The 72089-nt window shown below is 35.7% G+C and overlaps 1 protein-coding gene and 1 long non-coding RNA gene across 5 annotated transcripts; one reads left to right on the top strand and one right to left on the bottom strand.

The window, feature by feature from the left end:
* Positions 1-31146: 31146 nt before the first annotated feature.
* Positions 31147-35913, bottom strand: LOC148208194 (uncharacterized). Its single transcript, XR_015788719.1, has 2 exons — positions 35554-35913; positions 31147-31498 (listed from the first exon to the last, which is right to left on the bottom strand). It is a non-coding gene; the product is annotated as an uncharacterized LOC148208194 (long non-coding RNA).
* Positions 35914-43045: 7132 nt separating this feature from the next.
* LOC111022875 (pentatricopeptide repeat-containing protein At5g47360) lies at positions 43046-48388 on the top strand. Of its 4 annotated transcripts, none has more exons than XM_022300164.2 (3): positions 43046-44846; positions 44936-45039; positions 48058-48388. In XM_022300164.2, the coding sequence occupies exon 1, from the start codon at positions 43381-43383 to the stop codon at positions 44806-44808; it is 1428 nt and encodes a 475-aa protein (XP_022155856.1). In that variant the 5' UTR covers positions 43046-43380; the 3' UTR covers positions 44809-44846; positions 44936-45039; positions 48058-48388. The 4 variants fall into 4 exon arrangements, with proteins under 4 accessions (XP_022155856.1, XP_022155855.1, XP_022155853.1 ...); XM_022300163.2 differs by having other exon boundaries at positions 47955-48388; XM_022300161.2 differs by having other exon boundaries at positions 47952-48388.
* The last annotated feature ends 23701 nt before the right edge of the window (positions 48389-72089 follow it).

Raw genomic sequence — 72089 nt, 5'->3', positions numbered from 1 at the left:
CATCACCTTGCTAATAATGTAATTCAACAGGTTAATGATGTTGAAAAGCTAGATGAATTGTGGGTAAAGTTGGAATCACTTTATTTAAGTAAATAAAGTAATCACTTTATTGAGTAATTACTTTTGGGTAGTTTCATTCTGAAATTTTCTATTTGGTTGGTTTAAAATTTTTTGTGTGGCTGTTGAAAATCCTAAAATTATGTTATCATATTCGAACTAGATAAGTTTGATGGAAATGAGGATTTTATCTTTTGGAGAAAAAAGTTGGAAGCTCTTTTAGTTCAATAGAAAATGACAAAAATTTTAGATAAACCATAAACATAACTGGCAGAGATGACCAAAGAAAAACAAATTGAGATGAAGGATATAACATATAGCACAATGATTCATCACCTTGCTGATAATGTACTTCAACAGGTTAATGATATTGAAAAACCAGATGAATTGATCAATTTGGAATTACTTTATTGAAGTAAATCTTCGCTAAATAAGTTTAGGATTTATTAAATCCAAATTCAAATTTGAATTTGAATTTGAAATAAGGGAGCAGTTACTTAACTACATCCCCTCCCTCTAAAATCTCTATTATCTCTCTCGCTGTATTAGTGTGTGTGATACGTGGGTGGGGGGATCTCTGAAGAAAACAGAAAGCCACACACAGAGAGATTTTGGTTGTGAAATTTTTCTACCTGTGAAACACATAGACGTTAAGGTTCTCAAATTCTTCACCACTTGAAGAATTCAGGCTGTGAATCGTGAGATTTTTCCATTTGTGATTGATTTCCAACCACGACTTGGTTTTCATGGATTTTGCTACGATGCTAAAAGAGGTTAGTATCCTATCTCACAAAAAATCCTACATTGGTACCAGAGCCAGGTTTTTCATAAAACTTGGACTTTCCTATAATATTGTAACAACATGCTTAGTTTCATACCGATCTTTCTCAAAGCATAACTTGAATTAGTGTGAACCATGTGTTGGTGTTACTTTTAAAGATGATTGTGATGCATGTAAATTTCTTATAGAGATTAATTGCCAGTTTAGTTTTGGTGATTTTGATCTCTTAAGAATTTTTTTAGAGGCATGTTATATCGTTCACTTCCGATTCTGTTTCTGTGTAGTAATCTTTTTTTTATGTACTATGCATATTTAGAAAGTACGTTTGAAAAGCTTTCTAACGGTATATGACATGCATTTTTCGTTGAGTATTGAGTTAGTAATGAAGAACTTGCATAATCTGGAATTTGCTGTTTGTGGCGCCTAGGCGTTGAAAACGGCGCCTAGACGCCAGTCTTCATTAAAAAAAAATTCACCATTACGCGTTTGTCTGGGACTGGTTTGGATTGGTCCAACCCCATTGACTCAGTTGGTCCAATTCACCATTTGGTCTGATTCACCATTTGGCCCGGTCCAGCTTATTTGGTTAGTTCGACGGTTCGATCCGGATCAATTAGCGGTTCTTGTCTAGTATGGATTTATTCCAAATAGATAAAATTATAAGAGATTTGCTTTTTATGGGGATTGATCTCTTGAGAGAGAGAGATTTTGGTTGTGAAATTTTGTTTACCCGTGAAACACAGAGACATTAAGGTTTTCAAATTCTTCACCACTTGGAGAATTCAGGCTGTGAATTGTGAGATTTTTCCGTTTGTGATTGATCTCCGACCTCGACTTAGTTTTCGTGGATTCCGCTGCGACGTTACAAGAGGCTAGTATCCTATCCCACGAAAAACCCTACATTAGTATCAGAGCCAAGTTTTTCATAAAACTTAAACTTTCCTATAACACTGTAACAACATGCTTAATTTCATACCGATCTTTCTCAAAGTGTAACTTGAATTAGTGTGGACCATGTGTTGGTGTTACTTTTAAAGACGATCATGATGCATGTAAATTTCTTCTAGAGATTAATGGTCAGTTTAGTTTTGGTGATTTTTATCTCTTTGATTTTTTTTTTGAAGCATGTTGTAACTTTCGCTTCTGATTATGTTTCTGTGAAGTGATCCTTTTTTTATGTACTTTGCATATTTAGAAAATACGTTTGAAGAGCTTTCCAACGGTATATGGTATACATTTTTCGTTGAGTATTGAATTAGTTATGAATTTTTAAAGTCCCATGAAGAACTTGCATAATATGAAATTGTGTACTAAAAAATTGCAATTACGCATTTGTTCGAGGCTGGTTTGGGTTGGTCCAACCCGATCGGTTCAGTCGGCGATTCTTGTCTAGTTTGGATTTGTTCTAAATAGATAAAATTATAAAAGATTTGCTTTCTATTGGGATTGATTCCTTGACCCCTTTCTTGGAAAATATGCCCCCTAACCACCATTGCAAATCACCTTATTTTTACATGATTTTCTGATTTAATACTTCAACACAATTTGTTTTTATTTTTATATTCTTGGTGATTTGTCTTATTTTTTTGGTGTGTCATAATCACCTTCGTAATAAGTTTAATCAATTAACCTCGTATCATTGGAGCTTATGATCTGTAGGTCCATTACGTCCCTTTGCTAGCTCACAACGAGTAAAATGAGGATCAATATTTTGAGAGAAGTTGAAATGTTCAAATTATATATAAGGGAATGTATATAATGTATATTATGATACAATATATATAGTTTATTTTTTAATAAAGATTCAATAATTAAACTATATATTATGAGAGGATTATTTGAATAGAATTCAAATAATTAATATGAGTTGGATTCATATTAAAATTATAAGTTATACAAGAGATATGCGTTTGAATATGATTCAAATATATAGTTTTAATAAAATATGTGATATTTAATTAAAAGTTTAAATAATTAATAATTAATAATTTATTTATTTAATATTTGAATTTAAATTAACTAATTATTAAATAGATTAATAATTAATAATTAATTTAATTAATTAATTAATTGTTAATTGATTTAATTAATTTGTTTATTATTAATTAAATAAAAGGAATAAGATATCTTGATGGTCTTAGGATTTCCCCTAGATTCAAGAAAAGATATCATAGATCAAAAATGATAAGATATTCTAATGGTCTTAGGATTTTCACTCTCTATAAATATAATAATAAGTTGAACCCTTATTTAAATGTTGCCAAAAGGAAGTTGAAATTGGGATTACAAAGCCGAATTGAAGACTCAAAAAACTCACCAAAAAAAAAAATCCACAACTAGAATTAGTATTGTCTCAAAGAGAATGGAGAAAGGCAAGGAAGTTGTCAATGCACCTGTTAAAATTTTTATCCCGAATGAATAACCAATAATGGTAACTAATTTGTTTCAGTTTTGGTACTTAATGTTTTTGGGCATGACACTCAACTTTTTTGTGCATGAATTTAAACATTTTGTTTTTAAAATTTCTAAGGGAAAATCGTGTCAGCTAGCTATTGGATCGGTGGAGAACGTTGTTGTCGTAGGCACATTGTTTGATAATGACGTTCAATGTCCAACAATTCATGGAGCGCCATTAGATGTGGAAAATGTTAGAATCCTGGTTGACATTGCCATAGTCGATGATGCTATGATATCAATTCCTGTGAAGAGTGAGATAGAGACAGTACTAAATCAAACGATTGGTAGCTTCGTGACATGACCTCGTAAACTAGTAATTATAAATGAGGAGAAAAAGGTATGTCTTGTTCTAACTTGTGTGAGCTTTTAATTTTTCGTTTATTAAATGTTTATAATTTTGTTTGTCAAAGGTTCCTTCTCTTGAAACATCTAGCCAATAACACAATCTTCTACACATATTGATGCCCACGAGACAATTAAACTCCTCAATTAATATGTAGTGCATACAATGAAAAACAATGATATAATTGAATTCAATATTGGTAATTACATATTTTGAATGGAGAAGATCATTAGTTTAGCACCTGACGACATCGTGAAATATTACGAGATGATTGAAATAGGCTATATGTGTGTGCTCACATACGTCACATAAGTATATTAAATCTAATTCATATCTTGGCTTCGCTAACTATGAAGTTTAATGTTTTACGATTATATTTTTAGGTATCTTTAGAATGAATGTGAGGAGGAGACAACTAAGAAGTTTTTTTGTGGCAAGCCAAATACTCTTATTCAAGAATACCGCAGCACTATAATTTGGAAACCTATGAAGATAAATTTGCATTTGATTACATTTTACATCTGCTCAAATTTGCATTGAAATCTATTGTATAACTCATAATTATGTTATTTTTCAAATTTTCTATAGGTAGTGTCCTCGACAACTGAGTTCTATCGAGTGTGTGTACTATTTGCAAAAGAATATATGAGAAATAGTGTAGAACCCTAATACTCCATAACTGAACTTGTACGTATTATTATATACCTTTATGTTTTTATATATGTTTTATCCTTATATTAGTATTTTTTTCTGTAGTTTAATACAAAAGTGCCTATCAACAAGAAGAAACCGACAAAGTTCGAATAGAATGGGCATCTTTTGTTGGACAATTTGTGAAGTACCTATGGATTCGTTAGTTTCATTTAGTTGATGTAAGTATTTTGTTTGGGTTACTTTCTTTAGTAGTAATTAGTAGATTTGAAATATTTTGTCTTTTTTATAATATATAGAAGGTCGAGTAGTATGTTATTTGCATTCTAGGTTAGTTTTGGATTATTATAGAAGTGTTTAGTATTGTTGAGTGTGTTGGATTGTTGGAAGGAGATATATGGTTGGTTAGTTTTGAGATATTCTAAAGCAGAGAGGTCATATTGAAATTTGTACTTGTTTGATCTACTATTAATTATTTTTATTTTGATTCTAAGGTTAGTTTTTGAGTTAAGTTTTAGAATAGATCATGGTATTAAAATTAGTTTTAGTTGCATATTAGTTTTTAAGTTGCAATATTGAGATATTATTTTGCAATATTGAGATATTATTTTGTGTGAATAGGTTGGAATAAAATATGGTTGGTTAGTTTTGAGTTATTCCAAAGTAGAGAGGTCATGTTGGAATTTGTACTAGTTTGATCTACTCTTGGTAAATTGTATTTTGAGTTTACGATTAGTTTTTTAGTTAAGTTTTAGAATAGATCATGATATTGAAATTAATTTTAGTTGCATATTAGTTTTTGATTGAAATACTGGGATATTATTTTGTGTTTTGAGTCTAAGGTTGCTTAGTTTCGAGTTATTCTAAAGTATAGGTTATGATGAAATTTGTAAATTTTTTTTGTTTGATCGACTTCTAATTAAATGAGTTTGAATATATAATTAAGCTTAATTAACTTAGTTTATAAGTTATATTGTTGTAGTGGTAGGATACTCCATATAATAGTTCTGTTGGGAGCTTGATGTACACTATGGCTTGCACTCATCCAGATTTGGCTCATGGTATGAGTGTTGTGAGTATACTCATGGTAAATCAAGGGAAAGTTCATTGGGTAGCAGTAAAATGGCTTCTTTAGTACCTAAAGGGAACTAACAATCATGGCTTAGCATATACTGGAAATTACAAAGGTGTTTATCCCTTGGTGGGATATGTCGATTCAGACTATGCTGCAGATCCAAACAAACGACGTAGCACATCGGAGTATGTTTTCACTTTACTTGGTAACACAATTAGTTGGAAAACTCTTTACAACATGTAGTAGTATTATCAATTACTGAGTCTAAATACATAGTTTTAGTTGATAATGTTAAAGAAGTATTATGACTTAGGGGCTTAATTGGTGAATTGATTCAAGTAGATGATCTTGTTATCTTATGGTGTTACTCCTAAAGTGCCATTCATTTGTTAAAGAATTGTGTTTATCATGAGAGAACAAAGTATACAGATGTTCCTTTACACTTTATAAGAGATGTATTTACTAAGAAAACTACGGTTCTTGAGAACATTTATATTGAAGATAATATTGCTAATGCATTTACTAAGACTTTGGCATCGAGGAAATTTGAGAAATGCATGAAGCTGCTTCAATTAGAAGCAGGCTAAACAGTGACCTTCACGATCATGAATAAGTTGCGTTTCATTCATTTTGTTCTTGAACCAAGGTAGAGTTTTTAGCAAGGTGGAGATTTGTTGGGTCATGGATTCAATTAGGCCAATTAATATGTGCTGAAAATTATGGTTGTGGGTTAGAACAACATTGAGGTAGTGTAGTTACAACATACGTGCCTAGGGCACCTATTTGTGGTGGAAAAAGGCACCTATTTGTGGTGGAAAACAAAATAATAGCAACATTTTTTTTTTTGGATCTTCTCGTGCGGTAGAATAGTAGCAAAGTGTGGGAGGATTTTTTATCCTTTTTTTTGTGTGAATGCCAAAAAGTGATAGTATTTTGAGTGGGTCTCTTGCAAAAATTCCTTGGACATCTTTCTCACTAACTATTCATCTTGGTGTAGATAAGAGGTAGTTTTAGTGGGTGGTATTTTTCAACTGTAATTTTGTGCTTCATTGTTGTTGAGAAGATTTCATGTTTGTTGTTTGATTGATATGAATGAAATGGATGGATCGTCACAGTGGGTCGAGTCTCGGGTTGACCCTTGAAAATCTCGGGTCAACCCGACCCGACCCGAGATTATGTGTTTTTATATATATTACTTATAATATAATATTACATATATAATCGAATTCGATCAAAGATCGTGGTCGAAGTCTGTGTCAAGCCAGGTCCGTTACCTTTTAATTTCCCGTTGGTTAAATCGAACACGATCAAAGATCGTGGTCAAGCCTGTTAAGCAAGGTCTGTCATTCTATTTTTTTTTTTGTGTTAAGCCAAGTCTGTTACCTTTTAATTTCCTGTTGGTTAAATCGAACACGATAAAAGATCGTGGTCAAGCCTGTTAAGCAAGATCTGTCATTCTAGCTTTTTTTTAAGATAAAAATATCACATTCTCAATACTTTGTTTTTTGTCTTTATCTACCCTTTTTGTAACGCCTCGCGTTACTCAGGTTAGTTTACCCTCGAGTCTCCGGGCCTCTTTTCTTAGAAATTTATTTTTATTTAATTTCATTGTTTCATTTGATTTTTTTTCGAGCTGCTGTGGTAATTGTTATGAGTGTTGAACTGTACTTACGTATCTAATTATTGTGTAACGAGGAAATTGTTTTCTCTACAATTTTTCTAGTCCGTTGGGCCCAAGTTAAGTATCTAGGTAAGTGGGCCTTCCTTGTTTTAAAACAAGAGGGAAAAAGAAAAGAACCTAGCCCAAGTGGGTCCCTTCTTGTAAAAAACAAAAGAAAGGTAAGGAGAAAACTCTAGCCCCCAAAACCTCTCCCATTCGTGAGCCTCTTCTTCCCCCCTGTTTTAGTTTTCGTTTTTCTTTCTTCTACCGGCGCCTCAACCCGCCCTGAAGCACTCGACGGACGGCGACCACCGACGGTTTTGACAGCAGCAGCAGCAGGCGACGGCGCGGCAGGCAACGGCGGCGGGCGACTCCGGGCAGCGGCGATGCGCGGCGTTGGGCAGCAACGAGTGCGCGACTTTCCGATAGCAGCAGGCGTGCGCGGGTGTCGGGCAGCAGCAGTTCGCGGACGTCGGGCAGCGGCGGTGGTGCGCGGGCGTCGGGCAGCAGCGGTGGTGCGTGGATTCCGGTAGCGGCTGGTCGTGGCGCGGGTCCTTGCTGCACACAGCATCGTGGGCATCGTTTTGGTGGGTTTTTACTGCTGAAATAGTCCGGACAGCAGCAGTTTCCGATCTTGGCACCTACCCATAACCATTAGAGGCTCGATTTACGCAACCCACATTTATTCGAGTTAGGCCTGAGTTACCCGCACCTAGACGAAGTCGATTTTTGCGGTAATGGATATTGCAAGATCTCTTAGAATGAATTTAGACGGCTGGAAATTTTGTATTAATTATTTCGTTTGTCTATTGTTGATTAGGTGGTGAGTTGACGCAAGATATAGGAGCATAGCAGTGAGTAAGTAGCACCAGGGGGCGAGTGCGTGCGTTATTTGGTGTTAACGGAATGGTTTGGTGCTGATTCTTAGTTAGAATAATTTATTTCGTGCATTAGAAAATTGTTAGTCTTGGTTTTGTGAACTCTTAGTGATTGTCGTTGTGTTACGTGTTACTGTTTTCATTGTTAGACATTATGAGAATGCATGATTTCTTATTGTTGGTTGTGATTGGTCAGTTCTGATTATTGTGGTTGGAAGTAGTTAACCCATGACGTTTGTAAACATGTCGGAGACGAAATGCATGTGTTGATAGCCTGTTATATAGTTTACATTGTTTTGTTGGAAGCTGCTGGGTTAGTGTATTGTTTGGTACGAAGAAAAGCATGCTGGTAAAATTGTGCTGTGAATTGAAATGTGGAAGACTTACTTATAGGTTGGCTTTGGAGGATTAGTGGGAATTGTCAAGAGTGATGGTTCGGGTTAGTGGTTCGTTAACCTGTGGGTTGTCTGAATTGAAAATGCATTCTAGTCGCTTGGTTATTCAAAGCTTTGAGTGGATGCCTTGGGAATAAATGGCAAGATCGAACATCAGGTTTCTATGAAAAAGGATTGGGGGTCTTGGGAATAAATGTCAAGAACCAATACGCCGGGTAGTCATCGGTACCTTGGGGATAAATCTCAAGGACTAGTGTACAGTTCAAGGCCTTGGGGATAAATGGCAAGGTCGAACACCAAGCTTCTGTAGAGAAGTATTGGGGCCTTGGGAATAAATTTCAAGGGCCAATACGACTCGAAGAGTTAGACTTGGAGGACTAACGTGGAGTGGTGCTTATGAGTAACAGTTCAAGACCTTGGGGATAAATGGCAAGGTCGAACACCAAGCGTTGTAAAGGGAGGTCGGTATCTTGGGAATGTCAAGAGCCGTTACGCCTCGAAAAGTTAGACTTGGAGTACCAACATAGGGTGAGAGTGAGTGTTAGTTCAAGTAAAGGGAGGTCGGTATCTTGGTAAAGTTTTAATTAAAATAAATTTTTTAAATAGATTTGGTTAAAAGAAAAATAGATTTTTTATTATTATTAGTATTTCTTTTTAAATTAAGTTTTTATTTAGATTTTTTAAACAATTTTTCCTCTTATTTTTTCTTCGTCAAACTTCACAGGTGTCGTTCTCTCCTCCATCTTCCTCCTTTTTTTTTATATTCCTTTTTGACCTTTCCCTTTGTTATCATTGCCTTGTATATTATTTAAGAGAAAGCTTCTATAGTGGGAGAGGAACAGTGAACAAAGAAGAAAAAAAATCTGTAGATTCAAGTTTTGATTGTCATTTAGGAAAACCCCATTTTCTCTTCAAAACACCCATTAATTTTTCCTTTTCCTTTTTCTTTTCTCCCTCATTTTCCATTCTCTCTTCAACTCCTCTTTTCGTTCATCTTTTTCCCTCTCCCTCGTTTCCTTGATTCCAGCAGCTACCCCTTGTCTTCATCTCCGACTAACGGCCTAGCATTGTCCACAACTCCAACGATCCGCAACGACCCAAATATGCAAGTACCAATTTCCCTGCGGTGTTCCCTCACGGCGAAGCAAGACGAGCGGAGCAAACCCACAGCAGCCTCGACGACCTATTGCAACCCACAACCTCCGGCGTGGCACCTTCTTCATGGTCCGACAACAACCGCAGATCTCGGAGACCTCCAAGACCCGACGGTAGCAAATCGATGTCCTCGACGTCATTAATAGGGTTTTAATTATGTTTGGAAAATGAGTTGAGTTGTAAAAGTTTTTATTTTTTGGGTAAAAAGAAACCAATGTTTTTTTTTATATATTTTTTTAGAAAGGAAATCATTATTTAAGGTTTAATTATGTTAAAGATAAATAAAAGAGGTTTTAAAAAGAGAGATTTTATTTTTAAGTTTTAAACTTTTTTTAAATACAAATAAAATAAACCTAAATTTTTTAAAAAGGAAAGAAAATCTTTTAAATGAGGTGTTAAATAAGTTTTTTAAAAAATGAATAAAAGATTTTTGTTTCAAATTTTATTTGATCTTTCTTTGATTTAGTAAAAGCTAAGTGTAATGCCCCAGGCCCAGGATTTGGAATCTGGATTTGGCCCTAATCGCCCCGGCATTCCTTGCATTCCCCGCGACCTGGCTGTAGCACCGTCTAGTTCTGAGCTATTTAGAAGAGCGTAGACTATCCCTACAGACCAACATGAGTTTGGAGTCAAGCAAGCTTAACTTTGGAGTTCTTACGATTGAGTTACCAAAAAGAATGTGCACCTTGTTAGAATAGGTAGTGATTATTAATTCTTTTAAGCCTTTCTTGACCATTCTTCTATGATCTCAAGATCCCTCTCATTGAGATGTGGTATCGATTCATTCATGTATCCCTCCTCTCTGCTTGGGCGTCACACTAAGTTTAAATGAGAAAATTTTATTTTAGGCCATGTTTACTTTAAGGGAATGGGAATGAATGAACGGAAATCAATTTTTTCATTCCCTTTGATGGTGTTTACCAAATTGTAGGAATGTGAATCAAATGGTGGGACCCATTCTCATTCCTTATTCGGTGGGCCCTACATATTTACTGCTATTACTTTACTGCTTTATCCTTTTTCTCTCATGATTAATGAGATTCATAACTTTTTATTTAATTGTTTTATACTTTTTTATTTCTTCTTCATTTATACTACTAATAATTTTTCATTTAGTAAAAATTTATATCACTTTTATTAGTTGATGTAATTTTATTATAAAATATTATAAATTTATATTTAATATTTAAATTTTATTTTGTTATTATTAATTAATATCATATATTTTAAATTATAATTAATTATTATAATAATAAAATTTAATAACATTATTATTAAATATTGTTATAAAAAATTAATAATATTTTATTAAAGGACGATGGTTCTAATAAAATAGTATTTTATTGGATGTAATTTTATTTTAATTATTAATTTATTATTAATATTAATATTAAATAATTTGTTATGGTAAAAAAAACTATTTATTATCAATGATATAGTAATAAAATAAATTAAAATATATTATTATTGTAATTAAAAAAATTAGCACGACAATGTATTTTTAATTAGCTAGAAATAAGAAAGGGGTATACAAGTAATTGTTATATATATGATTCTGATTCTAATTCCAAACAGTTTTAGTAAACAATATCAAAGGAGTTCTGATTCCGATTTCGGAAAATTTTTAGTAAACAGTATCAAAGGAATAACATTCTCATTCCTATTAATTAGATTCTGATTGATTTTCATTCCGATAAATTCTCATTCTGATTCCTAATAGGTAAATATGGCCTTAAAGAAAAGTTTAAAAATGAGGTTTTAGGAAAGTAAATTAAATATTCAAAGGAATTTTTTTTAATAAATCTCAAATAGTTTGCTTTGAATAAGATATTTTATAAATAAGTTGGCTATATACATAAGATTTTTTTATAAGTAAAAAATTTTTAAACAAATTCAATCCCAAAATAAAATAAAAAGTTTTTTATAAAATTTTTCATTTATAGTTTTTTTTTTCTTTTAAACAAAGTTCACAAATAAAGTTTTGTTGTTTAAAATGAAAATTAAGTACATATCTTTGAGTGTGGCAAGTGGCAAGAGCTTTCATGCAAGTCATAAAATTATTTTGATATTATTTTATTTTTTTCATTTATCATTATTTTTTACTAAATAATTATTTCAAAAAACTCTAGTGACAGAAATTGGAACCCTCCAATATTCTCGAGGTGATAAAATTTTCTAATGGCCTTCATGCAACTCATAAATATTAGTTCATATTTTATAATAAAGTATGAATTAATAAAATATGGGACATTTAAATAAAAACACAAAATTTTTTCTTGGACCGATTAAATATAATAGGATAATTTATGACAAAATTTGGTAACCGTTTTCGAACGGATGTTGTAGGTAGTTAACATCTTCTCTACGCTCAGTTGACTCCTGAACGAAAAATATGTTTTTCGCAAACCAAGTTTTTTAAATAGGTGACCAATCACACCTCATAGATGATTGATGGTGACTCCAAACCCTTATCTTGAAAGAGACCCTTCAGGGGATGACGTCACGATATGAGTAATGAAAAGAAATAATAACATAACTCTTTATTGAATAAATAATTTGTTTATAAATTATAAATATACGAGCTAAAGGCATCAAACCCAACATTATATACCTTATGTTGTAATTCAGTTTGTGATTTTAAAGTTGACAATCATGGAAGGTTTCAGTACCTTTTCATAGCTTTATTGTCTTTGATCGCTGGATGGAAATATTGCCGATCTGTTATTACAGTTGATGGAACATCAATGAAGAATAAGTATGTTGCCACTCTATTATCAGCTTGCACGTTAGACGCGAATTATCAGATATTCTCTTTGGCACTTTGTGTTGCGGATTCTGAGAATGATGTTTCATGGGATTGGTTTTTTTGAACAGCTAAAACGATGTATAAGTGTTCGTCAAGACCTTGTACTTGTCTAAGATAGGCACAAGAGTATAATCAAATCAGTTGAGAAAGTTTTCACTAATGCTTGCCACTGTATATATGCGTTCCACCTCTTCAAGAATTTGAAGTTGAAGTACAAGGAAAATGTTTCTGATAAATTATTATTCTCATGTGTAAAAGTATATAATGTTGAGGGTTTTGAACATAATATGCTCCTATTAAACTCTACTGTACGAGGCATATGCGAGGAGTTGTCGGGCATAGGTTTCTCAAAATGGTTGTGTGCTCATTCCCGTTCGTCAAGATACAATTTTATGACAACCAACATTTCAGAAAGTTAAAATGGTGTCATGAATGATGCAAGAAAATTACCAATAACTTCTATGTTAGAAGTTGTGCGGATGATTGTTGTAGATGTGGTTCTATGAGCGTAAGAACGATGCTAATTTTCAAATTACAGAATTCACGAAAATGCTGAGAGTAAGTTAAGAGATAAAATTTCAACTGGCCCTACAATGCGAGTAAGTATCACAATCCATTGTACCTTAAATTTATTTGTTCTTATTAATATAAGTTTTTACTAGTAATTGTTTTTATTTTAATGAAATTAGTCATGGTATCTGTTTTATACTCTAAAAAAAATGTAAACGGATGTTTAATCTCTTTCCAAATTCGTTTAGGTTTTTGTTGTCAATAATGATATTTATCAGGTAAACAGTTTGAGGTAATACTTCCAAATCGAAGTTGTTAAAATACCTTGTGCTCATGTCTGCGTTGTTGATGTGATCATATTTGACCCAATGCTCCAAAATGCCACCTATACCAACAATGAAGAAAAGCTTGAAGAAAGACCAACCAAACAAAGAAAACTTCATTGAACCCATCAACAAATTTTTACCATATTGAAGGTCAATGAAGAACCTACTAGGGTCAAAAGGAAGCATGAAAGCGAAGAGAAGCCAAGCAAGTGGCCCCATTTCAAGGACAACCCCATCGAGAGGCCACCCGCAAGCACGCACAACTAGGCGCACGCCACCGCACGCACGCCCCTACCGCGCAAACCTCACAGCGCATCCCCTGCCGCACGCGTCCCTACCCTGCTAACCTCACAACGCACGCCCCCTGCACGCGCTGCCTGCCTATGCGCGCCCCTGTGCACCCCTATCTATCGCACACGGAGCAGGCACGAGCGGTCTGGTGTTTGAGCCAATTGGTCAGACACACAGTCAAAGCACGTCGAGTGTGCTTCTTTCACAACATGCGATAACTAGTAGACGATGCTTGACTCGTTGAGCTACCATCAATATTGGGTCGTGCGCCCACACCTGCCCCAACACCCATGCGTGCCCTCACATACTGCGCACGCCCACGCGCTCTCGCGTGCCCCAGCCCCCATGCGTGCCCCCTACCTGTCCGCGCACGCTTCACTCCACTAGCACCTGCGCGCCCCTGCACACTCGCCAGCACCCCCTCGCGCACTTGTCGCACGCTCATCAACACCCAGCGCCAGCCCTGTCGCCAGCTTCACCCACCAGCACCCCTGCACCGTCGCCCATGCGCGCGCCTGCCCAACACCAACCTTCCCCCTACCGCGCCCACCAGCCCCCTAGCTTGCGTTGCCGCCCACTCCATCACATTTAAGGAAACGATTTCCTTCTTATTTTGTTGGATTATCTTGTGAGATTTTATTTTGGTTTATTTCTTTAAATTTATCAAATTTAATTTCACTTTTAGGCAAGTTCCTTACATTTTAGTAATTTCTTATTTTTAATTTCTTTTTTAATTTTGTTATTTTCCTTAAAAGGCCATGGGCCTTGACCTATAAATAGGCGTGTTCCCCTTCTTTGTAAAACAAGTTTAGATGAATAAAATTTGTGTGTTTCTCTCATTGTTGTGTGCAAACTCCCTCGCTCTCATCCCCCCCCCAAATATCGAATTTCTTTGTATGGTTGAACTTAGGTTTTCATATTTTACCCTTGGAGCATGCTTGTTTGATTGGTCACAAAACTCGTGGAGTGCTTCCGACTTTGAGCATAGTGAGTATTCTATCTGCTTAAGGTAACAACTTCAAAGGTAATCCCTCTAACTTTTAGCCTTTCGAGTTAAACCATCTATATGATTGGATTCAAGTGGCTTGTGGCTCGAGTAGCTCAATACGCTTGGGTTGTTGCGTATCAATTGTATTGACACAGAATCATTTACCTACTAAAGGTTACATCTCCCCATATTATTCCAACAACTATTTTCATTCTATGCACAATGGAAGTATCCAATAGTTAGGTCATCAGTCAAGTTGGAATATCCCAGAAGATGTGATGATATGAACCAAAGTGTCTTAGTCTTCAAGAGTTAAAGGAAGTTGTTGGAGAATCCTATGTCCAAGTTTACAACAAATTGGAGTTGCATTAAATGCACTCTAGTCATTTATGGCAACCTCAAGTTGCATTGAATGAAGTCAAGAACAAGTCCAACTTCATTTACTACAAACTCAAGTTGCATTAATGGAAGTCTAAGTTGAACTCAAGATGCATTAAATGAACAAGACTTCAAAGTACTTGAAAGTAGTTCAAACTCCAGTTCAATCACTCTTGAAGGGTTACAAACTCTTGGTTTTATGGTGGAGGAGTTTCATTCTCGAATTTAAAGCATGTTTAATTGTATTTTTAGTTTTAAACATTTCATTTATGTGTTTTAAGTTTTATTTGTGTTAGTGGTGGTTATGGTATTAATGTAGTAGGGAGTTACAACCTTTACAATTCTTTTAGGTTACTTTAAGGGTTGTTTTGGAGGCTATAAATAGTCTAGCTTGTTCCCTTGGAAAAACAGATTTGAGATTTGAGATTTGAGTTTTGAGATAATGAAATTTAAGTTTATTGAGCCATGAGCTTTTCCTTTGCATTTCTTGTGTTTTAGAATTGCATGCTAGAATCATTCAAGTAGCCTTGATCAAGCGAACTTGTGGAGTGGTTCGAATCTTGACTTCAGAAACAAGTTTTCTCTACTCTTGATATTGGTCATCAAGGTAAATCCGTTCTAACTTCTTCCTTGGGTTGAAATCATCTTGATTTGGGGGTTTTAGTATTTGTGATCTAGGGGTTTGCATAACCATAAGGGTTCTTAGATCCAATTGGCTTTTGTTTTCTTATCATTTAGTATCAGAGCACTAGGCTCTAGATCGGATATATGTTTCCGTTTTCGTATTGCTCTTCTTGTTCTTTGTTTTGAAATTTTTGTTCTTATTGTTCATCTCGTTACATTCTGTCCACGTATCTAAAATACAAAAAAATGTCATTTCCATTCTTCGTTTCGTCTTGTTGTCTTCTATGAGTTTGTAGATCCCTGTCTTATCTACAACTTTGTCTTCTTTCATATCTTCTGATTCAATTTTCTTCTAGGTGAAAAGTTCGAAAATTGACATTCTATTCTGGAAAACTGCTATACCCGAGAGTATGTGTTCTTCTTTGTTCTTTATATTTTTTTTCACTTGCAAAGCATGCTAGATCTGAGTTTTGCTGTTGAAATTGCCTATTTGTGTTAATCTAGCTGTTGGTATTAAATCATATCGGTTATGTTTTGATTTATTTCCACAACTAACCGTTCCTCATTAAATTCTTGGCGGTTAAAATTGTCTCAATTAATTTCCAGCAATTTGTTGTTCAATTCTCATGATGTTTTTCTTGTGTAACTCATATCTGTTGTCAAGGCACAATTAAACTCCATAAATTCTCAAAATAGCCTAATTGTTCAAGAGTTACATTTTCTAGTCTTTTGAACTTCTTGTTCCATTTTAATTATCATGTTCCAATTCTGTCACTTTCTTCTTTAGCTTGTTTCTGATTCGAGTTTTTAATTTACTCCTATATCAAGTTGTTTGAGTGATTTCATTGTGTGTTATATCTAACCACTTGAGTTGCAAACTTTGCTCATTGGCTTATGTGAGTGAGATTGTGAGTTTCTTGAGAGTGTTGTTGTTTTGAGTAAAAACACGAGTGACTTTACGAGTGTAAACATGTGAGGGACTGCTTGTGAGATCTGTTTTTCTTTGTTACTTTGTTTTCTTTTGCAGCCATGTCTCAACAAGAAAATTTTACAAAGTTTTTCCACAAAATGGAGCATTTGACAAAGACGCTCCAAAGGTTGGATTCGAGACTCAAATGTATTGAAAGACAACCAACACACCCGAAGCAAAAGAGGAGTAATAATTCACTACACCACAAGGAGTATTGGGAGGTCGAAGGAAGGGAATATGGTGGATGTTTCAATGCTGTCCAAAGGAGAAATCTAAGAGGAGTTCATAATGTTGATCATACCTTGGGAAGCATCAAGCCTAAACTTCCTATGTTCTATGGTAGGACAAACCCGGAGGAATACATTCAATGGGAAAGGCAAGTGGAACGTGTCTTTGATTATTATCCTTTAAGTGATGAAAGAAAGGTAAAACTCATTGTTGTTCAACTTCGAGATTATGAAATTACTTGGTGGGATAAATTAATGTTGAGTAAGCGGAGGAACCTTGAGCGTCCAATAGACTCATGGTATATTCTTAAGCATTTAATGAGAGAGCATTTTGTTCCTAATCGTTTCCATAAGTTGAAATCTTTGAGACAAGGGAACCAAAGTGTGGAGGCTTACTATATGGAGATGCAAATGTTGTTTGAGGAGTTTGATATTTATGAGGCTGAGGAGGCTACAATGGCTCGTTTCTTAAGAGGACTTAAGAAGGAGATTGCTGAATGACTGGAACTTCAATTTTATGAGGATTTAGAAGGGATGGTGCACATAGTCATACAGATTGAGAAACATCTCCAAAGGAAGTCTACAAGGTATACTAAATCTAAACCAATTTCAAAGATTCATTTATCTTTAGAGAATGTTAGTTTACCTACTGAATCTAAGCCTATTGTTGAGGTAGAATGTGATAAACTTCAAAAAGACATAGTTTGTGACCTAGTGCCAATGCATGTTGATAGTTTTTTATTTAGTAGGCAACTAGATTGCAATGAATTGTTTGATTGTAACACTTCTACTATTGTAACACCTACACCTCAAGAAGCATATGATGTGTGTGAGTTAGGGAAAAAGGCGCATGAGGTCGAGACAAAAGCATGTGAATTGTTTGAAAAAGAATCTTGTGTGAGAGAAAAGCATGAGATTAGTCTATGACCTAAAGAGAAAAATGAGAGAAAAGCCAAGAATGTAAGCTTGTTTGAAAAAGTTTGTGATGTCAACTATGTTTTATTTTCCAAACAAAACATTCTTGATCTTTTGTACAAAAGCCTTTGCTATCTAACGGGAGAGCTTAAACCATGTTGGTCTAGTGTTTCCCTTGAGTTTTTACAGGAGGCTAGAACACTCATTGAGAAGATTGAACCAAAGAATGCTTCCAAAGTACACAATGGCAGCCAACATGTGTTTACAAGGCTGAAGCATCTCGTGAGACACAAAAGTCAAAATTTGTTTCTAAATTCATTCATGGCAGGAAGCATACAATGTTCAAACCGGCTTATTGGGTTTGGAAACACTATTGGAAGGATCGATTTTTTGTTGGAAAGAAGTTGAAGAGGAACCCATGTAGAGATATACACTTGACTTTTGATGATTTTAAGAGTGCTCTACATGGCGAGTTTGATGAAGATTACATATTCAATGCTGCTGATTTCCGTCCATTTGATGTAGGAGATCCTTTTGATTCGAGGACGAATCCTTTTGAAGAAAGGGAGGATGATATGAACCAAAGTGTCTTAGTCTTCAAGAGTTAAGGAAGTTGTTGGAGAATCCTATGTCCAAGTTTACAACAAATTGGAGTTGCATTAAACGCACTCTAGTGTCATTTATGGCAACCTCAAGTTGCATTGAATGAAGTCAAGAACAAGTCCAACTTCATTTACTACAAACTCAAGTTGCATTAATGGAAGTCTAAGTTGAACTCAAGATGCATTAAATGAACAAGACTTCAAAGTACTTGAAAGTAGTTCAAACTCCAGTTCAATCACTCTTGAAGGGTTACAAACTCTTGGTTTTATGGTGGAGGAGTTTCATTCTCGAATTTAAAGCATGTTTAATTGTATTTTCAGTTTTAAACATTTCATTTATGTGTTTTAAGTTTTACTTGTGTTAGTGGTGGTTATGGTATTGATGTAGTAGGGAGTTACAACCTTTACAATTCTTTTAGGTTACTTTAAGGGTTGTTTTGGAGGCTATAAATAGCCTAGCTTGTTCCCTTGGAAAAACAGATTTGAGACTTGAGATTTGAGTTTTGAGATAATGAAATTTAAGCTTATTGAGCCATGAGCTTTTCCTTTGCATTTCTTGTGTTTTAGAATTGCATGCTAGAATCATTCAAGTAGCCTTGATCAAGCTAACTTGTGGAGTGGTTTGAATCTTGAGTTTAGAAACAAGTTTTCTCTACTCTTGATATTGATCATCAAGGTAAATCCGTTCTAACTTCTTCCTTGGGTTGAAATCATCTTGATTTGGGGGTTTTAGTATTTGTGATCTAGGGGTTTGCATAACCATAAGGGTTCTTAGATCCAATTGGCTATTGTTTTCTTATCATGTGAAGAGTATAAAAATACTTCCACCTAATTTGAAACATCCTACTAGTAGACCAAAGAAGTTGACGAATTTCATCAGCATTAGAATTTAAAAACCGTGTTAAATGCAGTCGTTCTGGAAGATATGGTCACAATAGGAAGTCGTACAAAATTTCGCTTACACAATAGAAAGACATTGATTTATATGCTTTTACTTGTTTATTTTATTTTTTTGCAGTTAAAACAATTTCATATTACCGTTTTTATTTCAATTCTATTCCATTACAAGCATTAAAGTCTTTATATTTGGTTTATCATATAATACTATATTTTATAGATTATTAGTACATTTATTTCAATTTTATTTTTTTATGTTACAATTATGAAATAACAACTGATTATATACTGTCACATGTGTAGTTAAATCATTTTTATATAATGGTACATAGTAAATAATCTTCTTAATAATAATTGCTTGTTATCATTATAGCCATATCCTCTTAATAATTGTGTTTTTATGTGAGTTCTAGTTGTATCTCTTGCTTAAGTTTTGCAGAAACTCAATACACTAAAGTCACAAGTACTTCATATTTAAGTTACTAGGTGAGACCAGTAAATTAACCTATGAATGGATCATAGCAGGCACCAAGTAGGTAGTCTAGTAGTCCACTCAAGTAAGTTCATAAATGACCTTTGTAGTATAGCTCACTGAAGTAAGACTAAAAGTTATCAAACGATTTATAACTTAAGTAGTTGTGACGAAAAATCCTTCAATAGATGTAATAAAGTGAAGTCACAAGTCAGAAGTCATAGTGACTCATAGTGAATACAGTAAATAATTGTGAAATATGTAATATATCAACCTCACAGTAAATAGTAACTAATCTAAAAAAAAAAGTATGTAATCCAGTACATAATGTGCAAAGCTAATTAAATACATATTGTCAATACTTAAATTTGTGATAACAAGTTGAAAGTTGGAGCATCAAAATATTCAACACTAGATAGTGCAGATCTCTTATCTTCTGTTGAACCAAACTTCATAATGTACGATGATCGATTAACCTTTGAATGCAACACCACTCTAAGCTTTGTTCATCTCAATGGTTCAATTTCCTAATCTTTCAGTCTGATTTTCATAGTTCCATTACCACCTTTTTTTTTAACGAACTTGTTCCTCTCAACTATATATTAATATAGCTATATGTGAAATATAAAATATATACGAGTATATCCGAAGATATTAAAACAAAACAACTAACATCGACGATCGAATAACTATATATTATATACAAATATATCCCTATATATTTAACAGACCAAACAAAACACTAACTAGCAGATGCTCAATCAGATTCATTAATAAGTATCATGATCATATCAATATACGAAGTAGCAGATTCATCATCAACCATTAATTTGAATACTTATAGCAATGACGTACATGTCTTTATCCTCTACAATAATATCATTTTGTTTGATGTTCTCCTTCTCTTGCATGATTTAATTTATTACAATAAGGTAATTTAGATATTTCTTTCATGCTTCAATAGATAATCTTTGACTAACTGAATTTCATCAACTCAAGAAGCATAACATAGCTCTCTGTTGAGCTAAGAATCAAAGAACCATACTATCAAAATCAATTATAAACAACAAATATAAAAACAAATAAACCTTTTTGTTTCAAGCAATCTTTTCTGTCCTATCAACCTCATTTAAAAATTTAGTGCATACAAATTCATCCTCCATTAATTAGATCTTCTTCTGTTTTTAAAACTCCGAGTTCCTTGTAAAATTCAAAACATATAAAATAACTATACATATGTCCATCAAATACTTTGAACATTAAACATACTAAGACTATAACTGCATAATACAATCATTTATTTTAAATACTCACGTTATTATTATCTTCATCATTCTCACTGATAGTAGCCGCTGCACTATCCTTTGATGCATTTTCCTTCTGGTGATCTTCTTCAGAGTTTCCAGCATGTCGTTCACCACCCTTCTTACCACCATTGTTACTATATCTTCCACCCCCACCCCCACCCCCATCACCATCACCATCATCTTTTTCGCTAATAGTTATATTCTCATTCACCATTCGTTTAACACTATCAATCTCATAGCATAGTGTATCTATCTTGCAATTAATGATCTCCAGATTATTTAATACAATCTCTTTAAATTCCTAAAAAAATAGAGGAATATAGTTTTCTTTTGATAAAAAACAAGATGTCTTACTATTTGACGGTTCACCTTCCTCAAAAACTATCCTTTTTCCTATAATTGGTGTATCCTCATCTTCTTCGAACATATTTTTCGAATTCAAACTACATTAAAATTAACATAACAATGTTATAGTCATTAATATCTAAAGTGAAAATATAACTAAAAGCCAATCAATAAAAAAGATTATCTCTTCATTCTGAAAAACTTTGATTGTTATATCCTTTCATTCCGGTTGTGCGCTAGCCTCCAAATTTACCACTAGTGGCATATTAGTAAATACGTGTTTCTCATATTTGGTTTCCCCCGAAGAAAGCAATGATATGCATTTGTAGGCCCAAATAGGCAATACTAATGGCATTCCAGATAATCCCACAATAGATGCACCAGGGTTTTTAATTGCTTTCTTTATAGACTTGATTGTTACGTTAAAGCAAACACATCCCCACGGATAGTTCTCAAACTATTCAATGTCATCAAGAAGCCTAATATATTCTACTTCAATTCCTACTACTCTTTGTTTACCCAACAAGAAAGTAGATAACAGAAATAATTGGGCCATATTAACCCTATCTTTCTTCTTCACTCCATCCATTGAATTAAACAAAGTGGTTATTGTTGCCCTCTTTACATGAATTTTTGAGTTGTTGAAATATTTCTCCAAGAATCTCCCACTAGGTTTTTTGCTGTCTACAGAAGGTAGTTCTTCACATTTTAGACCAATAATAGTCTTAAACTTTCTTAATCCAAAGTGTTCCACCTTGCTCTCAAAGTTAACATTAATTTCATCTCTCAAAGTTAACATTAATTTAATCTCCTAGGGAAGGACTACATTGTCTTCTAATTATGTGGGTAAGTAATTAGAGTCGATATTTATTAATTTTTATATTTATTACCGTACAAGAAACTAGTTGAGTTGTATATTTATTATCGTACAAGAAACTAGTTGAGTTCCAATGACTTCATCTTCATTTGGAAACTCCACGTTAGGTTAACATCTAATAACTTCAGTCGTAAATTCTTCGTCTTGTTGTGCTAAATCAACTACCGGTGTGTTCTTCTTATACCGTGACATATTTCCAAACAAATTTTTGTAAAGGATGACTTTAGTGTCTTAGCATCATTTTCAATTATTTCTTCCTCACCGCTCTCCTATGGATACATCGATTGAAAAATTATAATGTATTTATAACCAATATAAATATTAATAATAATATAAGACAAATATTACATACCTCTGAGCTAAGATTAAGAAATACAAGTTCTTTGTTCGACTTGCTGTGTGATTTGTTAAATATCCTATTACTTCTTCTTTCCTTAGGTTTAGATAGCCTTTTGATCTTTACCATGTTAATGTACTGCTATAGTGTATACCTACATAAAACAATGGAACATACTATATGGTCATCAAGCTAACCACAAACTAAAAGAACATATAATCGATTCAAATAATAATATTGTATGATTGTGTGTGGTATAAACTGTATATGTCATACTCATGTTTCAGTTATAAACTATATCCTTCTATATCCCAATAGACGATACAAACAACTAATCTAATAAAATATCCTCCATAATCAAATAAATTCTTATCAAATGCTCAATACAAGCATGACTTAAGACAATAATCAATCGTAACTCACATTAACATAGAGTACTTATTTTTAGATATAAACTATGTCCGAATATGAATAATAAGTATTGAAGAATCAATCTCACATAAACTTATATACCGTTAACAAACAAGGCTAAAAAACCAGTGAAAATATATACATATATTTAGTCTAATCTAAATGGTGCCTAGACATCCCAATCCTCCCGTGAGCCGGCTTAAGCTATAGGTGAGTGAGGCAATTGTCTAAGGCCCCCGTTTTAGGAAGGCCTCATATTTTAATTTTTAATTATAAATTAAATTAAAATATAAAAGAATATATTTATTACTTTTCATAAAATTTTCTTATAATATTGAAAATTTAGACTACTAAAAAAATCCATAATAATTAATATTCTCATAAAATTTTCAATTTTAATTGGCTTACATTTCAAATTTATTAATCTTAATTTTTTTATTCATATTTCTTTTAAGTTTTCTTAAAAATATCAACCCATTAATATATTCTCCTCAAAATTCTCCCAAGTATACGTTGTGAAGGTGGGAGACCTTCCATATTTCTTTATATTTTTATTATTTTTTTCACAACCAAAACTTTTCAACTTCTCTAAAATATTTCATAAAATATATCATCTACTACTACCTAGGTTACACTAAATCTCGGTACTCTCCCCCTCTCTCATGTACTCTCTCACTCTCACTCTCAATCTCTCTCAAATCTTAAATTTTCATCTTGATCTACTATGTGGTCTCACGAGATTGTCAATTACTAGAACAAAAATCAAACTTTCTTATTTCCTCAACTCAACTTAGTAGCGTCAAAGTACCAGGTTTTTCGTTCAAATTCTTTTACTTTTTTTTATAATTATTTCATATTATAGATTGCTCAATACCTTAATATCTTAGATTTGTGTAGATTTGCTTTCTTATAATATCAATATGTCTACAAGAAAATACGAATCTGGATATGAAAGCATAAAAAGACAAAAAGAATATAAAAACTGATTGAATCTCAAAAAGGTGCTCTCAATAAATTTTTTATTGGAAGTAAAAGTAATAAAAATGATGAAATAATAGAAGAAATGGTAGGTGTAGAAAAATCAATAGATGAAACCAAGAATTGTAGATGATGATATGGTTGTTGAAAATGAAGCATCTAATCATGAAAAAAAAAACTAGAGAGCGAGGATGAAAGTGAAAAAAAGAAAACGCTCATGATATTAGTATTGATAATGATACAGGTACGATGCATTATGAATATAATATATATGATCCAGGAAGATGGAACGATTTTGATTATAAGTTAATTGATTTACTGCTAGAAAAAGGTCCCATTAGAGAAAGTAAATTAATTTTTCCGAAAGATGAAAATTCTAAACATTTTTCTAATATTCATTACACTAAAAAATTACCTAATGGCGAAAAACATGATAGAAATTGGCTAGTTTACTCAAAAGATTTCGATAAAGTTTATTGTTTTTGTTGTAAGTTATTTGGTACTAAATCTAATAGAGTTCAATTAGGGAATGGAGAAGTTAGGGTCTATTTGGTTGGAAACTCGTATTCTGTTTTTTGTTTTCAGATTCACTGAATCAAATAGATTCAACGAATACGTGTTTGGCAGGATTTTGGAGATTCGTTTTTTAAAACTGTTGCCGAATTTTGTGATCAAAACAGTAGAGATTCTGAAAACGACTTTTTTATGTTTTCAGTGTTTTCAGATTAGAAATTTGAAATTTTTAAGATGTAGAATTATATTAAAAATGATAAAAACTTTGATAAATATATTACTTCATATTATAAACTCATTTTATGTTTGTTAAAATTAAAACATGTAAAATATAAGGTATTCTAAATTATATAACCTTGTAAAATAATAATTATATAAAATTTATAAAAAAAATGTTAATAAATTAATTAATATAAGTTTAGATTAAACTAAAATTTAGTCCGTAACTACTTCTAGTTTACAAATATATTACTAAACACATATTGAACAATTTTTAAAATTGAGATTCAATTACCAAATCTATTACCAAACACATTTTTGAAAACACTGAAAACAAATAATACAACTCTGGTTTTCATTGAATCTCTTGTTTTCAAATTTCTGTTTTATGTTTACCAACCAAACACACCCTTAAAGACTGAAAAAATCTTAGTTCTTAGATTAAAAGTCATGAATCTAGTAATGAACACATATTTAATATGAATGCTTGAGTTGATCTAAAAATTAGATTGTTAAAAAAGAAAACAATTGACAAAGATATTCAGATATTAATTAATAAAGAAAAAGATCATTGGAATAAAGTATTAACATGAATTATTGTTGTGGTTAAAAATTCAGCTAAAAATAATTTAGCATTTGGAGGAAGTAATGAAAAAAATTATCAAGAAAATAATGTAATTTTTTTAAGCTTAATTGAAATGATTGCAGAATTTGATCCAATAATGCAAGAACATGTTCGTCGTATTCAAAATAACGAAATCCATCATCATGATCTTGGACATAATATACAAAATGAACTGATACAACTATTAGGACTTGAAATAAAAATGCAATTATTGAAAAAATTAAAGAAGCAAAATATTTTTCGAGTTATATTAGATTTCACACATGATGTAAGTCATCAAGAACAAATGTCTCTTGTGTTGAGCTTTGTTGATATCGCTACAAGTCTAATAAATATATAAGAATTTTTTTAAAAAATTTTAGAAGTTGAAGATACTATTGAAAAAAGGTTTATTTGATGTGCTATAAATACAATTAAGGATCTTAAACTTGATATATCTAATAGAAGAGGACAAGGATATGACAATGGATCTAATATGAAAAGAAAACAACAAGGTGTACAAAAAAGATTATTGGAAATAAATCATGGCGTATTTTATACACCTTGCGGTTGGCATAATCTCAATCTAGTACTTTCTTATGTGGCTAAATCATGTCATAGAGCTATGACATTTTTTGGAGTTGTGCGCAACATATTTATTCATTATTTTCTTCATCTACAAAACGATGGAAACTCTTACTACCAATTTGACTAACAAAGCATTGTCACAAACACGATGGAAAAGTTGAATTGAAAGTGTTTAAGCAATACAATTTCAAGCCCTTCAAATAAGGGATGCTTTATTGAAATTAGGAGAAACTAGTGTAAATCCTAAAGTAAAAAGTGAAGCTAATTGTTTAGCTACCTATGAATTTGAAAATTTTGAATTGTTGTTAGACATGACTATATGGTATGATATCTTATTTGTTGTAAAGTCTTACAACATAAAGATATGCTTGTTAATGTTGCTTTAGATCACTTGAAAGGTTTAATGTTATTTTTAGAAAAATATAGAGAAAATGGATTCACAACTGCTATGATTTCAGCTAAAGAAATTGCAAATGATATGGAAATACAACCAATATTTTGTGAAAAAAGAATGATTCGAAGAAAAAAACAATTTGATGAGAATACTGATATTGATGAAACACGATCACCTGAAGATTCTTTTAGAATTGACTATTTTTACTATATTATAGATCAAGCAATTTCTTCACTTAAAAATAGATTTGAACAATTTCAAGTATATAAAAATATCTTTAATATATCAATTTTTTAAAGTCATTAGATGATGATAATCTGAAAAGATATTGTATTAATTTTGAAAATACATTAAAACACGATACATTTTATGACATTAACGGATTATATTTATTTTTTGAATTAAAATATTAAGATAAGTCTTGCAAAATGAAATTGATTGTCCTATTAAAATATTAAATTATATAAAAAAGTAAATGATTTTCCAAATGATATATTGCTTATAAAATATTATTAATAATACTCGTAGCAGTTGCTTCCGCTGAAAGAAGTTTTTCAAAATTAAAATTAATCACAAGAAAGATTAAATGGATCGACCATATTATCAATTGAAAAGGATTTATTAATGAACTTAGATTATCAAAATTTAATACATAATTTTGTATCAAAAAGTAAGAAAAATAAATTTTAGATGATATTTTCTATATTAAGGCCTCTCTATCAAAGTTTTTACCTAAGGTCTCGTACCATCTCAAGTCGTCATTGATTCCTCCCCAAACTCCATTTGAGAAGCTATCTTAAAATTGTTCAGAAGAATAGATGCTAGATAACATGTGTTTGAAAGCATGGTGGTCACTCTTTTTCCAAAGACAAAGATGCAAAATTAAAATTCTATATAAAAATCTTACATTAATTGTCCATGTTCAACAAACCCACTAGCCTTACAGATTACAATAAGTGCCTATGAAATAACCATAATTCGGAAATCTATGTCACTGTCAGATGAAATGTGGGTATTGGAATGGGCATCTCCCTTTCAAGAACACAAACTATGGAACTTTTGTGAGTCTTGTAGGAAAAAAATGTAAAAAAAAGGAGAATGGGAGAGATTTTATATTTTCAAGTACTGTAAATTGGTGATTGGTGTATAATGATATACAAAAACAAGATTAGGAGAGATGATAAACATTGACCTAATGTATCTCCTATCTTCTACTTAGCATTGCCAATATTCAAATAATAATATTTGTATGATTGTGTGTGGTATAAACGATATACGTCAGCACCTATGTGTTAGTTATAAACGATAACATATAGTTTATAACTATCCACTTGGTACTTATTTGTAGATATAAACTACATTCGGATATAAACAATAAGTATTGAAGAATCACATAAACTTATATAAATTGGAAAGTAGAGTCGAAGCATACGTGGAAGTTGCCTACAAACTGGAAAGAAACAGAAATATAATTTGATTAAAAAAAGAAAGAGGCCTTAAAAGTATACAAATGCAAAGTGAATCGGTCTTCTTCATCTATGATTCTAGATATTTTGAATTCAACGTCGAATTCACAACCCAAATTTTGCACCACTAATTTTATTTGATTCTTTGACAATATGGACTCTCAACATCCCCCAAGGTACTATTCTATTCTCTCCTATGCTTTGCTTTAATTAGTTTGCCGAGGTAATAAAATTATTTTGATCGATAGGATTCTCAAAATTGAACTGCTCGATGATGATAACTAATGATTTATGGAAAGATGAATTGCATTTAGAAGGAAACAGTAGAAAGGCAAAGTTAGGCAACTTGTTCCTGATTCTAAATCATCCTCCTGAAAACAAAGTTAGGAGTTTCGAAAGGGAGCATTTTTAAAGAAGTTATTTGATTTTAAAACACACACAAAATTGTTCAAACTACACTCCCATATTTTTAAACCACACACAAAATTAGAAATTGAAAACTTTGAAGTCGAAAACTATAAAGATTTATGGGTATGGACACTATATCATGGAATCTATATCAACTATAGTGCTCTGTACACCAAACTCTAACACCCAAAATCTAATATCAGAAACAAACCTCGAGTTTTAAATGGTGAGAAGTGAGACGAGCTACCGATGACGAAATGAACGAGACAGGCTACTGCCGGCGAGGGGACACTAATTTAACAGAAAAGTTTGTTGGAAAAAATTGTGTTTTTATGAAGAAGACGAAGAAACCAGCGGGTAGAAGTTTTCGTACGGAGAAGATGAAAAGATGTTGAGGATTTGGGTATTTTTTTATTTTAGGAAAGTGTAAAGTGACATAAAATTAGGGATTTAAAATTTAACCTCCCAAATCAACCATTTTGAATTTTCATAATTTAATAATATTTAAGTATAAATAAAAATATATATACATTGGAAATTGTTGATGAGTTTCATTTTAAAGGGGTTTATTTTATGACAAAAGTGTAAATTTTGTAGAATAAATCCTTTTATGAAATTATAATCTCTAAAACGCCTACCAATGTGCTAATCATATACAGAACTCTTACAAGAAATTTTTTCAATTTCAACACATTTCGTAAATGTCATAGAATGTCTAGGAGAAGACCTAAAAAATCTTACGACAATATGAATGTGATCAATGTAGTTATAATGATCCTTCAAAGCATCACATATAATGAAATTCACTATGTGTGCACAACATCTAACATGGAAAAATTGAATATTCCACAACAATCCATGACTGAATCTCTTGATAAGGTAAGCGACAGTAGTATCACTCGAACTGCATTATCAATATTCAAAGTCATAATTTTTTCAATACCTCAATGATTCAAACCTTTTTCAAGAGCCTTATCAATGGTATCCATTTATGATTATCAATTTGACAAAAAGTAAGGATCTTCTTATGCAATTTGATAAGGATCTTCTTATGCAATTTCTAATCAGAATCGGTAAAATGTGTCTTAAATATCATGTAATTTATGTTATGTCCAAAAGTCCAACAGTCGGTAATGAGGGATACTTTATTTTTCTTTTTCATAAAGTTGTCTTTCAATTTTTTTTCTCACCAACATATATCTTAAGAATATACATAACTATAGTAAATTGAGATGGAAAAACAAACTTAGGCTTCAGCAAACCTATTGATTTGTTGATAAATCACCAAAAACCCCGACCCTCCACAAATTTAAAAAGAATTCATATAGGATAATCATTTAAGCTAAAACTCTTCGATGACTATCCAAATCAAATGACTCGCACACAATTTTTGAACTAGAATTAATCCTCAACGCCACCTTCTTGAGGTTTGAAAACCAATTTTGTTTGGGTTGAGTCTCTCTTCTTTTGATACGAATATTTCTTACAACTGTCCAAATGATTTTTCATCAATACCATTACGCTTGGAATGACATGCATACACATTCCTACAATATTTACATTTAGCATAGGGATCTTTGGGATCACCTGTCAATTTTTCGAAATGATCCTAAACTATAGAAGTCTTAAAATTCTTACGCTTTCTTGGTGACTCGAAGAAGTCGCTTCATCCGGATCAATGTTGACAAAGACTTTCTAATCTCGTGTTAGTGGTAGTGGCTGTCGTATTTGTAGCATTTACGATGACTCTGGCATCTTCATATTAACTCTAAAAAATATATACAACTATGATTAAGTTAGCAACAATAACATTAATTTAAATCTAAGCCCAAAGCCTATTTTGATGCACTCTGAACGACAATTAAAATGGATTGTGAAATGGGGTAGAGGAGAAGCCCAATTAGTGAGCTGAAGGAAAGAACGACAAAGGAAAGGGGGAGGAGGTTCCAACTACACACAACATAGAAGGAAAATAAGTGAAGGGCCGGAGGGTCGCGTCGGTATCTGTTTGATACTGCACAAGGAAAGAATACGAATGAAGAGAAAAGAGGGGGCTGTGGTGGCCGGCACACAAAGAAAGAGAAGATGAAGTGGTGGGCGGAGCACAAAAGAAAGAAGCAAAAAAATGGATAAGACTGGAGAAACTGAAAAATGGAAAAGTGGTGGGTGGCGTGCGAGTGTGAACTCAGAAGAAGAAAATGGAGATGAAAATTTTGAAGAAGATGAAGATGAAGGTGGACGGTGCATAAAGGAAAATAAAGTATAAAAGAATGTTAAATGGAAAGGAAACCTAGGGCTACATTCTACAATAAAAATAAAAAATAACTTAGTATTAAAATATTCAAAAAGTATTAAAAATTATGTTTTTTTAATAGTATATTATCGTCGATAGGTTGGTTGGTCTTAAAAATTGATTTAATATGCTTTGATCGACCGACTTGTTGGTTTTAAAATTCAAAACCGACCACCGACCACAAAATGCTTGAAATCGATCGATCGACCTCGGTTTGGTCGGTGTCAGTTGGTCAGTTTTGATCGGTCGTCTCAGTTTTTTGGGTACGTTTGCTCACCCTTACTCAATGCCACTCGCTCAGTTCTTCAGACTCTTCAATTCCTTCTAGCATTGGGCCTATCTTCTTCGGCGTATGATCTACTCCTAAGTCAATAGTGGGTATTCGAGGAAATACGATGCGAGCTTGCGGTGGAGGCACGACATGATCCATATGATATTGTTCAACCTCCATTGACATTAATAATAGATATTGAGTCAAGTATATATAAGAATACACATACCTGTTTCGACTAGTAGATATCAGTGGCCAGCATATGAAAACTGCGAGAATAAGTACACGACCATTGGAGAAGTCAAGGAATGACATCATCATTCAACCTAAGTGTGACATGTGTGGTCAACGTTGAAATAGTCTTGTATGGCCACCCTTACAATTATATAAAAATAATCTAAGAATGAAATTTAATATTGACTGACATAACTATATAATTTTGATTTCTTAAACGACACTAATTTGAAAAGCATGTGGAAACGCGTATAAACTATCCTTTATGGCGTTCTAGAAGCTCCAAGGAGTTGTATTGTAAATCATTGTTGAAACGCCCCAAGATGTTATATACCATCCTAGGCAACGCTAAATAATTCACCTGTCTAGCCTTAACTCTAAACACGAGATAATCAACTCCCTGGGAAATAATTTAAATGAAATAAAGCTTCGACTCCCATAAGTTCCACCAGAAATATCAATTTTATAAACTGTCAAAACTTCGCTCTCCGTGGGCAATTTAAAAACAAAGACATCTCATATCCGCCTCAGTGGCTAATATTCTTAAATAAATAAAACAACCGTACACCTAAACTCCAACGACAACAGTGACGCGTTTACCAACAACATCCATAAAAAAAAATAAAGTAGTTCTAAAGAATACAAAATTTCTCCTCGGTTCACACCTAACAATAACATAAATCCCAACGCTACTCGTACCAAACGACCCTTCCCTCTATCCTCACTAACTCGACTAGTGATCCCTCCTCGGTCAAGCCCTCTCCACGTCATCACCGCGGTCGACCCTGTTCATACCTGAAAACAAATGAGGATAAAAAGGGGGGTGAGTACGTAAGGTACTCCGTAAGTAGCACTTCCTAACTAACACAAAAATCATGCTCACAGTCACGACATATAAAATAAAACGATAGCAAGGCAATTAAATAGACAGCGAGAGATAAAAAAAACAATAACTTGACATTTACATACAACAACCATGCGTCGGAACTACCAAGACTACAACCAATGATTCACTAGCCCTTGTCCCACAGTACTAAACCTCCCTCTACACCCCCCTGTGTTACTCCCCGTTTAACTTCTCGAGGCATGACGGCTCTTGACATTTATTCCCAAGATACCGCCCGCCCTCCTTTTACAGTACTTGACGTTCGACCTTGCCATTTATTCCCAAGGCCTAACACCACTACTTCGCAAGCACCACTCTACTTTAGTCCTTCAAGCCTAACTCCTCGAGTCGCATTGACCCTTGACATTTATCCTCAAGGCCTCAATACTCCTCTACAGAAACTTGATGTTCGGCCTTGCCATTTATTCCCAAGGCCTGAACTGTGCACCGGTCCTTGCCGTTTATCCCCAAGGTACCGATGACTTCCCAGCGTATTGGTCCTTGACATTTATCCCCAAGACCCCAATACTCATTTACAGAAATTTGACGTTCAGCCTTGTCATTTATTCCCAAGGCAACTACTCAAGGCTTTGAACCTCCAAGCGATTTATATGCATTTTCAGATCAAACCACCCATAGTTAACGGACTGCCAACCCGTCCCTTCACCCTTCACCCTTCACCACTTCACTAACCCTCCCATGATCACCTACAAGTATATTTCCCACATTCCAATTCACTGCACAGTTCACAAGCATGCTTTTCCTTGAAATAAACAAGTCACACCCAACAGCTCACAACTAAAACAATATAAACTAAATTATCAGTTTAACAACGCGAGCATTTCATTTACAACATATTTGCAAAACGTCATGAGCCAGTTACTTCTAACCACAACAATTCAGAATCTACTAGTCACCTACAACAATAAGAATAGAAAGCATGTTTCCTCATAAGTGTTCAATAATAGAAAGACGGCAACAAAATCACTAGAAGTTCACAAATCAAAATTAATAATCCTTACATGCTCAATTAAATTATTTAGCTAAAAATCAGCATCAAAACCATTCCGTTAACGCTAAATAACGCACGCACTCGCCCCCTGGTGCTACCTACACAACCACGTCCTTAAGTTTGCGTCGAACTCACACCTACGCACAAAAACAGAAAAAATACAGCAATATAAATATACTGTTCAGCCTTCGAAAACAACTCTAAGAGGGTTCAACGGGTCTCATTACCGCAAAACGACTTCGTGTAGGTGTGGGTAAATTAGATCTAGCTTGCAAAGGGTGGGTAGCGTAAATCGGGCTTCGAACGGATGAAGTTAATCACCGGATACCACCCAAAACACTGCTGTCCACGTTTTTACAGCAGCGAGAAACGCCCAAAATGACCTCCAATGGCTTCGATTTGATGTCCGTTACTACAAAACAATTTCGCTTAGGTGTGGGTATTCCAAATCGATTTCGTTTAGGTGTGGGTAATCCAAATCGAACTTCGAACAAGGGTGGGTCAAAGAAAGTTATCGGGCTTCCCGGATCTAAGCTATCCGAGTCGTTGGAGTTTGTCGGATCGAGGGAAAACACCGTGAACAGCCACCACGCGCCGCCCCGCCGCACCTGCTGCTGCCCGAGACCACGCGCCGCCGCCTGCTGCTGCCCGACGCCGCCTGCTGCTGCCCGAGCCCAACGCTGCTGCTGCCGTGCTGCTGTCCCGACGCCGCACCTACTGCTCCGATGCCGCCGCTGTTCGTCGCGTCGCCTGAACGGAGCTGCTCGCCGGAGAAGAAGAACCCGAGTGGGGGGTGGTCGACGGCTTCAACAAGAGAGGGAAAGGGAGGAAGAAGTAGAGGAAAAGAACAAGGGCTAGGGTTTTTTTCTTTGTTTTAAAACTTTAACTCATTTGGGCTTGGGTTCTTTTCCTTTTGTTTAAGGCCCACTTACCCAACCCCTCTTTGTTAAAACAAGCCAATAAAATAATTTCGTAATTGGCCCAATGGCCCAAAACAAGTGTCACATAGCGGAATCCGTACTAAACCATAACTTGATAAATAACTACACGCTACTAACTCACCACTAATTCTGTAGCAATAAACAATAGCCGAGATGCCACACTTAAATTAAATAAAGATAACTGATGAATCAAACAAAATAAAATGAAATAAATAAATAAATAAATAATCTATTTTGTTATAAAAATTTCCCGGAACTCGAGGCAAGCTAACCTAAGTAACGCGGGGCGTTACAATTGTATTCCCGTCTTAGTTGCAGAATATCTCTCAATTCTCAACAATCATTTAGAGGCTAGTATTCACATACTATTCCTCTTGTTGCCCAACATGGCAAGCTCTATAAAATCCTCACTGAATCCTCATCATCATCAAACTTAAGGCTTGTAAATATATTTTCCAACTCCTTATACTTAAACTGGACTTCATCATCGAAATATTGTGCTATAAGTTTTCGGCTAGGAACCATGTGCTAACCTATTCCTCTGATGTTTTGCCCGAGTCCAGTAACTAAGTTAAACTCCCTCTTCATAAATGATACTTTATTACCTAACAAGTCGAAGCTAATGACATTAGATCTAGGCTCCTTAACCTCTATAAACAACAGGTGATGGATCAATGGACCATTACATACAATGCCCATATCCAGGATGGTACCAAAACATGTTTGCTTTAATATGTCTAACTGAGTCGGGGTTAATTTTACAGTTGATTTTAAGTCTTATTTCCATAATAATATCCTAAATAAAAGACAAATTAAAGTTTAAGGTTTAAGTATGGAAAACAAAAATACCTCCCGAAAATTGCTATTCTACTTTTCATCCCGATCAGGAATGAGTCCGAGATGAAAGGTATAATAAGAGGTCTGAATCATCTTGGTGCAATTGATCCCACGTCTCTATTATAATCAATATAATTAGATGGCTGTTTCAGATAGTGCAAAAAAAAAAAAATCAAAACCTTAACTATAAATGTACAAAATATTGGGGGATTTCAAGTACTAACCTTATTATGATTCGACGATTGCAAGGCGAGGGTTTGAGATACGGTTCAAGATAGGGTTCTGAGATTTTCAATGGTTCGAGATCACGATTTTAAAGAAGTGGGAGGAGGATCAGAGACGGTCTGAGATTGTGCACTAATCTCGTGACTTAAAAACTAGCTAGAGGGGCGAAGGGTATGACAAAGTGTCCGAGGCTTAAATGGTTGAAGAGGGATTATAACAAGTGGGGTCCGAGAATGACAACGCGAGGGTTTGAGATAGAATATGAGATTGGGAGATTGTGAGATTCATTATTTTTTTTTGAAAATATAGGTATTTTAGTATTTTTCACAAGTGGAAAAAAGTGGAGAAGGTAAAAAAACATGGGATATCAACAAAAGTAACAATTTTTTTTAGGTAGATTTGATTTTTGCCTTTCATCTGAAAACTTAAGTTTTCTAATCTCTTGCTTATGTCACTTCTATGTGAAATTGTGTATTTGCTCTTAGTTATTTTTAATTAAATTTCTCTCTCTCTTCTTGTTTCTCTCATACTTCTCCTTTTTCATTTTCTTCTCTCTCTTATCTCTTCTTGATTCTTCATCCCCCTTCTCATCTCTCTCTTCCATTTCTTCTTATTATTGAAAAAGACGAATTTTCTACTATTCTTATCTCTCAATTATTTTTTCTACTGCTTTGTCTCTTTTGACTCAATTGCTAGACCTTAAAATTCAACGAAGCCCGCCTCCCCCCCCCCAAAAAAAAATTCTTCCGGATATTTAGGTGGGGTAACTCAATGACAAACATACACCCAACAAAGAACACCAAGAATAAGATGGAACCACAAAAACCTTCAAATTAAAAAAAAATAGAGAAAAAAAAACCATTGCTTTCTTGCTTGTCGTTGGTTTGGGACAAATGAAAAAATATTGGAGCCCACAAAAAAATCGCTGCTAGCACATAATTCTCCTTACCTGCGGAAAGAAGAAACCCATATTGCAGAATCATGGATTTTCTCCTCTCTTGCAAAAAATGACTGCATCTTCTCGATCTCGCTCTCGGTCTCGCTCGCGCTCTTGACGCTCTCGCTTTTGGTCTTGTGGTGAGGATCCCGTCTGTCTCACTCTCATCGGAGAAAAATCATGAACGAAGAGGTTTGTTGCTGGGTTAAGAAAGAAAAAAAAGAAAAGAGAAGGGGAAGAATAATAGTAGAGGGAGGGGCGGTTGGATTAAGGAAAAGAAAAAAGAAATGGGAAGGAGAAGAGGTGGCGTAGGAGAGATAAGGAGAGAGAGAAATAAATATTTAAGGTTTTTTTGTGGTGGTGAGTAAATAAGAGAGAGAAAGTAACATAAGAGGAATAGGAGAGATAGAGGTAGAAATAAATATTTAGGATTTTCTATGACAGAGTGTTGTATTTTTCAAGAAATAAACTAGGAAAATTGGGTTGAATAACCCTTTTACCAAGGCAGTATTGTGTTTTACCCATTAAAATTTAAAGGTGTGGCTGGTTGGTAATCAGAAAACAAAAATCTGAAAACAAGGGATTCAATGAAAACTAGAGTTGTATTCTTTGTTTTCATTGTTTTCAGATATATGTTTGGTAGAAGATTTGGTAATTGAATCTCAATTTTAAAAATTATTCAATGTATGTTTAGTAATATATTTGTAAGCTAGAAGTAGTTACCAACTAAATAGTTAGTTTAATCTAAAATTATATTAATTAATTTATTAACATTTTTTATGAATTTTGTATAATTATTATTTTACAACGTTATATAATTTAGAATACATTATATTTTACATGTTTTAATTTTAACAAACCTACAATGAGTTTATAATATGAAGTAATATATTTATCAAAGTTTTTATCCTTTTTAATGTAATTCTGCATCTTAAAAATTTTAAATTCTGAATATGAAAATAGTGAAAACATTAAAAAGTCGTTTTCATATTGTTTTCAGAATTTCTACTGTTTGGATCACAAAATCTGAAAACAGTTTTAAAAAATGAATATCCAAAATCATGCAAGACGCGTATTCACTCAATTCATTTGATTTAGTGAATCTGAAAACAGAAAACAAAATCCGAGTTTCTACCCAAACATGCCCTAAGTTTTCTACACTCTTGCTTACATCACTTTTGTGTAAAATTGTAACGCCCCGCGTTACTCAGGTTAATTTATCTCGAGTCCCCGGGCCTCTTTTCTTAGAAATTTCTTTTTTTTTTATTTTTATCTCATTTCGTTGTTCATTTCATTTTATTTCGAGCTGCTGTGGTAATTGTTATGAATGTTGAGGTGTACTTACGTATCCAATTATTGTGAAACGAGGAAATTGTTTTCTCTATAAGTGTTCCGGTCCGTTGGGCCCAAATTAAGTATCTAAGTAAGTTGGCCTTTCTTGTTTTAAAACAAAGGGGAAAGAGAAAATGACCTAGCCCAAGTGGGCCCCTTCTTGTAAAAACAAAAGAAAGGTAAGAGAAAACCCTAGCCCCCAACAATCCCTCCCATTCGTGAACCCCTTCTTTCCCTCCCCTGTTTTAGTTTTCGTTTTCTTTCTCCTACCGGCGCATCAACCCCCCCCCCCCGAAACACTCGACGGACGGCGACCACCAGCGGTTTGACAGCAGCAGCGGCAGGCGACGGCAGCGGCAGGTAGCGCGGCAGGCAACGGCGGCGACGACTCCGGGCAGCGGCGGTGTGCGGCGTCGGGCAGCAACGAGCAGGTGTGCGCGGGTGACGGGCAACAGCAGTTCGCGAACGACGGGCAGCAGCAGTGCGCGAGCGTCGGCAGCAGCATGCGCGGGTGTCGGGCAACGGCGGAGGTGCACGGCGCGTCGGGCAGCAGCAGTGGTGCGCGGAATCGGATAGCAGCGGGTCGTGGCGCGGGTTCTTGCTGCACGCAGCGTCGTGGGCATCGTTTTGGTGAATTTTTACTGCTAAAATAGTCCGGACAGCAGCAGTTTCCGATCCCGGCACCTACCCATAACCATTAGAGGCTCGATCTACGCAACCCACAACCATTCGAGTTAGGCCTGAGTTACCCACACCTAGACGAAGTCGATTTTTGCGGTAATGAACATTGCAATATCCCTTAGAATGAATTTAGACGGCTGGAAATTTTGTATTAATTACTTCATTGTCTATTGTTGTTTAGGTGGTGAATTGACATAGGATATAGGAGCATAGCAGTGTGTAAGTAGCACCAGGGGGCGAGTGCGTGCGTTACTTTGTGTTAACGGAATGGTTTGGTGCTGATTTTTTTTAATTAGTTGAATGGGTTTGGTGCTGATTTTTATTTAGTTGTATGGTTTTGGTGCTGATTTTTAATTAGTTGAATGATTTTTGATGATGATTTTTAATTAGAATAGTTTATTTCGTGCATCAGGAAAATTGTTAGCCATGGTTGTGAACTCTCAGTAATTATCGTTGTGTTACGTGTTGTTGATTCGTTGCTAGTCATTATGAGAATGCATAATTTCTTGTTGTTGGTTGTGTTTGGTCGGTCCTGATTATTGTAGTTGGAAGTAGCTAAACCATGAAGTTGTAAACGTGTCGGAGATGAAATGCATATGTTGATAGCCTGTCATATAGTTTTTATATTATTTTATTGGAAGCTGCTGAGTTAGTGTGTTGTTTGGTACGAATGAAAGCATGTTGGTACAAATTGAGCTGCGAATTGAAATGTGGAAGACTTATTTATAGGTTATCTTTGGAAGATTAGTGGGATCTGTCACGAGCGATGGGTCGGGTTAGTGGTTCGTTAATCTGTGGGGTGTCTGAACTGAAAATGCTTACTAGTCGTATGGTCATTCAAAGCTTGAGTGGGTGCCTTGGGAATAAATGGCAAGGCCGAACATCAGGTTTCTATGGAGGAGTATTGGGGTCTTGGGAATAAATGTCAAGAACCAATACGCCGGGTAGTCATCGGTACCTTGGGAATAAATGTCGAGGACTGGTGCACAGTTCTAGACCTTGGGAATAAATGGCAAGGTCGAACCTCAAAGTTGTTGAAGAGAAGTATTGGTGCCTTGGGAATAAATGTCAAGGGCCAAAACGACTCTAGGAGTTAGACTCGGAGGACTAACGTGAATGGGTGCTTAAGGGTAACAGTTGTAGACCTTTGGGATAAATGGCAGGGTCGAACACCAAGCGTTGTAGAGGGAGGTCGGTATCTTGGGAATAAATGTCAAGAGCCGTTAAGCCTCGAAAAGTTAGACTTGGAGTACTAACATAGTGTGGGAGTGAGTGTTAGTTCAAGTATGGGCAATGCTAGTGGGTCGTGTGGTTGGGTCTCGGAAGTCTAGGTGTTGGGTTGCTTGTATGTAATTGTTAATCCATTATTATTATCCCGTGCTGCCTATCTGTTTGTTTTGCTATTGTTCTTTTGATGTGGTTGTGATTACGAGCATGTTGTGGTGTTTAGTTAGGGTGGGCTACTTACGGAGTATTTATGTACTCACCCCCCATCTACCTTATTGTTTCAGGTGTGAACCGGGCCAACCGTGGTGATGACGTGGAAGAGGTCTGACTGAGGCGGGATCACTAGCTGTGTCGGTTAGGCTAGGGAATAATGTTGTGCAATGCGGACATCGTTAAAATCTCACTACTATGAAATAAAAAGGGGAATTAGACATTGGGCTAACGCCAAGAACACTTTCTCTTATTGCTTTATGGGTATTTGTTTTTACTATTCGAATTACAGACGTGTTTGGTATTACGAGACAAAATGATTATATTCTTGATTGGATTCCTGACCACTGAGGCGGGTATTATCTCCTGGATATTCTTTTATTGTGTACCTCCATTTTGTATGTTGCATTGGGAGAACATTACTTTTTTCGTCACTTTAAATGGGAGGGTTCAGTTAGCATTATAGGGCCGTTACCTCATGGAACATGTCAGAAATCTGGGTCTTTACAAAAATTATGTATTTGCTCTTGATTAGTCCAAACCTTATTTTTCTCTCCATTATTCTCTCTCTTCATCTTCTCCACAATTTCTCTTCTTCCCTCTTTGATTACAAAGAGTGTCAAAAACATACCCGAGCTAAAAATAGCAACAAAGAAAAATATCAAAAAATAACAAGGCGGAAGGAAGGATTTTCACAATATTAAATTGACCACCACAATATTTATGGTTTATGCTACCTGTCTCCATGAGGCACGAAACGATTAAGATTTCGGAGGTTGGGGATTTTTTTTTAATAAAAACAATATCAAAAACTAGCCACCAAGACCCATTGTACTTATCCTTTTTCATTATTATTTAAATAAAGGAAAACACAGCAATTAAGAAATTTCAGTTCTAATGTGACTTTTGAGGGGAATTTGACCGATTTGACCTAAAAATGTTTTAGGTTTGCTCAAATGACCCAAATTCAGATTTTTCACCCAATTTCTCTTTTTCTGACACGTCAGAGAAGGTGGTTTGACGAAATTGCCCCTGTTGTATACGAAAAAAATGGACACATCTATTCTTAAAAAACTCGACCGAGATCGCACAAAACTCGACGGAGTTTTTACAAAATTTCCCATAATTTTACTAACCGTTGGTCTTTGATTTCCCCTTTCTTCTTCCCTTCTTCTTTCTTCTTTCCTCTTTTTCCCTCTTTCTTATTTCTCGTATTTCCTCTTCTTTGGTTGAACGAGTACCATCCAATCTTCCTCCTTCATCGAAAGTGATCTCAAATAAACTGAAAGGTTAGTATTTGGGATATTTGTAGTCTTTATACTTTCTTCATCGAGTTTTGGTCATTGATAATAGAGCTGTTTTCAAACGATTTTATTTTGATTGTGTTTCTCTGTTAAAGTTGATTGTTGAGGTCCTGTGTCTAAATATTTTCTGTTAAATGTGGAAAAAATAAAAGAAGTGTATGTGTTTTCTGAACTGGGAAGGAATCTGGGTTTTCGTTGCATCCCAGTGGAGTTTTGATGAATCCCTATCGAGTTCTTCAAATTTTTTCGAGAAAAGTATGTTCGCAAACTCCGAACTAGGGGATCTGAAATTAGGTTCCATTTAGAACATAGGTAAGGGGATTTCAGATTAGAGTTCTATTTAGAAGTTTCAAACTATGATCTAATGTAGGGGAGTTCAAAGTAGGGTTTAATTAGGGCGATTTCATATGGGTTTTTCAAATTAGGGTTGAAGGTGAAAAAAGCCGCAATTTTATCTATCCATCTCGACGGAGTTTTTACACGAGATTTTTTTCAAAGGCTTCGAACTCGAGATTGTTTTCTAAAGTATGAAGCTCACTGGAAATTTTCCCCGTTACGAACTCCCTCAGGATTCAAAGAGAGAAATTGAAAAATTTTTCAGTTTAAACTCAAAAACTCTAGGGAGTTCCTTCAAGTTTAAGCGCTGACTTGGTTAAATCTTGGTCGCGAACTCCCTCGGGATTTTGAGATAAAATTTGAAAATTTTTTCCTTTTTTGTTAGAACTCTAGGGAGTTCCTTCGTGTAAGCTCACTCAATTGGTTAAATCCTGGTCGCGAACTCCCTCGGGATTTTGAGAGAAAAATTGGGAAATTGTTCATTTTTGGTTAAAACTCTGGGAAGTCTTCAAGTTTAAGCTCAGTCACTTGGTTAAATACTGGTCGCGAACTCCCTTGGGATTTTGGAGAGAAAAATTGAGAAGCTGTTCTTTTGTTAAAACTCTGGGGAGTTCCTTCATGTTTAAGCTCACTCACTTGGTTAAATCCTGGTCGCGAACTCCCTCGGGATTTTGAGAGAAAATTTTGAAAATTTGTTAAAACCTTGTTAAAACTCGAGCATAAACTCCCTCGAGATGCGTGGAGAAATTTTCCAGATTGTTATATTTCTATCATCTGCTTATTTGTTTCTGGTCCTATATGTTATAACCAGTTTACAAAACTCGGCTGTTTCTTCGCAACTCCCTCGGGATTCCACCAATTTACAAAACTCGACTGGGTTTCTACGCAACTCCCTCGAGATTCACACAACTCCATCGAGTTTCTTATGCAACTCACCCGAGATTAACCAAACTACATTATAAATACAACTCGTTCTCTTACTCTCAACGGATCAAAAACTAGCAAACAATGTTTTTAAACTTAAAAAGAAGGGAAAATGATGCCTTTACACTTAGAAAATATAACTTATACTCTGAAAATAAAAAAACTAACCTGATCGTTTGAAGATGACGAAAGGCACGTTTCAAACAATGGATCTTTCTGAGGTTAAAAAAAAAAGTGGATCTTGCACGAAAGCACGTTTCAAACACTGAAAGTAATTGTTCTCTGCGGATGAAGAGAAGTACAAAAAAAAAACTGATCCATTTCGAATGAAATTAATTGCATTAATGATCGTACAAGAGGTTAGTGACTAATAAAATCTAGGTTGGTGAAATATATTAAAAACTCCGTCGAGTTCTATGCGATCTCCGTCGAGTTTTTTTAGAGCTATACATTGTCAGGTTTTTTTATATAAAGCAGGGGCAGTTTCGTTATTTCACGGACCTTGATTTGTAAGCAAAAGAGGAATGGGGTCATATAAGTGAAAAATCTAAATTTGAGTCATTTGAGCAAACCTAAAACATTTTTAGGTCAAATGGGTCAAATTCGCACTTTTGAGCCCTAGAATCACCTGCGTGACCTCCCTTTGCATCGTCGCTTCCTCCAACCAGACGCCATCAATGGCCTCCTCCACTGCCAACTTCGATCGAGAGATAGAAGATTCAGGAGGGAAAGATTTTAGCAACAAATATTTGAGAGAGAATGAGAGCGAGAGAGATTTTGAGAGAGAGCGAGAGTGCTTCTGAGCGTGAGCGAGAACGATTCTGAAGGCGAGCAAGAGCGAGATCGATTATGGAGGCGAAGAGCGAGACTGAGAGCGATTCTGAAGAAGAGCGAGAGCGAGATCGATTCTGAAGAAGAAAGAGAGAGACCGATCCTTAAAAAGAGTGAGGGCGATTTTGAATGAGAACGAGATTAAGAGCCCGATTCAACTCGTTTCGGCATGCTTTATTCGAAGTAGAAAAATCTCAAAAGAAGAAAAATTCACAAATGGTAGAAAAAATCTATGAAGAAGAAAAAATCGAAAGCAAGTGATTTTCTAGAAGTGGGATTTGCTAAAGATGAATATTTTGAAAAATGTAGTTTTTCTCGACTGGGATTTTGGGATAAAGGATAACAGACATAATCAAGGAAGTGAGAGGAAAGAAGAAAATGCTCAAAAAAGAGAGGGAGATAGAGGGAGGGAATAAGAGAGAAATCTAAAAAATGAGTAGAGGGATAGTGAAAGTAATATGCCAATTACCGTTGAGCTATGACATTACGTAATTTCAAACCTAAACCGAACGTTGCAAAACTTTTATTTTATACAGCAAGACATAAATCATTTTTGTCTGAAAAAGATTACTCAACTCAGCCCAAATTCCCAAAAACCGTATCCCAAAGTCACAAATACTAATATTTAGAAAACGAGTCAAAAGTCGAAATTGCAAACAATTTCGAGTAAAAAATCTCAATTACTCCAGAATCTAGGTTTCATCTCTTTCATAGTCTCGTTCCAAACTCATCTTCGTCCCGAAACGCCTCAGGTTTCGTAGGAATCTATCAATAATCCAAGTGAAGGGCAGAAAGAACCGGAGAAGGGAAAAATCTGACCAGTAAATCGAATCAAATTGAACCCAGTAATCATTGATTTACATATGCTCTAGTTTTGCTACATTTAGGATTTTTTTTTAGTTCAGGGATTATTTTCATTTTAAGTGACTATGTAAATCGTCTGCAGCTGCCCCTTGTTAAAAGAACTTTTTGTTGCTCTGAAATTACTGTATAAATGGCTCTCTTTGGAATCTTTAGCTTCCGTTCATTCTCATTTGGTCTCAAGATCTCGAAATTATCTGCCTTGCATCTAAGTACAGTTTCTTCTGCCGATTTATTCTACGATCATCTGCAGAAAAACAATGGAAACGTGGAGAAAATCCTGGCTACCGTTAAGACGACGCTGGATTCCAGATGTGTCAACCAAGTATTACATAAGTGTTCCTTCGAACTATCCCTAATGGGTCTTAGATTTTTTATATGGGCTGGTCGTCAACCTAATTACAGGCATAGTTCTTTTATGTATAGTAGAGCTTGTGAATTGATTGGAATTGATCGAAGCCCTTGTTTGCTTTTGAATGTTATTGAAGATTATAGAAGGGAGGGTTGTGTTGTTGATATTAGAATGTTTAAGGTTATGTTAAATTTGTGTAAAGAAGCTAAGCTTGCCAATGAGGCTTTGTTGATATTAGGGAAAATGCCTGAATTTCATTTGCGTGCAGATACTACAATCTATAATCTGGTTGTAAGATTGTTTATAGAAAAGGGAGAGATGGATAAGGCGATGAAGTTGATGGAAGAGATGGATTCAATAGATATTCATCCTAATATGATCACTTATATTGCGATGCTCAAAGGATTCTGTGATGTGGGTCGTTTGGAGGATGCTTATGGGTTATTTAAGGCTATGAAGGAAAATGGATGTTCACCCAATACACTGGCTTACTCTATCCTGCTCAATGGTGCTAGTCGACAGGGGATTACGGAAAAGATAATGGAATTGTTGGAGGAGATGGAAAAAGAAGGGGGAAATTGTAGTCCAAATACTGTCACATACACTTCCATAATTCAGAGTCTATGTGAATTAGGTCAGCCTCTGGAGGCATTGAAGATATTGGACAGAATGGAAAACTCTGGATGTGCTCCAAATCGTGTCACAGTTAGAACTTTGATAAAGGAATTTTGTAAAGATGGTCACATGGAAGAAGTTTATGAGTTGATTCATAGAGTGGTTGCAAGAGGTGGTACTTCATATGGGGATTGCTATAGCTCACTTGTGGTGTCCTTGGCTAAGATGAAAAAGATTGCAGCGGCAGAGGAGCTATTTAGAAACATGTTAGCTAGTGGGGTGAAGCCAGATGGTGTAGCTTGTAGCGTCATGATCAAGGAATTATGCTTAGAGGAGCGAGTGCTAGATGGTTATAACTTATGCAATGAAGTGGATAGGAATGGATATTTATCTTCCATTGACTCGGATATTTATTCTCTCCTTCTAGTTGGTCTCTGTGAGCATGATCACCCTATGGATGCTGAAAAACTTGCAAGGTTGATGCTTAAAAAAGGGATTCGTTTAAAACCTCATTATGCGGATCATGTCATCAAACATTTGAATAAATTTGGAGATCAAGAACTAGTTATGCAATTGGGTGGAATAAGGAAATGACTAGCGAAAGCAACCAAGAACTTAATATGGGAATGAAGGTGTTAATTTGTAACATGTTTTAACGCTAAGAACTTCATTTGTATTTAGTTTCTGATTGCTATTTGACCTATTGTGTTTATACTGTTAGGTGCTGTTCTGTATCTAATAGACGTTCCTCGAGCTTGGTGTTGGGGTAGTGGTCACCGTAAATGAGCCGTATGAGACATTGGGTTCCTACATCTCTTATATCTTGTAAGTATATTTTTCATTCTTTCTTTCTCTTCCCTTACATATCCTGTTTAATTTTTTGCATACTATCATACTATGGGGGATGCATGTGCTTTTCCTGATAATCTTGTTGTCCTTGGGTTGACATACTTTATTCATTTTCTTCACCAAAACATTTTCTGTTTAGCAAGTAGTACAAAATTATTTTTATTTGGAGTGATGGTATAAGTTTCTGATTTCTATATGACCTGTCAAAACATACACACAAAGAAGAGAGGATCAAATCCAATTCATCGAGTTTTTCTATCTATGAAGCTCTCCTTTAATGTGTTGCTTTTGACAGTTTGAAGTTTTTTTGATGATAAGTTGATTAGTATTAACTTGACTATCCTTAAAAAAAAGGGTATTAACATTACTGAATATTTTCAATTTACTGAAGTACTGGTATGTCAAATTGTTAAACACACAGGTTTTATGAATCTGTATTTTGGAACTATGCATTGTTGCCTGTTCGTCAATAAGCTAGTCGACTAGAACCTACTTCTTGATGATTTTTAACATGGATAAATATCCCTTCATGTAATATTTCAGTTCGGTTTGTAAGGAACATTCCTTGACCTTTTCCATTTTATTCCAAAGACACGGATCCATGTGTTGAGCACAGAGCAAACTATTCTTTCGCCTATTACATTTTATTCTATAAAATATTTACAATTTCATGTTCTTTTCAAGTACCTATTGTTTTAAAGGTGGGGTGGTGGGTGGGTAGGTTGTTTCTTAGGAAGCTATAAGGGAGGGGCCATTGGAAATTTCAAGGCAACATTATGAAAGATCCCCTGATTTGAAGTAATTCAAAATTGTCATTGCATAAATCATAATTTTGGCAGGCTAATGGAATTGGTCGCTTGGCTATCCCCACACAATTATTTTTTTGCACCTTCATTTAGTAATATTAGCAATACTGTAGATTTCGTTCTTTTTCAAATTGGTTTGTCTGCTTTGAATTGTATCAAACACGTGTAATGATTTTAGGTCTTTTTTTCTTTTTAATGCAGAAACACCTTATGAGCAAATTAGGATTTCTAAAACTAAATGTGTGAGGATTATTTTCTAATCCAATTTGGAATGAATCTGACTATGTAATTTTGGAAATTATTGTTTCTATCTGCATGGTCAAGTTGTTCATTCTGTAGTGAGGGCGCAGATGTATTAACCTTTTTGATACAATGCATATTTATTGACTTAGGAGTACAAAATTCAGCTAAGAAGAACCAACATTTCATTTTGGGTAACGTGTCCGTGTCGGATGCTTTGACACTCCGACACTTATCAGACACCTTGTTAGCTTAATAGTGTCATACACTAGTTGTACAAAGTGAAAATTGATTCGATACTTGTTAGGCACGCATCAAACACTTGTTAAGCATGAGAAATAAGAAATAGACATAAATAGTAATATAAGACAATATAATAAATTTTGGGGTAAAATACATCAAACTCATTTTTTTAAACAAAATTGTATAAGCTTATTGACTTTAAATTTCCTTGCGGTATAAAAATATATATACCTAAAGAAATTGTATGTTTTAATAATTGTGTCTTTGCTCGGTCCATGTCCTATATTTTTAGAATATAACATGTCATAGTCACTATGTCCATATCTGATGTCTGTATCCATGCTTCTTAGAAGTTCAGATGTAAACCAGCCTTGGAACCTTTTATTATTTAAATTGTCTTAAGAAGCACCGAATACCATTAAAATCTTTGAATTGTTATTACAGTTTTGCTACTTGCATTTACTCTTAAATTTTATCAGGCTTATTCTTCATTCTTGTCTCTTGAATTAATATGCAATGAGCATCTAATTTGGTTCCAATTATGGTATGAAGAAAACTGATCATGTGAAAGAACTACTTACAGTCACTGCTGGAATAATATAAACCATTTAAATTATATGTTAGGGATCTTTTACATGTTCTTAGCTACTCTCTAAGAAGCACGGACACGCGACACAGATATGACACGACACGGACACGGCGGCACGTTAGTTTCCAAAAAAGGACACGACACGTTGGGGACACGTTATTTATTTATATAATTTTTAATTAATATTTAAATAAAAAATTATATATATATATTTAAAAGAAAACCTAACTCTAGCCATAATTTTTCTCTCATAATCAAGAAGACCTAATTTTCATCTTGGATTCCCCTCTTCCCACTTAATAGTCTAACCATAGTTTTTATTTGTTTCGTCACAACCTGCTACCTCCTACTTCTTCTTCTTCTCGCCTCCTCTCCTCTCCTCCTTCTCCTTTCTAAACATTGTCGCCTCTTCTTCCTTCTTCTTTGTTCACCTATCTTTATAAGTTTGGGGGAGTTAGTGACTCTTGGGTTCATTTTTATTTGGTTTCTAGAGAATAAAGAAGACCTATAGTTTGGTTGTTGGTTGATGAAGAAGAAATAAGAAAACTATGTAAAAGGAAAAAAAAATAAAAAAAAGACCCTCGCGTGTCCCGGTCGTGTCCTCAGCGTGTCCCAGACGTGTCCCCAGCGTGTCCCATTTTTTAAAAATAAAAAATAAAAAATTAATTTTGGACACGTGTCCGACACCGACACTTCACCATTTTAAGTGTGTCCGTGCTACCTAGGCTACTCTTATCTTCGTTTTGCAGATGAAATGTTGGGTCAATTAGACCAAGGTTTACATCTAGCCTCTTCCCAGTGGCAGGTATTCCTAATGTAGAACAGCATTTGCATTTTCTTCTGTGCATAAGCCATCCTATCAACATTATTCATTATATGTTACTCAAAGCTGAACTTTTATCCATTTTTTATGATGGCCTTGAAGTTTAGAATTTCAATTTTGGTCAAATTTGATAATTTATTGGGTTTCTGTTTTGGTCCTTGTAAAATTTCAACTAATTTCTATGTAGTAGAAGAAGGCTGTTTTAATTAACCTCGTGAGGGGAGGGGCTGAATCCTTTCCCAACAGCAAGGAAATGATCATATCAGAAATAAACTCCAAAGCTTCTTCTGCAGTCTGCTTCTACAATGGCTCTGTTCAAGTTGATTTCGCTTTCTCGATTGGAACTATCATTGTCGCAGTTAGTGTTGACGACAGAAGGAACTCACAATTTCTTCGGACACGGCTTGGCTTAAGCTTTTGCGTTAAAATCCCAGATGCTAATTTGTTTTGTGAGAGGCAGAGGAGACTAAGTGTGGAGGAACCGTGCCCAACACGCAACGCTTCCATATGGACTTTCGGGTGAACAAATGATTTTCTTTTTTGTAGTTTGTATATTGATTTGGATGAGTGAATTTTACCCATTTATTGATAGATAAATGATAGGACAACTCTGTCTTCTCCGTCTCCTGAGTTTCTTTGCTGACCTTATGCCTTTCTATCATCGTCATTGCTCTGCCTCTCTTTTGTTTCTCTTTTGTAAATATCGGACGTTTTTGTTATACCTGTCATTTCATTGTGATTCACTACCAATCTGATCTACAAAAATTATCATTATTTCAAAAAAATTGAAAATAGTAAAATTAATCTCGAATTTCTTGAAAAAAAAAAAATAAAATTAATATTTCAAATCAAATGGAATTTGCATATTGTACGCGCTTTATCCCCACACCTAACAGCCACATATAACTCTTGTCTTTTACCTAGTAAAAACAACTACATTTGTCAAGCTAACCCAGCTCAATTAATTAAAAGACATTTTTTTTGACAAAAATAGTCGTGGGTTCGAATCCCCACTCTTACATGCGAGAAGACAAGGAACAAACACTTTGACGTTCAAGTCAGCACAATGTTCGAATCCCTAGGTCAATTTTATTTTGCAATTCTTCCTAGACCAACATTGTAGAATAAAGAGCTGACATTGGAATACTTGTGGCATGTTCCAAAGATTTGCAAAGCAGCTCGACATTACCTAACCTACACACCTTGGAGGAGCTCATCCCTGCTGCTAGCCATCAAGCAGACAATCCCCAAGTGTCACCGACCGATCATAATCATCAACAACCCCATTTTCCTGGAGAAAAAGGTAAGTTGTTTTCTCCAAGTCCTTTATAATGACCTTCGTAGCTCGCTACTAATGACAAGTTATTTTTTTGTAGAGATGTTCCATCCCTTTTGGCCACTTGGAACAGGAAAGCGACAGAGGAGGCGGCAGCTCGATGCTTGTTGAAGTTTCTGCTAGGGGGTTCACAAGAAATCTCCCACGCGAGAATCAACCTGATATGCTTCAAGCAACGCACATCATGCCATGAGGGTCAATTGATGAAGAAGGAGATCTCCACTTCAACATGTGGATCATCAAGTTTCATGAGAAAGGAGAACAAGTGGAGAAAGAAGCTTCGAGGGAACAAGAAGACACCAAACCCAAGAGCTCCAATTTATGAAGTATTTAGAGTTTGAGTCTTAAAGTAGTGTTTTCATGTAATTAGTTTTGTAACCTTCTTTTGAACTTACATGTAATAATTTATTTAATAGGTCCTAGGCTTAAGAATGAGATTTTATGCACTTTAGAGGCCCATTTAGGGAAACCCCCCTCAATTTGTATAACTTATGCCCCTTTGTAACTAGTTTAGTCTAGATTTACTTGAAGTCTTTTGTCTTTTATTTTAGGGAAAATCAAGTTCCCTATTTATAGGATTCTTCTTGTACATTTGACAGGTTGGATTATTAATTAATGGAAATGGCTTGAGCTTTTCTCTTTGCTCCAAAAACCATGAGCATTAGTTCATCTTGATCTAGTTGCACAAAACTTTTGAAACATGCAAGTTTAGGTTGATCATCAAACTTGTGGAGTGTTTCACTTTGGATTTAGAACATGTTCTCTCTATCCAAAGCCTTGAACTTCAAGGTAAGTCCTGATACGAATCCATTTGTGACCAATTACATATATCAAAGGAGCAATTATTACAAGAAAGGCAAGGAAGATTCAAGAGGCTTTCACACTGCACCTTCAAAAGCTTGTTAATGCACAAGAACCAACAAAGAGTTTTGAGCCCGAATTTATTCATAATGATACTTCAATGAGTCAAGAAGAGAATGAAGCAAAGATGGCACGGGAAAAGTTGTCTATTTTGAGAGATGGCACGGAAGACAAAAAAAGTGTGCAGATTCGTGAACAGGTGCCTTTGCAGATTGCACCTCTTTGGAGTTTGTGAAGTCAAAAGTTGTCAAACCATATCCAAATGTGAAGCGCCTCCTACAGCACATAGATAAGACCATTTGAAGCATGACTACGTTTTCTGATCCGCATTTAAGTGTCTAGAATGATGTGCAATCAAGTTTTGATTTGCATGTCTTATTTTCTACAATTTGCATTAAGTAGTATTTTGAAAAACTTTTGGTGTTCTTATATTGAACGACCATTTGGCCTATTTAAAGGCTTGTAATGCTCTTGTTATGGATAACTTAAGATTAAAACATATTGAAATTCAAGAACTTTTGTTCCTTAACACTTTTGGTGTTGCTTCTTTCAAATCTTGCTTTAGGTTTGATGTTAAACCGATTCATTGGATTAGTCTCGATCAAGCTAATTCTGGAGTGAGTCGTCTTAGGATCTAGGAGTGATCATCGTAGATTCTAAGTCCGATCTAAGAGTGATTCATCTTCTAACCTTACTCTTGGTTGGAATCATTCGGTAAGTTAGTCGTTTTTGTGAATGTTTGCAAGGATCCTAGAAGGACCTCTAGCTTTGTAAACACGAGCAACCTTGGCGCTTATCAAGTCCCTTATTCTCCCCCCTTGGGTGATTCTCTGTTTGTGTACTAGGTGTTGCCGTGTGTGTTTATTAAGGTTTTTGTTCTTACAAAGGTTGCTGTTAATTGATAAAAATAGTACTATTTTCTTAAACTTTAAAGAATTGATACAATGGTATAAATAGCTGCTTACAAAGAAGAAAATAGAATGAAACCCTTGCCTATTAGGATAACTAAACACTTACCTATTAGAACAAGGAAACCCTAACCTAAATAGGAAATTAAAAGATAATAAATATAATTTAACACTCCCCCTCAAGCTGGTGAATGAATATTCTCCATTCCTAGCTTGTTAACCAAATGCTCAAAGTTGTTGTTCAATCCTTTTGTAAGGATATCTGCTATTTGATTATTTGTTGACACAAATGGAGTACATATGAGGCTGCTGTCTAACTTCTCTTTTATGAAGTGTCTATCAATCTCAACATGCTTGGTTCTATCATGTTGAACTGGATTATGTGTACTACTGACGGCTGACTTGTTATCACAGTAAAGTTTCATAGGTCCTTCCCATGGAATCTTCAAATTTTCTAAAATAATTTTTATCCAGAGTAATTCACAGATGCCCAATGCCATTGCTCTAAATTCTACTTCTGAACTCGATCTTGCTACTACATTCTATTTTTTTTACTTCTCCATGTCACTAAATTTCAACCTAAGAAAGTACAATAACCAGAAGTTGATTTCCTATCATCTATCGATCCCGCATAATATGCATCTATATAAACTTCTAGATTGAGTTTTTCGCCTTTCTTAAACAACAATCCTGTAACGTCCTGCGTTACTCAGGTTAGCTTACTCTCGAGTCTCGGGACTTCCTTTCTTAGAATTTTATTTTTAATTTTAATTTTATTTATTTATTTTTTTTATTTAACGTAAGTGTTTCATTTCAGTTATTTTGAACTACTGCGGAAATTGTTGTGAGTTATTTGCGTGTATGTACTTATTTAATTATTGTTTAGTGAGGGGTCCGCTTCGTTGGCATTTGTTCTGGGTCGTTGGACCAACTACGAAATTCTATTATTGGTTATAAATAAGCTTAAGGAGGTTGGAAATAGGATTCTAATTTCTTGATTCGTGGGCTTAGTTTTTGTTTAACAAGGAGTGATTGGGTAAGTGAGCCTTAAACAAAAGAAAGGTAAAGGAAAAACCCTAGCCCAAGTGGGTTTTATGTTTTAAAACAAAAGAAAAGGGAAGAGGAAACCCCAGCCCCCAAACCCACCATTTTTCGTGAAACACCCCCCCCCCCCCCGTTTTTTTTCCTTCTCTCCGTTCTTCCTTCTACCGCCAACCCGCTCCTTCTCGAAGCAAGCCCAACGGCCGGCGACCTCGATAGCGGCACTCAACTCCAGCGAACGGCAGCAGGCGGCGCGGCTCGGACAACAGCAAGCGTGCGGCTCCGGGCAGCAGCGGCGCGTGGCAACGAACTGCATCTAACGCGCGACTTCCGGCAGCAGCGGGCGTGCGCGCGGTGTCGGGCAGCAGCAGGCGGCGGCAGTCGACGGCGGAGCGATTTTGGGGCGTTTCCGGCGGCGCATCCTCCCCCTCGCGAGTGGGTTCGATCTTCCTTGGTGGTCAGAAATCGCGGCGCGGGTCCTTGCTACACACAGCGTAGTGGTTATCGATTTGGTGAGTTTTTTGTTGTTGATAAAGTAGCTTGGACAATAGCAGTTTTTACTTTCGGCGCTTACCTATAACCATTAGGAGCTTGATTTATGCAACCCATATTTATTCGAGTTAGGCCGGAGTTACCCGCACCTAGACAAAGGCGTTTTTTCTTTGTAACGGACGTTGCAAGACCCCTTATATTGAATTTCGATGGCTGGAAATTTTGTGTTAATTATTTTTATTTGTCTATTGTTGATTAGGTGTTGAATTAACGCAAGATCTAGAAGCATAGCAATGGGTAAGTAGCACCAGGGGGCGAGTGCGTGAGTTGCTAATTGTTACTGGAATGGTTTTTGTGCTGATTTTTAGTTAGAATAATTCGTTTCGTGCATATAGTAATTGTTAGTCTTGGTTTTGTGAATGCCTAGTGATTTCTGTTGAGTTACATGTTGTTAATTCTATTGTTAGACATTATGGGCATGCATGGTTTCTCGTCGTTGATTGTGGCTAGGCAGTTCTGATTGGTTTTGTGCTGATTTTTAGTTAGAATAATTCATTTCGTGCATATAGTAATCGTTAGTCGCGGTTTTGTGAACGCCTAGTGATCGCTGTTGAGTTACATGTTGTTAATTCTATTCTTGGACATTATGAGCATGCATGGTTTCTCGTCGTTGAATGTGGCTGGGCAATTCTGATTATTGTGGTTGGAAGAGGTTGATCTTTGACGTTTGAAAACATGTTGAGATGAAATGCATATACTGATCGTATGTTACTTAGTTTTATGTCGTTTAGTTGAGAGCTGTTGGGTAGTGTTTTGTTTGGTACGATTAAATGTATGCTGGAAAATTTTGTTGTGACTTGGAATGAGGGTAACTTACAGGTTGTCTTGGAGGGGTTAGTGGGAGTTGTCAAAAGGAATGGGACAGGTTAGCTGTTGTTATCATGTGGGTTGTCGGGAGTAAAAACGCATACTAGTCATTGGGCTATTCAAGGCCTGGTAGTAGACGATTGGAGGTTATGTGGCAAAGCGTTAGAAAATAAAGATGTTGCGAATTCGTGGTTTATCGTGTAATGAAAGTGGATGTACCGGTGTTGTGGCCTCGTGGGCAACGGACGAGGCTGCTAGGTCCCTACCGAATGTCGAGGCTCCGAGGGTAGAAGGCCTTGGGGATAAATGACAAGGCCGGACACCAAGTTTTCTATAAAGGAGTATTGGGGTCTTGGGGATAAATGTCAAGAACCAATACACCGACAGTCATCGGTACCTTGGGGATAAAGGACAAGGCCGAACAACAAGTTACTATGGATGAGTATTGGGATCTTGGGGATAAATATCAAGAACCAGTGCGCCGAGTAGTCATCGGTACCTTGGGGATAAATGTCAAGGACTGATGCATGTTCAAGGCCTTGGGAATAAATGGCAAGGTCGAACGCCAAGCTTTTGTAGAGGTAGGTCGGTATCTTGGGGATAAATGTCAAGGACCGATACGCCTCGAAGAGTTAGACTTGGAGTACTAACGTAGAGGGGAGAGCGGATTCTAGCTCGAGTGGGTCAAAGGCTAGTGGGTCGTGCAGTCGAGGTCCTGAGAGTCTTGGTGTATGGATGCTTATATGAGAATGTCAATCTACTGTTATTACCTTTTGTTGCCTGGTTGCTTGTTTTTGCTATTGAGTTTGATGTCGCTGTGATTACGAGCATGTTATGGTGGTTAGATAGGGAGGGCTACTTACGAAGTATTTTATATACTCACCCCCCCCCTCTACTTTAATTGTTTCAGGTGCGAACAGGGCCCCCGACCGTGGTGATGACGTGGAAGAAGTTTGACCGAGGAGGGATCACTAGTTGCGTTGGTTAGGATGGCGGGGATTGCCGTTCATTGAGAGCAGCGTTAGGAACTTATAGTTAGGGGTGTACTAGACATTGGGTTGACTCACGAAACGTTTTTTTTATTATTATTTCATTCTTCATAGGCGAACTAATGTTTTGCGATTATTGTTGTTATTCGAGTCACTGATGCACTTGGGATTACTGGACCACATGGTTGTTTTATTTTAATTGGATTGCTAGCCACCGAGGCGGCCACGAACTTTTAGGAATTGGTTGTATTTTGAGTCTCTGATTATCTATAAAGTAACTGTTTCGTGTCTTGGATGGAAGGGGGGGTGAATAGGTAACATAGTGACGTCATCTTGTTACGTAGTAAAATTTGGGGGCATCACAAATCCTCTCCCAATGGAGCTTTTCAAATAGTGAAGTATCCAGTACATTGCTTGAAGGTGAACTTCTTTTGGATTATGCATAAATGGACTTACCACTCTTACAGCATAGGCAATATTTGGTCTTGTATGAGAAAGATATGTTAATTTTCCAACTAACCTTTGGTAAGTTTCCTTATTTACTAGACAACTCTCTTTAGCTGCACATAATTTATGGTTTTGATCAATTGCCGTTCCCACTGGTTTGCTACCAAGTTTTCTTGTTTCAGATAGCAAGTCAATAATATATTTCTGTTTTGATAAGAATATGCCTTATTTAGAGTAGGCGACTTCTATCCCAGGAAAATATTTCAATTTTCCAAGTTCTTTAACTTCAAACTCATGGATTAAACAATTTCTTAGTTTATTCTGTTTGTTATTATCATTTCTGGTGACAATAATATCATCGACATAAACAATCAGTGCTGTCACTCCCCATGCAGCAGAATGTTTTATAAAAGATGTATGATCTCCTTGACTTTGTGTATAGCCCATCTTCCTCATAACCTGAGAAAATCTACCAAACCATGCCTTAGGAGATTGCTTTAATCCATAGAATGCTTTTTTCTATTTATAAACTTTATTTCCTGCTTGCTCATATCCTGGTGGAATTTCCATATAAATTTCCTCTTCAAGATCACCATGCAAAAACGCATTTTTTACATCATATTGTAACATGTTCCATCCATGATTTACAACAAGAGATAGACGTATTCGTATTGTGTTCATCTTTGCAACAGGTGCAAGGTTTCAAGATAGTTAACTCTATACGTTTGAGTATATCCTTTAGCCACTAACCGTGCTTTGTACCTCTCAAGTGTTCCATCTGTGATGCAAATCCAACCACGGATCCATTGAATGTACCCGAGGGACCAATTACAAGAAGCAAAGCAAAGAAGATTTAAGAGGCTTTCATATTACATCTTCAAAGGCTAGCTAATGCACGGAGACAAAGATTTCTGAGGCCAAAATTCTTTACAATGTTACTTTGATGAGTCAAGAAGAGAATGAAGCAAAGATGGCACGGGAAAAGTTGTCTATTTTGAGAGATGGCACGGAGGACAAAAAAAGTGTGAAGATTTGTGAACAGGTGCCTTTGCAGATTGCACCTCTTGGGAGTTTGTGATGTCAAAGCTTATCAAATCTCATCCAAACGTAAAGCGCCTCCTACATGTGATTCCCAAGACAGTTTAAAGCAATTCTACGTTTTTTTGATTTACATTTAGTTGTCTAGTTTGATGTGCAATCAAGTTTTAATTTGCATGTCTTATTTTCTACAATTTGCATTAAATAGGATGTGAAGAACTTTCGGTATTCCTTTGATGAACGACCCTTTGGCCTATTGAAAGGCTTGTAATCACCTTGTTTTGGCAGATTAAACATATTGAAATTCAAGAACTTTTGTTCCTTAACACTTTTGGTGTTGCTTCTTTCAAATCTTGCTTTAGGTTTGATGTTAAACCGATTCATTGGATTAGTCTCGATCAAGCTAATTCTGGAGTGGGTCGTCTTAGGATCTAGGAGTGACCATCGTAGATTCTAAGTCCAATCCTAGAGTGATTCTGTAACGCCCCGCATTACTCAGGTAAGGTTAACCTCTAGCCACGAGTTTTTTTTCTTTCGTTTGTCAAAAATTTATTCCGAAGTATTTAAATTGTATTACCTTATTTTAATTGGTATGGCGGTTGTGGTGGGTTTTATCCCTTAGTTAATGAAGTAATTGTTTTTTTTTTGTTTTTTTTTCTAGGCTGTTAGGCTTGTACGTTTATTCTCGTTATGGGAAGACAATTAAACGGGTATCGAATAAGAGAAAAAAAAATAGAAATTTCAATTCTTTTACCCATGGTCTATTTTCAAAGGATGGATAAATGGGCTTTTTCTTTGTTTGTTAGAGGTAAAACAAAAAGAAAGGAAAAAGGAAAGAAAAACAAAAGAAAAAAAAAACAAGGGAACCCTAGCAACCCAATTCCTCTCCAATCGTGAGCCACCGCCCACGCTTCTTCTTCCTCCCGTTGCCAGTCACGAGCTCTCCTACCCGACGACCGGGGCAACCCCCTTCTCCGGCGGCAATACCAGACCGTGCAACGTGGTTCGTGGCAGCGGCGGCGACTTTCGCGGCGGTAGCAGCGACGCGGGGTGTTTTCCAGCGGCGCAACATCCCTATTCGGCTTTTGTGGAGGTCGGCGACCTTGGTTGCAACTTCTACACGCCTCACAGCCGCGTCATTATCAGTAGTTGGGTTCTCTTCGTTGCGAAAACGTTTGCAACAACTTGTCTTGCAGCATTAGCACGTACCCTTGATCGTTTGAAATCTGATTGAGGCAAATCCACACCCAATCGAACTTAACCCAATTTACCCACATCTAACCGAGGTCGATTTCGCTGTAATGCCATGCATTACCTTTAACAGTATTTTTATGACATTATATTATTATTGTTTTTTTTTTAGGTAAGCTAGTCAAATCTAATTAGCTTTATGCCAATAAACTTTAATCAATCCTAGTTAATAATTATAGGCTTCTAATACTCTAACTAATTAAGCTCAAGTTAATTTTATTTACTTATTAAAAAAAATTTACAACAAAATTTAGTGACTCATCTTATCAATGTTTAATTAATTATGTATGCTAATAAAAAATAAATATGCATAAGAGATTAATAAGATTAGCGAGATTAATTGTATTTAAGTAACAAAATTAACAATACTACTTTAGTAATTAGATAAATGTTGTGAAATATGGTAATTGTAATGGTAGCATTATTTGAGTATTTATAAAGTTTCATACATTTTATCCAAAGTTTTATTTCAAGGTAATTAACCAAGTAAAGCCCCATATTACCTTTATTTTACTCTTTATTTTTCTACCTTAATTAAATTAACTTAATTGGGGGAATATAGAAAGTTTTACTTAACTCATAACCATGATTAGGCAATATAACTCACCTTCCACTAATCATGATTAGGCAATATAACCCACCTTCCACCCAAGAGACACATGTAGTAATTAAGTTTGTTCCATCTTCCAAGATTCATGTTTGTTTCATCTTCCAAGCCATTCTCCTTAAGTTACCTATGTTTGTTTCATTCATTTTCCTCCAAGAACATTTCTAAACAAATCTGAAAATTTCCTCTCAATCATCTATCCTATGTTTTAAATCACACCTTAGAGGAGTTGTGGTTGCTTTTCCTAGTCCCTTCAAGGATCGTTCATTGCGGTTTTTTGTCTTTTCGGTAAGAACGGTTTCTTTTAGTCTAGTTTTGTAAGTAGATTTTTCCTAATAATTTTTATAGAACCTAAGCATGTTCATATCCATTTTCTAAGGTTTCCGTCATCATTTCAAGCTCTCTTAGTCGCTGGAAAATTTCCTCTTTTTATTCTTTACGGTAGAGAGGAAAACGCACCAACGGTAAGCATCATTCTTCCTTGTGTAGATTATTTTAAGGGTTCATTATTAAGATAAAATAGGTACTGTTTAGGCCTTATTTTTGTTGACTTGAGATCTGAAAATCAGAATTTAAAAGGTCCTAAAAATGTTCATAAAATTCCTTCATAACGGTTTTTAACGGTTTATGTTATTTTCATAGTTTTAGCATGTTTAGTATCAAATTTTTTATTGTTAATTCTGAATTTTTGAGACCATGACCAGCACCTTTAAACTAACCTAAAATGTATTTGAATGTATTAAAATTGATTTTTATGATTAGTTTTACCTACGGTTTAAAATTGTGAAAACTAGTGCTATGTGTTTTCTCTAGTTTTTTTTGTAAATTTGCAAAATCAGTAAATTATTTTTATCGATATTATAGTATATAAATCAGAGGCTAATATGAAGATTTAAAATTACTTTTCACAAATTTATATATATATTTTATGATTATTATGGACTAGGTTAATTATTAAGGGATTTCTACTAGTAGAATAGTGAACATATCTAGTTATGAGAACTTACTGGAGAAAACTTAGTTTAGGTAATTGAGTCCTAATTTTAGTTGTGTTAATTGTTATTAGGAAACTTTAAGGAATTTCTTTTAGTTTGCGAAGTTCAGGTAAGTGGATTCTATCATAAGTTACCGCCTTGTTTGTTTTGTTGTATTATTGATTGATTTTAAGTGAATTATGTGATATGTTACCTTGGTTTGTTAATGAATTATGTTATTCATGTTGCTTAAATATATTTTGCTATTGAATGGTGATTGTGGTTAAATTTGATGTATTGCAAAGCATGTTATGATTACGTGGTGTTATCATGTCATTTTAAGTATGTTTAATAGCAAAACATGTTTAGGTAGAGCATGACATAATGTGTGATGCATTGCATTCGTAGTTAAGTTAGTAGTCTTATGTGTCATGGATTTAGGTAAGATTAATGTTATGCATGAAATACCCAAATTAAGCAGTTATGTTATGCAGCTAGATGTATGATATGACATGTATGGTTTCTGCTAAAGGCTGGGCCCTAGGAAACAAATTAGTTCATGTTAATGGTATTTGTGGGGGGTAATTACCCTATAAATATTACATGCGGAATTAACGGTTATGGTATGGGGTATTTCTGCATAGCATTGCGCCAAGTTAAGGATTTAGATATGTAAGTTTATGCTAGCAAGCACAAGTATCTTAAGTTAAGTTGTTCGTTGGTTTATATGTTAGGTTGAGGTATGCATGCATATAAGCATGATGTGTGTGTTTGAGCATGAAAGGTTCCTTATGATGGGAACTACTTACTGGGTATTTTTTTTATACTCATTCCATGTTGTTTCAATTTTTTTTACAGATAATTATATAGTTGACGAGAATAACGTCAAGGATGACCTGGGCATTGACGAGGAGGAGATATGAGACACAGTTGAATTTTATTTATATACTTTTAATTATGACTATACCACATTTTTATTTGTTTTATTTAAGGATAATAACTTTGTGATTTCCGCTGCTAAAGATTTATAAGTTAAGTCTTATTAAGTTATCGTTTTCATTTTTAGATGAAAAATACAAGTTTTTATCTTATTTTATTTTAATGAAATTATGTTTTATGAGTAATTATCTCAATCTTCTATTATTAATGACATATAAAAATTGGGGTCATTACATTCGCGGTAACATATTTCCTATTTCCCCTTTTAACCATTTTTTATGGCTGGAGAACTCGTTTTGATGGTTGGTTTTTGGTCTTTTGTTGCATAGGTATTGAGTCGACGCGAGGTTAGGAACGTAGCAGTGAGTAAGTAGTACCAGGGGCGTGTGTGTGCGTTGATGTGTGCTGATGGATGTTGTTCCCTCTGTTTTCTTTGTTATGAATGCGTTTCTCTTGCTATTTAATTGTTGAACACAGTTGTGAGGACGATGCTGCCATGGAATCGTGCCGTTCTTATTTTTTTGTGTTTATTTGGGATATGTACATAGCCTGTATCTATGACTGCTGTTTGTAACCATGGGAACTTGTTGTTTGTGGTTGGAAGTATTTAAGTTGAGTTAAATACGGTTTATTTGGAACCTTCGATGCATGTACTCGCTTGCGCTAATAATTGTTGAGTTAGGATACTTGTACGATTTAGTTGAGAATTGTGAGTTACTTTCCTTTTGTATACTGTAAAATATGTTGGAAGACAATTTGGGATGTGAACGAAAGTGAACCGCCCGTTCGATGAGTTAAAGAGGTTGGTTGTGAATTGTCTGAAGTGGGGAAACATGTTAATTGTTCTCTTTTTGTGAACCATCTAAAGTGGTAGAGCAGGCTGACGGTTATGTTTGTGTAACTTGTTGAAGTGATGAACTTGTGAGTTGTTTCATTTTTTATGTGAATCGCCTGAAGCGATAGAACAGGTTGGTGGTTCTGTTTGTAGTGTTTAGCGTATTTGACTATTATGAGATTATTGATGCAGGAGGCATGGCTTGGTAGCAAGCAGGGCTCTTGTGAGAGTGTCGAGATTCAATGAGTGAGCGGATGAGTAACTGGGCTAGAGGGCTGGCACGCCACTAGTTGGGTATCGAAGCTCCAGGTACAAAGTTCGGGGATCGATACCCCAACTTTGGTAGAGATGAGTGTCGAGGCTCTGGGTACCAAGGTCGGGCGTCGGCACGGTGATTCTATTGATGAGTAGTGTTGGGTCTTGATGTGGTGGCGGTCAAGGACCAACATGCCAAGTAGACGTCGAGGTCTTGGGGATAAATGCCAAGGATCGATGCATAGTTCGAGGCCTCAGAACTAAAGGTCAAAGTCGAACGCCAAGCTTCTATGGAGGAGTGTCGGGCCCTTGGGTACAAAAGCGCAAGGGCCGACACGATTCGAAGAGTTAGACTTGGAGGACTAACCTGGTATACACGAGTAGAAATATGTTGGAGGGCTAGAGCCTAGAGGGCTTCGTGGTCGATGTTTTGTGTGTTGTTTGTTATTTGGGATGCACGTGAGGATTTTTTCTTTTGATGTTGTTGTGGCTTTGAGCATGCTGTTTGTATATAGTTAGTGAGGGTTACTTATAGGGTATTTTATATACTCACCCCCCTACCTTTATTTGTTTCAGGTGCAGACCGAGTCCTTGGCCATGGTGATGACGTGGGGAGGCTTGACCGTAGGAGGACCACCTAGGCTGTGTCACTCAAGTATAGGATCGTTGAGGGTGATTCGATTGTCGGGATGTATGGGAATTGGTTGTTGGTAGTAGACTAGTCTTTGTCTCTTTTGTCCTTATTTATTATTACTATTGTTATTGCAAAAAAGGATTACTTTGTTTTCGTTCCAGGTGGACTATAGATGTTACCTATTGAGATTATTCGTTGTTTTGGTTGTTGGACGCAACAGGTTTTTTTTTCCTTAACATATGGATCCGTTAGCCCACTGAGGGCAGACCTTTTGTTTTGAAAATGGGTTAGGAGTAAGAGTCGTTCCCTTAAATTATTGTATTTGTTGCGTTATGTTCCGTTATTAGGGAGAAGGCTGTAGTGGGAGTTTAACGACGTTACCCCATGAGTGTTGTGAAATTTGGGGGCGTTACAAATTCATCTTCTAACCTTTCTCTTGGTTGGAATCATTCGGTAAGTTAGTCGTTTTTGTGAATGTTTGCAAGGATCCTAGAAGGACCTCTAGCTTTGTAAACCCGAGCAACCTTGGCGCTTATCAATCCGCTTTATACTTCACAGTATATATCTATCGACAGCCTACAAATTTTTTATCTTCAGGCATAGTAACAAGCTCCCATGTTCTATTTTTCTCTAAAGCCTGCATTTCAAAATTCATTGCTTGTCTCCATTCTTCATGTTTTATTGCCTCCATATATGTTTTTGGAATATTTACTTAAGTAAGGTTTACCATAAAGCTTCTATACTGACTTGAGAGTTTGTCATATGATATGAAGTGAGATAATGGATATTAAGTACAAGTTCGTTTTCCCTTCCTTAAAGTGATAGGCAAATCCATATCTGACTCATCATTAGTAGATACAATAATGTTTGACTCATCATTAGCAGATATTATAATGTCCGATTCATCACTGTCTTTTTTTGAATCAATTTCAGTTTCAGAGATATGTTCGGACTCTTGGACTTGCTTATATTTCTCAATGTTCCTTCTTGAATAAACTTGTAATGGTTCAGTAGTAGGAGGGTTAGATGGCCCTGGTGAGGTGTTTATGGGTGGTAAAGATGAGGATTGACTGGAGTCAACCTTAACAGGGTTTGGTAAAGGGGGCGAAGGAAAGGTGAGGCTGGGAATAGGTAAATCCTTATCTTCCAATAATATTTCCTCCCCCTGAAGATAAGGTGAGGTAAAGAAGCTGGTGTCTTCATAAAAGGTAACATCGACAGAGATGAAGTACCTTTTAGAAGAAGGATGATAGTATTTATATCACTTTTAAGTGTTTGAGTATCCGACAAAAATACATTTGAGTGCTCGTGGATCAAGTTTACCTCGCTGATGACTGTGAACATGAACAAAGGCTACACAACCAAATACTCGAGGAATTAAGTTATTAGTCGTTCGGAAATCAGGATAAAATTTTGATAAAATATCCATAGGACTTTTCTAGTTTAAAGTAGTAGAGGGTAAACGATTGATTAAGTAAGTGGCTGTTAGCACGGCTTCCCCCCAAAAGGATTTAGAAACATTTCTTTGGAAAAGAAGAGCACGGGTCACTGAAAGAATGTGACCAATTTTCCTTTTAGCTACCCCATTTTGTTGGGGAGTTTCCACACAAGATGACTCATGGATGACTCCATATTTTGAAAGAATGATGTTAAGGCTTGGTTGAAGTAATCTCGAACATTGTCAGAGCGGAATCGCTTGGGTTTGATTCCAAATTGGTTTTCTATCATATGAAAGAATGTTTGAATGGTATATCCAACATCAGATTTTTGTTTCAAAAGATAAACCCATATGACTCGAGTGCAGTCATGAATAAATACAATAAACCAGCGAGATTTAGAAAGATTTGGCACATTTGAGGGACGCCAAACATCAGTATGAATAAGGGAGAAAGGAACTGATATTCGTTTATTATTACCAGGAAATGGTACACGTTTGTGTTTAGCAAATTCACAAACCTCACATTGAATTGACTCGGGATGAAGATTTTGGAATAAATCAGGAAACCAAATTTTAAGAATTCTAAATGAAGGATGTCCTGGTCTATAATGGTATAACAAAATCTTACTTGAAGAAAGATGAGTTTGTGAGGTGAAGGAGACTGGAACACTATCTTGTCCAATAAGTTCATTAAGATAATAAAGTCCTTTTTTCTTCTTTAGCAAGTCCAATCGTCTTCTGATTACCCTCATCCTGTAAAATACAAGAAGAATTAGAAAAAGTTATTCTGCATTCGAGATCTTTGATTAAATTCTTTACTAAGATCAAATTAACCATTAAACGTGGTATATGAAGCACATTCCTTAGAGTAATGTTTGAATTTATCTTGATGTCTCCTTGACCAGCCACTGTTAATAAGGTACCATCTGCTATAGAAATTTTCTTGTTGCTCGGACAAAGACTGTATGAGATGAAATGACAGCTACTATTTGTCAAATGATCAGTTGCACCAGAATCAATAATCCAAATACAACGTTTAGATTGAGAAGTTGTACTTGTCAAAGTTACCGAACATGTACCCTGATTAGGAGTATTATCCAAAGTTCCTAAAAAACTCCTTAATTTTGTAATCTCATACTTGTCCAACCCTTTTGATTTCGACATGGATGCTAATAGAAATTTAAAATAAAGACCCACACACAAAATTGAAGTTTTAAGTTCCAAATAGAGGGCTATAAAAACAGCACTGGTAGTGAACCGAACTAGACGGAGTCGAAGAGAATCGAATAGGGTCGAAGAGAACCGAACCAGACCGCGATTAACCGACCAAAACGAGATGAATCGAACCAGACTGAGATGAACCAAAAATAGAACTGAATTGAGTCGAATCGAATGAAGGGATCGAATCCCAAGCAGAAGCGATTTATCGCTAGTGATTCAATTTGGATTTAGAAGAGGAACGATACCGGCTCTTATAAAAACAGAACAATTCTATTTAAAACTGAGGTTAAGCCTCATGGGAAATAATAAAACCACTTACTTTTGAAGACCGTTGGTGGATTCTCTTCCTCAAGCACGAGCGTCGTGATAGCACGAACAAAAACTCCCGAATACGTGATTGAACACCACCACCAAGTTACCTCGCTATGTCTCAAGGACTTAAGAACAAGATTGTGGTATCTCGTATCTTGGAGAAATGAGAACGAAAAGAAAGGAATTGAGAATCGGTTTTCGTGAGAGAGAGCGTGTTCTTTTTTTTTTTTTATCAACAACCTTAAAACACAGTGAATTGAAATGAGGGAAGAGCGAGAGGGGAAGAAACTTCCCGATCTCCACCTCACCACTTTCCCAACAAAATTGTTAGGAAGTGGTGAGTTTGTTAATTATGGATATATCCATAATTAACAAACGTGTATATATATATTCATTTATTTAATTTAATAAATAAATTTAATAATTAATTAAATTAAAACTATTTTAATTTAATTAAATATTAATTAATTAAATATAATTAAATCATATTTAATTAAACAAATTAATATTTGAATCATATTCAAATATACATTTCCCTCATAACCTATAGTATTTAATATGAAACTAATTCACATTAAACTTTAACCTATAGTATTAATATGAATCCTATTCATATTATTCTCTCATAATATATAGTTTTATAATGTATCATCATACATTATCTTAAATTGTGTCATACACAATTAACTCAAGTTCCCTTTAATTAAATTTGAACAATTCAAATTACTTTCCAAGATTTTATGTTCTTAATTACCCTTTACGAGCTAGCAAGGGGACCTAATGGATCTACATATCAGAAGCTCTAACGTTACGAGATTAATTGGTTAAACTCATTAACCACCTTAATCAACATACGTTAACTACAGGTTACTCAACTAAAAACCCACCGCTGAACTCTTCTCACTATAGATTATTTCTGTGTCCACGGATATCAACCATTAATGGTAAGTCAATCCTTCACGAGTGCTCGTAACTCAAGTTGGGTCAAATTACCGTTTTACCCTTAAGTTACATCTTACTCCTTAAATACCACTGCTCCTCTAATGAGCAACCCGATTATGATCCGACCATCGGGCCAGTGAGAGGGTGGGCCCCTTGTTCAAGTCCCGGAGTCAGTAATTAAGAGAACACTCATCTACTCCCTTAAAATCGGGGAGAAGTGAATTTCATCTTGTGAAGTTATGTTCCCAGCTCCCCATTCAGTCTCGTCCCCAAAATGGTAAGAATATTGAGTCGGCGACTCCAGCCACTCTCACCCACACAAATCAAAGGATGAGTCCTCACAGGCAGGAGTCCATAACTCACTCAGGATTAAGAATGAGTTGCCTGGTCATCCTATGAAATAGAAATCTGTTAGTTAATGACGTTACATTTCAAGATTGACTATTTCGCGGTCTGGTCTTATACAAACTCATTGTATAGGATACCCCTACTCGCATGTCTCCACACGAACGACTTGGATCGAGTCGTCTGTAACATTTACAAAGTGGGTCGTATCCATATTGTTGCCAGGATAAGGTACCCAGCCTTATCCATATACTATAGACCCTTTAGGTTATTCACGAGACATTATCCACTTGTATATCAGGGGTATATCAAATATATACCTCGTATATCAGGGGTATATCAATTATATACTCAGTTACATGATAATAACCTTGGATGTTTAGTTTATTGGATTTTGGACAATGCAATGCTATGAATTCAACAACAAATTTATTGAATAAAACTTTATTGAATATATATTTGTTTTTACATAAATACAAACTACGAGTTTAGCGCAACACACCCAACAAACTCCCACTTAAACTAAACTCGAGTGGGATGTACATTATCATAAAGCAAAGGGAAAATACAATAAACTATGGCATACACTATACCCATTACATTTCTCCCACTTGCCATAGACTAATCGTACAAAGCTCGTAGACCTAAACTTTCCAGATGGCCCTCAAACACTTTAGCCGTGAGCGCCTTTGTAAAATGATCAACAATATTGTGCTCCGAAGCGATCTTTGTGACGATCACATCTCCTCGTTGCATTATCTCCCGTATAAGGTGGTACTTCCTTTCGATGTGTTGCCTCTCTTATGGCTTCGTGGTTCTTTAGAATTTGTCATAGCACCACTGTTATCACAATAAAGTGTGATGGGCAAGTTCATGTTTGGAACGACTTCCAAATCTGTCAAGAACTTTTTAAGCCAAACTGCCTCTTTTGCTGCTTCACAAGCTGCAACATACTCAGTCTCCATGGTGGAGTCAGCGATGCATCCTTGTTTGATGCTTCGCGAAACTACCGTTCCTCCGTTAAGAGTGAATACTAACCCCGACGTGGATTTCCTTGAATCCTTGTCTGTTTGGAAGTCAGAATCAGTGTATCTTGTAGGGATTAAATCCTTAGCGCCATACATGAGCTTGTAGTCCCTCGTTATCCTTAGATACTTAAGGATCCTTCAACAGTAGTTCAGTGATCATATCCTGGGTTGGATTGATACCTACTGACCATCCCTACTGCATAGCAAATGTCCGGCCTGGTGCACAACATAGCATACATCAGGCTGCCCACTACTGAAGCATAGGGTATACGTCTCATATCCTCTACTTCTTAAGGTGTCTTAGGACATTGGTCCTGAGATAGATGAATTCCATGCCTGAAGGGCAATAAGCCTTTCTTGGAATTTTGCATCGAATATCGAACAAGTATCTTGTCGATATAAGTTGTTTGAGACAGGGCTAACATTTTGTTCTTGCGATCCTTTAGAATTTGGATGCCAAAAACATACTGAGCTTCTCCCAAATCCTTTATTTGGAACTCAATAGCTAGCCACTTCTTTATGTCAGTGAGGTATCCTACATCATTCCCAATGAGTAGGATATCATCCACATACAACACTAAGAAGGCTACAGTGTTGTTGACGATCTTCTTGTATACACAAGGCTCATCAACGATTTGGTCAAAACCATAAGATTTGATCGCAGTATCAAATCTTATGTTCCAAGATCGAGATGCTTGTTTCAGTCCATATATGGATCGTTTAAGCTTGTAAACCTTTTGTCTTTACCTTGTTCTATGAACCCTTCGGGTTGAGACATATAAATACTTTCTTCAATATTGTCATTCAGAAAGGCAGTCTTGACGTCCATTTGTCATATCTCATAGTCATAATATGTGGAAATGAACAAAAGTATTCTGATGGACTTAAGCATAGCTACAGGGGAGAAGGTTTCTTCATAGTCCACCCCTCCCTTTGTGTGTAGCCTTTTCCCACAAGTCTCGTCTTATAGGTTTGTACCTTTACTTCGGCATCTCTTTTTCACTTATAGATCCATTTGCACCCTATGGGTTTTACCCTGTCAGGTTGATCTACAAGTTCTCAAACGGAATTGAAGTAAATCAACTATATTTCCAGGTCTATGACTTTGACCCATTTGTCCTTGTCAATATCTGTCATTACCTTTTTGTAGGTCAATGGATCCTCGACGTCGTCATCAGGTATGACAACTTGGGTTTCAGTTAAACCTATGTAGTGGTCAGGTTGTGACACAATCCTCCCACTACGTCGAGGCACCCTCAATTCTTGAGGTAGATATGACTGACGTGATGTAATGGCTTCATCAACAACTCTTGTTGTAGTGCCAATTTGATCAACAACTCTTATTGACGTGTTTGTAGCCTCTTCGAAAATCTTGTTAATGACTACCTTACTCTGTGGTTTATGATCTCGAACGTGGTTTTCTTCCAAGAAAGTGGCGTTTGTCGATACAAACACTCTATTTTCTTGAGGATCGAAGAATAGACCATCTCTCGTCTCTTTAGAGTAACCTACGAATAGACATACTTTTGAACGAGGTTCCAGTTTCTTTGGGTTAGTTATGAGCACATCTGCTGGGCATCCCTAAATGCGGAAGTGACGTAAACTAGATTTACGATCATTCCATAGCTCAAAGGGTGTTTTCAGAAACACTCTTTGATGGAACTATGTTCAAAATGTAAACCGCAATCTCCACTGCATAACCCCAAAACGAGTTAGGCAACTGAGCATAGCTCATCATTGATCGAACCATGTCCAACAGGGTTCTGTTTCTCCTTTCTGATACACTGTTTTGTTAAGGTGTACTAGAGGCTGAGAGTTGGGACGTGGTTCCATGTTCTATCATATTGTCCTGGAATCTCAAGTCCATATACTCTCCACCCTGATTGGATCGAAGTGTTTTAATGGTTTTACCTAATTGATTTTCAACTTCAATCTTGTACTCCTTGAACTTTTCAAGGGCTTTAGACTTATGTTACATTAGGTATAAATAACCATACCTTGAATAAACATCTATAAAAGAGATGAAGTATTCATATCCTCCTCGAGCTTTAAAATTCATCGGACCACAAAGATCTGAATGTATAAGTTCTAAAGGCTCTTTGGCTCTATAAACTTTTCCAGTAAAAGGTCTTTTAGTCATCTTGCCTTCAAGACAAGACTCACATGGTGGTAAAGAATCGTCTTCTAACTCACTTAGAATGTCATTCTTAACCAACCTCCCAATCCTATTGAGATTAATGTGACCCAATCTTAAGTGCCAAAGATAGGTATTTTCTTTGTGAGAAACTTTTTGCCTTTTAATTTGAGTTTTAGCATTTTTAAACAACTCGGTATTTAAAACTACTTTAGTTTTGGTTGGTCTTAGCAAATACAAGTTGTTTTCAAGCAAAGCAAAACAAATATTGACACCATATTGAAATGAACGCTTCATTTAAATCAAAAGAAATGGAATATAAATGTTCTAACAAACAAGAAACTGAAATTAAGTTCCTTTTAATTTTAGGAACTACGTACACATTATCTAATAATATATACATATTCTTGTTTGTAAACAACTTGAGCTCCCCTATCGCCACAGCTGAGACAACCTCTCCTGTTCCGACTTTGAGAGTCATCTCTCAGGCATCAAGCTCGCTCCAGGAACTAATTCCCTTAAATGATGAACAAACGTGATTAGTGGCTCCTAAATCCAGTATCCAGGCGGAGTCATCATTCTCCACTAAACATGTTTCCAAAATAAGTAAATCATATTTACCTTCGTTGGTTTTCTTCTTTTCGGCAAAGTATTTTAGGCAATTGCGCTTCCAATGTCCGTCCATATTGCAGTGGAAACACTTTCCTTTCTCTGCAACCTTGGCCTTGCCTTTCTTGGCAGTGGCAGTAGTGGGGTCAGGTCTAGGCCCCTTACAAGTGGCCTTCTTCTTCTTGAAAGTCTTACTTTCAGAAGAGGATGACACAGACTTGACTCTAGAGGTCGAATCTTGGTGGAACTTTTTCGAGGTGGCAACATTTGCCTCCCCTTCCTGTCCCTTACTTTTCATAAGAGACTGGTAAGTCTGTAGCTCATTTAAGAGTGTGGTAAGAGTGTACTCCAGCTTATTCATAACCGCATTGCTGCGGAATGACATGAAACTCTTCGGAGGAGATTCCAGAATGAAGCTGACCTGACTCTGCTCGTTTATGGCAGCCTCGTTCGACTCTACCACGTTGAAGTGAACCATGAGGTTGAGAACGTGTTCTCGCACTGAGGAGCTCTCCTTCATGCGGGAGTTGTAAATGAACTTAAGGGCTTCATGTCGAGCCTGTGAGGACGGTTGTCCAAACATGCTCTGCAACAAGTTTATGATCTCCTTAGCGGTGACTGTGTCCTCGTGCTTCTTAGCAAACACATCAGATATGCTCGCCAAGATGTAGACCTTGGCCTTGTCATTGGCCTTGATCCATTTGTCATAGACGTTGCGCACTGCCACAATGGTGTTAGGCGCAGGAGCTTGAGGACAATCCACTTGCAAGATGAACCTAAGATCATCTATCACGAGAATAGTGTTTCGATTCGATTTCCATTGTTTGTAATTATCGCCGTTAAGTTTTGCGCAGCTAGGAGTGCAATAATAGAAGAAGACATGCTGAAAGTAAAAACAAACCTACATTAGTTTCATGTATTAGCCTTTAAACTCAATCAAATTTTAGCAAAAGTAATTAAACACCCTAACAAAATTGTTTTGCAATGACGCTTCAGTGATTTCGAGCAACAACCACGTAGGGCAGACAATTACTCCTTCACTAAATTGAGACGTTCTTAACTAAATTTTATACCAGAATAATCTTCAGTCATCGTTCATTTGGTCAGGGAATTGCCAAATAGCTTAACAACTCCCCGTAAGAGACCCTTATCAAACCTCAGAGGTCCGCCCCAATAATCTCGTCGTAGGGAAGGAAAATATTGGATTAAAACCTAAGAGACCCTTATCCATTTTTGAAGTTTGTCTTGGTTTTAATTCCATACAATGAACCCTCATACTTTTGGAAGACACGCAGGTCATGTATGAAACCTTACGGTGCAAACCAATGGCGGAACCCGCAGGATGTGTTGTCACACGTCCTTCTCCCAATTACTATGAATACTCTCTCCATTCACCTCGATATTGAACCATGCAAACACCTTTCGTAGGGAGGCCGCGCCCAAGGCGACACGAGGCCGAGCATGGAACTCACAGTGTGAATATAAAGGAGAACGTGAGAGAGAGAGAAAAGTATGTTATATATACTATGTATATCAAATATATACGCAGTATATTACATATTCTCTTTTGCTCTAGTATTCTAAGACTAGGGTATATTACTTAGATAAATTCCGACTAAGTGAAATTAACTAAGTGAATTTTTAGTCGGTCCAATATAACTATTTATATTGGAAGTTGTACAATAATATTTTAGCTTATTAAACATTTTAATAAACTAACGACATTATTGCATGCATATAAAATATTGACTAAGTCAACCCCCAGGTCGGTTCCCAGGTAGAGGTGTTCTCATACGGTCAGCTTAAGTACCTCAACCTTAGACAGAACCTTACTTAGACATGGTTCCCTTATAGGCAATATTTTATATTTAGTCTTTTATCATTTCATTTTCAACCTAGTTAAAACAAAATAAAAGACTACCCCTAATCATATTAGAAGATATAACCTAAGGTCTAATTAATTTTAAACCCCTTTAAAATTAATTAACTTACACCCTATGTTTGCATGCAATTCTTTATTACATATTTTAATTTCCATCTACCAAATTTTATCTTTTATAAAATTTAAGAAATTAAACCTATATACATGCATTGGAAGCATACATTAATATAACAATTATATTAACTAAAGTAATGTCATGCTCAATGCAACTTTATTTTCATCTCATTAATATAACACTTATATTAATCAATTATGAAAATAAACATGCTACCATACATTATAACTATTATATACATATGATGCATGATTATGTTTAACCTATGATGGGATTTTAAAACTATATGGCATAGTTTATGCAACATATAATTCATAAAATAATCACATTCATAATGCAAAAAAATAAATAGCTAAGTAGACCGATTTTTGGCATCCTAAGTTATAATTAACTTAACATAAACTAATTTATATTAATTTAAATAAACAAGAAAATGCCTGCGGAGTCTCGAACACACGAACGGGAGGTCGAAAAAAAACCTGGGACAGCGCTGCGGCGCTGCTGCAGCAAATTCCAGCAGCTGCAGCGCTATAGTGCAATACAGCACCGCGGCGCTTGCTGGAAAAATGTTGCAGCACCACGGCGCTGCTGTCACGAACATGCTGCTCTGCTCTCTGTTCCAGCTGCGAAAATGCTCCAAAAACCTCGAAAACCCGACCTTTCTTTGCAGCAACTCTTTTCCACGAACGACCCAGACTATACAGACTCGATTTACAACAAAATTCCTAAAGCAACGGGCCCTTACATTGATCGAATCAACATAAATTGTAAATCTAAATGCCAAAAATCGAAACCGTCTACTAGCAAACCAACATACATCTTATG

The sequence above is a fragment of the Momordica charantia genome, assembly GCF_013281855.1.
Source record: "Momordica charantia cultivar OHB3-1 chromosome 11 unlocalized genomic scaffold, Mcharantia_2.0 BLBB01000011.1, whole genome shotgun sequence".
Taxonomy (NCBI): Eukaryota; Viridiplantae; Streptophyta; class Magnoliopsida; order Cucurbitales; family Cucurbitaceae; genus Momordica; species Momordica charantia.
The sequence above is the reverse complement of the archived record's forward strand: the minus strand, read 5'-3'. Positions and strand labels throughout refer to the sequence as shown.

Coding starts and splice junctions, on each gene's coding strand:
- LOC111022875 (XM_022300164.2), top strand. CDS start 43,381: ATGGCTCTCTTTGGAATCTTTAGCTTCCGTTCATTCTCATTTGGTCTC.